This window comes from Lampetra planeri, chromosome 24 (genome assembly GCF_965212315.1).
Source record: "Lampetra planeri chromosome 24, kcLamPlan1.2.h2, whole genome shotgun sequence".
Classification (NCBI taxonomy): Eukaryota; Metazoa; Chordata; class Hyperoartia; order Petromyzontiformes; family Petromyzontidae; genus Lampetra; species Lampetra planeri.
In genome coordinates, this window is record NC_136130.1 from 2944060 (window position 1) to 3005007 (window position 60948).

Here is a 60948-nt window from a genome sequence, read left to right on the forward strand (position 1 = left end):
GGAGGCCCAGGACCGGTTCAGATAATCGTCACCGGCATTGACCGTGAGCGGGAATCTAACCCGGATAGCCGGGTTCGTAGCGCAGCGCGTCAACTGCTACACTACCGCTCCCCGCACACACACAGACACGCACACACACAAAAACACACACACACAGACACAGACACGCACACACACAAGCACACACACACACGTGTACGTACCTGTATCCATACCTATGGCTCGGAGCGGTAGGGCAGGGAGCACCGAGTGCTTCAATCATCCGCCCCGGCCCGCGTCTCCCACTCCCCGTGAGTCGTTTTGACGCTCAACGTTCGGTTTGTTGCGTCCACGAATGGGGCGACGGGTGTCCGCGCAAAGACAAAGATCCCCCGTATAGCCTTCACATACTTTCGAGGGCAAAGTGCTGTTAGCCAGCACCTACACGAGGGGGGTGGGGGGGGTGGCCAGCACCACGCCCGGTCGCTTTCGTCTTCCCAGTGGCAATGTTGACACACCGCACCAGGTACTCATTTGAGGCTGAGTCGACCTTAGCGGAGGCCCCGGACCGGTTCAGATATGCGACACTGTTATTGGTCGTGAGCGGGCATTGATCTCGGGTCGTCGTGTTTGTAGCGCCGTGCGCTAACCACTCCGCTCATTATACCGGTGTACACATTGATCATCAGCCATGGTCAATCCACTGCTGGATGAAAACCTCCGCCAAGCCGCAGCCACCTCTCACGATCTTGCGACGCCGCAAGTTCCACTCAGGATCTGCACACGAACTGAGTTCATCACTCCATCTCCTCGGTGGAAGTTCTCTCTCTGGAAGAGTGCCATTCCTTGACAGGGCTCTCCGTTTTTCATCATGAGCATTGTCAATCATCCCTTCTTCTATACGTGACGTGTTCTGCCCATGCTCACTTAATGTGCTTAATAGGTGAGCGTATTTACGTATATGTATACACGTAAGATAATTACTGCTGAGTGATATAGAAACCTAATTAACAACGCTACATTTTACGTAAATAGTGTCTATGTGCGCCGTGGAAGTTATACACTTTCATAGGCGTAAGTGATATTACATGTCTAAGAGAGCCGTATCAAGTCTAAATACGAACACAGTGTGGGATACATATTTATATAATGGAGCTCTAGATCAAGAATAGCTCGATGAGTCTCAAAACTCGCGCTCAGGAGGGCCCTGCTACACTGGGATGTCTGGCTGTGAAATCCCATGCGTGAGAATTTGACGTCGAATTGGGAAGAGACCGGAAAAAATAACGCTTAAAAAAAAACTCCGCACAGATGGAATCAATAAACAAAAAATTCTGCACTGCCACCTTCTGACCACCTCGCTGCCCAAGTCTATAACACCGGGGAAGTACTGTACTGTGTGCCCATGTTGGTTGTGAGCCAGGCCCAACACTGCTTAGCTTCAGAGACCGGGCGCGTACAGACAGAGAGATTGATCGGCGCGCCTCGGCTTCCGTCACGGAACGATTTCAAGCACGCACGCGAACATTACATCCACGCTCATTTGAAATTATCGCTGTGCCAATCCACTGCTGGATTAAGGGCTCCCCACGCCGCGTCGGTCACGGTGTGGGGGCGGGAGGGAAGCTGTCTGACCATACCTCACCACTTTGTGGTCAGTTGCGGTTCCGTGCGGTCCGGTTCCGAATAACAAACGCCACGCCGATGATAGCGGTGACCGAGAATCGAGCCGAGGTTTACCGGGGATATGACGCAGCTCTGCACAGAGCAAGATAACCTCGCGGACGAGACACGTCCACTTCACGTATCCCGTCTCTCTACACCAAAGATAATTAAAATGCCTCTGTCATATGCAACCCATCAGCCGCGCGGCCTTCTGAGAGCGCTCAATTTCAACAGCATTGACTGAAGACAAGCAACACTCTGGACCGGATTCGACATCCAGTGGTCTCTTCAGCAGTCAGGCTCGCTTGAATAAAACGCTGAAGTGCCGATCGTACTGGCAAGGAGCCTCCCTTCACGATACAGGATGACAATCGCTCTGCCGATAGTACTCCTGATTATAGTATCAATTTACGCAGTACTGTGTAAAATAGAAAAATAGAAAAAAATTAGCTTCAATTTAATAGAATCACATTCCTCGTTAGGTGTCCGCTTGACGTGTATGTTCGCTGATTTGCTAACAGTCGCGTAACAGACGCCTGGTGATGACAGTAAATAATCCGGCATTGTATTCATCACAGCTGGTATATTCACGTGACGTTGTACAACACGTGCAAGGGATACTGCCGGTAACGCCAACTACTCAAATTCGCTGGTAGTCAGTTTACAATGTGTGCGTACACATGCCAGTGATGTCTACCCATCCAACAGTGGGTCTAGCAACGGAGCCGTCAGTGATTGTCACTATGATTTAATTATGCAACGTCCTGTTGACTAAACTAAGACGTCATCAGACGAGGCATCTGTATGGGATGAGATGAGACGAGGGGTCTATATCGGATTGGATACGGGTTCTGGATTGGATCAGATGAGGCGAGGATTCCATATCGGATTGGATGCGGGCTTCTGGATTGGATCGAATGATGCTATATATTCTGCGGTCGGACGACTGGATATAGACGTGCGCTCATTGTTGATATCATGATTTGATCACCCTTCTCAGTGACCTATTCTCACTCTATCAATAATGCAGCTGAATGCTTTGTTGGTTGTAGCTGATCCAGGCGGGTAATCTACACATCTGCGCCGCGGTTAAAGGCGCGCTTATGCACGAGCAAGTTCATTGTCCCATGCTCGCGGGGTCTGCATTGTACATCGTCGGTGCCATACTGGGCGCAATCGACGTGCAATTAACATTGACGCTCTGCAATTAACCCTAATTGATACCGATCACGTTCACGCAATTGCGAGTCGCAGTGTGCGCGCGTTGTTTACACACTCGCGCATGCACACATAAACACAGGCAGATATATACAACAAGACAACAATCCCCCAGATGGCTTTAAAAGACTGTTGGGCCAAGTGTTGTCAGCGAGCACCTATTGAAGGCCGACACGGCACACGAGCGGGTGGGTGGCCAACACCACGCCCGGCCGCCTTTGTCTCCCCAGTGGCGATGTTTACACGCTGCACCAGGTACTCATTTGAGGCTGAGTCGACTTAGAGGAGGCCGGTTCAGATAATCGTCACTGGTGTTGGTGGCCGTGAACGGGGATCGAACTCTGGTGGCCGGGTTCGTAGCGCCACGTGGTACCCACCGCTCCACATGTATGAACACGCTGATACTTGGACACGGAAACAACATGCACACCGATACAAATGCACGCAGATTGAACGTTGTGTAAACACGGAAAATTGCGCATGTAGGCACTATACATGCAGCTTACGTGAGCATGTACACACGTGCGAATGTGCGTTTTATGGGATATTGTATGTGCATCGATATTTAATTTATACGCAATGTAGAAATGTGTGTGTAGCTTTTGTTCGCAGCGCTATTGTCATTGCCGCTTGAATTGTCAATGTACTTATGTACTTTGTGAATGTACTTTGTGGATGTACTTTGTGGATGTAGTTTCTGAATGTACTTTGTGAATGTACTTTGTGAATGTACATATGCATGCCTAGCAGGGATGGCATTCGAATTGATTTAGGATTTATAGGGGAAATTCGGGAAATATTTTGACGAAGTTACTCTTTCGGATTACGCAGATGCACGTGTTTGTGCTCACAAAGCGACGTCACTCGACGCCACGTGACATTTTTTGGCGGGAACAGAGCGGAAGAAAAGCTGCGTTTGTGACATCACTTCAGTTTCCGAATCGCAAATTTCGGACGATCCGATCATTGCGATAAGGCAAGTGACATCACGACTCAGACGTCCGTTGTATTGTCGCCTCGCTAAAACCGTGGTCTCGAGTTGTGTGAATGTGTGAATATTTGGACACACATGTAGGGTGGACAACAACAGTAACTTTGAAAGTGTTGTTGTTTGGAAAAAATGGAAGGAACCGGGAAGAGCAGAAGACCTCGCAGAGAATGGCTTAAAGACGATGACATAAGAAGATATTGTCGTTAGGAAGATGTGGCCGCTGCTTTAGTACATTGGCACTTCAAGACGGAGAGGAAAGTCTAAATAAATGACGAAATGTTGCAGTGGACACCTACGGGGCTATCTGCCCCATGGATCGTGGTGATGATGATGACGGATGGCAGAGGTCATAAATCCGACTGTGTTCAATCCGACACTCATCGCTAACGTGTGTGCGTGTGTGTGTGCCGCTCCGTCACCTGGGTGATCTCCACCGACCCGTGCGATGTCCCCTCTCTCTCCGTGTCGCCGTGGATGCCGAGTGATGATCACCCCGCTCGGGTCTCAGACCCCCTCTCCCCGCGCGCCGCCCCGGTCCACGTTGACTCACGACTGCGTCTGCCTCGTTTGTCTGTCCGTCCTTTCTCACCCCCCCCCCCCCCACCTCGGCTGCTCGGTAAAACGTTGCGTCGACGTTGAGCCAACGCTGCCTTGTGGTTAGGACCATTGATCCAACGCTGGCAAAAGTTTAGCCCGCAGGCATTGATCATAGTCGGAGAGTTTAAACAATAGCAACGTGCACCCAGCCCCCCCCCCCCCTCCTCAAGTGTCTGTAAACCCCAGAATAATGATGATGATGACTGCGGCTTGACAAGCCACTGAAGGCCTCTCCCTCTCTCCGGCGCTATCGGTCGCGGCGGTTGTGTTGACCATACTTCATCACGCTGCTCAGTGGCTAAGGCTGTCACCGGCGTGCCTGCAGACTATTTTAGGCGTCACTCGCCAGCGGAATAGACTTCACATCGCCCGAGTTCACAGCGCGAATCGCGCTAACCACTGCGCCACCGCTCCACCGCGGCCAACGAAGGCCGCCAAATAGGACCCCGGGTCTCCGCGCGTCCGCTCTCTGTATCCCGCAGCAAATGCCGCAGCCTCCCCAGTTTTCCCTGCCGAATAAATAAAAGAACCCCGGGTCTCCAAGTGCGCGTTGTGTCCTGCGGCTGCCTGCTGCGCTTCGCTCTGACGGACGGAGGCAGCGAAGTCCGTATCGAGTCTCGTCTCTCTCCCGATGAGAACTCCCTCTTCTTCAAAGCTAATGTTTGCGAGAGGCATCGATTTGGTAGGCGCGCGCACGCGTGCGTGTGTGTGTGTACAATACACACACACACACGCGCGCGCGCGTGCACGCATACACACACAAGGAGCGGTGGGGGCCCGGTTAGCGCCATTGCGCTACCAACCCTGCTACCATCTCAGTTAGAATCCCGGCCCATGGCTGACAAGAACGGCGGTGATACGTCTGAACCGGTTCATGGGTAGAGTTAGCCGCCTTTGAGTACCCCGTGGTGAGGAGTGTAAAACTTCAGCACTGGGGGAGACAAAGGCGGCCCGGAGTGGTGCTCGTCACACGATCCCTTCTTGTTCCAGCCTCGGTAGTTGTTTGCTAACAGCCCTTGCCCCAACAGTCTGCTACAGGTTATACGGGGAATCTTTGCCTTTGCATAACATTGAGAGTCGGATAGTGTCCATGACTTACGCAACAGCATTTGCTATAGCCATGTTTTAGTCATAGGCACAACATGCACGTGTGTTTGTATGTTCTATAGGATATCCGGTACTATATAATGCACAATTATGGTCTTTGTTTATACCCTGAGTCTCAAGACTCTTTTTCAGGAATGTCCTGCATTGCGGGGCATTTGTGGCCAATTCATCCCAACGTTGATTTGAGAATACTGCAGATTAATGTCGTAATTGTTATACTGTATATGTATTCACACTGCATTACTCGGCCACGAGTCGCTGTCGGCTGTCCCATGGCGGTGTATAGTGGCCGAGCCTGGCTTGCTGATGAGACCTAAAGAAGGTGAAACGCATTCCGTTGCTTCCATAGGAATTACCCCTCGGGCAATGGCAAATCTCACCGCGATATTTGTCAAGTAACTTAGCTTAACACATTTTTACGAGGGATGATCCGCACTTTTGCTTACAGTGGCGAGATGTTAACTACTTCGCCTGCTACGCAGGAGGTCGTTGGTTCGATCCCGACCCTGACGCCTGCTGTATATTTTTGGAGTTTGCGTGTCTCTTTCGCTGTAGTCGCGTAGGTTTTTTCTCCTGGTCCTCCGTGCTTTTCCCTCCGCATTTAGAATCAACGTCACGCGTTTAGAGTATTTGGCTGCGAAACATGTCCACACGATAAGCCACTTCATTGAGTTATAATTTGTGATAGTCAATGTCGCTTCTGATAAAAAAAAAATCTATATAGCTCAGTGAGCATTACCTGGTCAAATAAAAATGTGTTTAGTTTGACTACGTACGGTGCGAAATAAGTTCAACATACATAGATAATAATACCACTTTAATAACAGCACGGAAATAATGTGCATGGCGAGTTGGGTTCAGACATACTGAGTCGGTGACGCTGCTGATGCTGCTACTGCGTTGGCAGTCGCAGAGTTAACAACACAAACTCAACACGTTGCGTAAACAACAATGCGTGGTCTCAAAATTAGTTTATAGTATAGGCGACGTTTCCGCCAATGATCCTTCTTCGCGATATCTTAATACAAAGGCATTCCTGTATAAGCGAGGGCATTATTTTTATTGTAGAGTATAGCCTATGGCCCCTCTTCACGGCATGATAAAGGACCATTGTCCAAAAACTTCGCCTAGTATATGTTTTAGGGCGGTGATTTTTTTTTATTCGATGAAAGTAAATGACTGTTAATAAACGCATACTCTAAAATGTTGTGCCGTGATAGACTCAGTGTGCCTCATCCTGCTGATGTTCCAAACCATCCTATTTGCTGGCCAACGGAAAACATTACAAAAAAATGGAAGTTTAAACAAATACATTTCACGTCGAAAACCCCCGAGAAATTCTCAACATAGATCCAGAGGAATCTGACACCCCCCTCACCCCATTCATACTCACAGAACCCTGGATCCCCGTGTCTCTTCCATACCTCCAGAAGCACCTCGCTGACCTCGTCAAGGAGCACAAACTCCGGTCATCCTCGCAGCAGCAGGGGATTGCTCGACCATACTTCACCACTGTGGTCACTACGGGTTAGAGGCCCATCGAACAAAGACGGTCACTGCATCGCGTGCTCTTAGATGCGCTTCCGCGGCCGTCTGGAACGCTCTTCCTTCCGATATTAGGAAGCCACTGGAGCTATGCAATTTTAAATAATCTGGATTGAAAAACGAATTTATTTAGAACTTATTTTTGGGGGGTTTTAGTTTGTTGTCCTTCCCCCGCACCTCCGATTAGCAGGGTTGGCTACATACGGTGCGAAAGAAGTTCAACATACATACATACACATACACCTGTGTTCGAATCGGGGGCCACGGCTAACACCAGTGGCGAGTGATAGATATCGATCTGAATCGGTCCTCTACTGTTCACCTTCCCCCTCCACCTTAACCAACCCGCAATGACCAGCGAGGTGAAGTATGGTCAAACATCCGCCCCCCCCCCCAATGGACGAAGGGGGGTATGAGAAATCAATTCATGTTATTATTGGCATTATATAAACACATAAGTTCAACATACATACGTGCAGAGCAAAAGCGATGTTCTCAGTGAAGATGAAGCGACGTGAGCCGTGAGCTCCGAGTGGTTTGAGGAGCGAGACGGAGTTGTTAAACAAAGCCCCTTGGGACGCCGACGCTGCTGATGATTACGACGACGACGGTGACGAGCGGTGCGAGTGCAGAACTGAAACTTCTTCTTTCTCGGCCCACCGTGCAAGGGGAAATCATTCGGCTGCACGGACGAGGCTCCCGGGTGTGAACAACACACGGGGTGCTCTCACTCGACTCTCTTCCCGCTGCCGCTCGTCTTGTTACCCGTGAGTCGTGCGCCAGTGCCCGCAGCTGCGGTGGACGACGTGAGCGCGTGAGTCTTCGTGGCCACCGTCGCCCCCCTTGACGTTGGGCGCGCACCGCGTGCGTTCGCGTGAGCGCAGAGGCATGGGAAGATGCATTTGTTCACGGTCTCCGAAATGCGATGTTGTTGCCGCTATGATTTGCCTCTCTTAATAATAATAAAATGTTCAACACATTTGCCCGTAATGTTGTCCTAAAAAGGAGATTTACATAATAGACAACGTTTTGGGCAATCGCCCTTTTTCAGAAGATGTATGTGTTCTGGACAAGGGCAGTATGTGCATGATATGAAGCACAGACATGCTGTGAGGATGGGCCGTTACCCGAAACGTCGCCTATTTTTTTTTCTTTCATGGCCATATAGTTATTGGCGAATGTGTTATGTGTGCTTTGGCACCACTACCAACGCAGCAATAGCAGCAAATAGCCTATTAATATAATTGTTTTAGTGGGGTATTTGTAAATTGTTGGCCGGGTAAACTTTACATGTACCGTATCATCCGGATTATTAGACGCTTTGGAAAGTAAGACGCAGCCAAAACTTGTGTTATGCAAACCTGGTCTCCCTTAATCACAACAACAACAACAGCCCCGCCATTCGACGTCACCACGGCGCCTTGTGCCAGGCCAGATGGCTCGCTGGTAGCAGGTCACGGGACGGGCCCAGGTGGCACGGGTTCACTCCACTCCTCACTCACGTGTACACTTACACAACCTACAGGAGTTTCAGACGCACCCGATAATTCAGGATGAAAAAAAGGTGCGTCTTATTGTAACGATCCAGAGAATACGGTAATGTGTGTACGTGCTAAACTGACGCTGGGTTTGACAGCCGGGCTGTTACTCGAGCGCGCACTCACACTCATTAATTTTCCATTACATTCCGAGCCCGTGTAACACCACCGCCCTCCTATTGTATATGATGAGGGCGTAATAGCGATGTTGAAATATATTTAATTGCCTTTTATATCCTTTGTCTCCCTTAAAAGCGTTTCCTTCACGTGCCCGAGCTGCTCGCACACGGCGCCGTCGTTTAAATGAACCGCGCAACGGCGCACGGAAATACGGGGCTCTGCCATGGGAATGTGGAATTTCCAACCCACGGACGGATGTGTGGATGGATGAAAGAATCTGGGGGAGACAACGTTGGGATAACTAACGCCCCCATCTGCGAGGGTGGAGCGGTGGCGCTTTGGTTAGCGCACCGAGCTACAGGATACGCGGCGTCCCCGAGTTCGATTCCCGACCACGGCCAGCATCAGTGGCGAGTGATATCCCACCCCTCCCCACTGGTGAAGTATGGAACAAACGATCCCCCACGTGGCGAGACCATCCAGCAGTGGATCGACAAAGGACCGTGAATGAGTTTTATGGGTAGTCGTAATACAGTTAATACAACATTAATTTGCATATAAATGCATTTTGGATTACATTGTTAATTGTCATTGCTGCCAATTATCCGCTAATGAACCGTTAATGTCTGCTTGGCGTGCGTGTAATTATTAGGCGACGATTGTTCATGCGAGCGCCATTAGCGAGCACCTATTAAGGGCTTGCTGCGCGTACATTGTACAATCGTACCATGGGATACGCGTGCGCACACACGAGCACTCGTCCGCACGCGTATAAGACAAAGATCCCCCGTGTAGCCTTAACAGACTGTTGGGACAAGTGCTGTCAGTAGCGAGCAGCACCAATGAAGGCCGGCACGGCACACGAGGGGATGGATTGGGCATCACCACGCCCGGCCGCATTTGTCTCCTTTGTTGCGATGTTTTCACCAGGTACTCATTTGAGGCTGAGTGGATCTAGGGGAGGCCCAGAACCGATTCAGATAATCGTCACCGTTGTTGGCCGTGAGCGGACATCGAATTCGGTTCGCCGGGGTTAGTCGCGCAATGCGCTAACCACTGCGCCACCGCTCACCCCCTCCAGCACACACACGTGAGCCATATGAAGGGGCAGTACCTGCAGACCGCTGTGTTTAGTATTTTTGATTACGCGACGATGTACGCGCGCGTATTTATGTAGGTATCTCGTATTTAAGTGTGCGTGCATGTGTGTATATATACGAGTATGCGGGTGTGTATGTGCTACAGGGGATCTAATGTGTGTGTGCGTGCGTATGGGTGTGATACTGACCACCCACCCCCACGTGTGACCTGCCGGCCTTAATCTGTGCTCGCTAACTGCACTTGCACCAAAAGTATGGTACGAATATACGGGGGGGGGGGGCGGTGTCTGTGTGTGTGCTTGTGTCTACGTGCGTGTCTTTGTACAAACAAATATACAAATTCATATATGTAGTGTGTATGGTACGTGTCAACGTATGTTTATGTTACGTATATGTGCATGCCTTAGCAATGTATGTACCCATCACGTGTGTGTGGTACGTGAGTATAATGGCGCACATGTATTAAAAACATAAACGTGCGTATGTGTGAGCTTACGCATGTACGTATCAGTGTACACATGTGTCGGTGGATGATACATATTTGTGTATATATAGTGTACGCGTACATGCGCGTACGTTCGTGTGTATCAACACACGTGATGTGTGTTTCTACGAATGTATGAATATGTGCTGTGTATGTGCATCCGTACGTATGTGTCAGTGTACAATATGTTATCCATGTTTAGTACAAATGTATGCATGTGGTATACGTGTGTGTGTGTGTGTACAGCATAAAATGAGTACCTGGTGCGGTGTGTAAAACATTGGCACTAGGGAGACAAAGGCGGCCGGGCGTGGTGCTGGTCACCCACCCCCACGTGTGCCGTGCCTGCCTTAATAGGTGCTCGCTAACGACACTTGCCCCAACAGTCCGCTAAAGGCTATACGGGGGATCTGTATCTGTCGTTCTGTATGCACACGTGTGTACTTTACATTGCCACGTAATTTTGCAATTTAGTTAAATTGCAATCTAGCAACACATTCATATAAATAAATAAACGCGCGCCGCTCGCGTTAGCGACACGTGCATTAGCATTCACTCATTCGGTCACTTGTATTCAGATATGTATTATTATTCTAATTGCAAATTATTATTATTACTACTTGAAACTTCGTCGGTTCACGGGGCCGACCAATCTGGTGGGCCCTCTAACGAGGACCCGGGGCCTCGCCAATCGCCGTCCACCCCCTCCCCGCGAGCTCCCGGGGCAGCCCGAAGCTTTTGCAGGGAGGGGTGGTGGTGGTGGTTGGTGGTGGTGGGGGTGGTGGCCGGGATTCGTAACACAACAGAATGAATTGAAAGTAAAAGAGCTGCGCAAACTCGTGGGCTCCGGCGAGAGGTGTGCGAGAGGGAGCGAGCGATAGAGAGAGAGACAGAGAGACACACACACACGGGGAGAGAACGAGGACGAGAGATACACACACACAGACAGACACGCACACAGACACGCACACACACGCGCGCGCGCGCACGTTCACCACTGCGCAGGGCGCATCCAAGGGAAGAAAAAAAAACTTTGCGCGGTTCAAGAGTGCTCAGCAGAATGTAGCGATCGCAGTCATCATCGGCCGATACTGTCGACTGCGTGCGCATTGTTTTCGTCGTCTACTCGACCATCATCAACAGCATCGTCTACGACATCGTTAGAAGTAGCAGCAGTAGCAGCATCCACATCGTCTTCAACGTAAGTAGTCGTCATCAGCAGCAACACCCATCTGTTACTGTTAACTGCGTAATCATAGATTTGTCTTTTGGCTGTTACCTTCATCATTCTTATCATCAGCTGCAGCTACTGCTGCTTCCTCCTCTTCATCGTCAGCACATCATCAGCAGTACCCATCTGCTCCTGTTAACTGCGTAATCATAGTTTTGTCTTGAACCTTCATTACCATCAGCAACAGCAGCTGCTCCCTACTCTTCATCATGAGTACCACCACCATCATCATCATCATCTCGTGATACTACTTTATCGTAATCCACACGTTCGTAATCATCATCATCATCATCATCACCACCATGCGTCGCGTGGCATGTGCATCGTCGTGACGACGCCGTCTATCGCGATGATGAGAGCGGGCGACGTCTCCTGCTCCACGTGCACGCGCCTGGCGAACGGAGCGCGCGCGTGGCGATGCGCGGAGATAGGCGAGCGCAGAGTGCGGGATTTTCTATCGATTAATCTCGCTCGTAAACAGTTGCCTGGAGATTACAGCATTCGTGTGTATATATAGTACTCGTTCACGTTTCGTTTTAATTCGTTGTGTGTGGTCGTTTTGTCTGTATGTTGAACTTCTTTCGCTAATCGGAGTTGGGGGACAACAAACCAAACACAATCAGTTCTCAAGAAATGTGTGTTCAATCGAGATGATTTAAAAGTGCATTGCTCCGGTGGCTTCCTCATATCGGAAGGAAGATCGTTCCAGACGGCCGCAGAACGAACTCTTTAAAGTGAAACAAATGATGTGGTGCTGATGTTGCGTTGGGCACTGCCTGTGCACAAGTAGAGTCAACAAAAATAACCCAACACATCTGACAGTCACATACATTGGGCGACGGTTCGGGCAATAACCCTTATTCATAGAACGAACTTCTTTAAAAGGCTTAGAACAGAAGAGAACTCCGGTAAGTTGCATTTGTAACAACGGATCAAGCTGGGATTTTTAATTAATAATCATGTTCATAATCATCACGTGCTAATAATGCGCGTGTACGTGTGTATTTGTGTTTAACTATAGATTTAGAATTACGGTCTAGACCAGACCTTTGGAAGTCTATCGCGAGTCCGTGGTACGCGCACGGTGAACATCACCACCCCACTGCACGTCGCGAGTTCGCTCAGCATCAGGGTCCCCGATACACACGGGGCCACGTGTTCGTTTGCGGCAGTCAACAAAGATATATATATAAATACACATTTTGGGGAAATGTAAAACAGAAACGAATTATCACTCGCATACCAGAGGCGAACTTAGACGGTTAGAACTACGTAGGGGTGGCGGTGTGAGAGAAGTGTCAAGCTCGCAATCCCACATTTGTCGCGTGGAGTTAATTCACTCGGTTGGTTTACCGCGTGAATGTATGAAACGTGCGGGCAGTACAACTTATATCTGAGTTGATTGTAGTAGGGAGCGCTAGGAAGTGAAACTTACGCGTTCAACTTGCAGCGTTAATGTGTTCATCAAAGGAAAAGCATGGAGTAGTATGTAGGATAACTATCACACGGCAGATCATTGAACACGCGAACACAACGCTATTCTTCTTAGCCAAGTGTTGTTAGCGAGCACCCATTCATACACACACACATACACAGGGACATAAATCAATTCCATACACGTACAGGCATATTAAAGCTTACATGAACATAGTTTTTTGTTTTACATAGATACACACATACAGACAGTACTCTAGACACAAACACACGCAAAGACAAAAATCCCCCGTACAGCCTGAACAGACTGTTGGGGCAAGTCCTCTTAGCAAGCACCTACACACACACACAAAACAAAGACAAAGATCCCCCGTATAGCCTCAACAGACTGTAGGGGCAAGTGCTGTTAGCGAGCACCTACACACACTCACAGAGCCATCGACCCCACAACTCACCTCTCGAGACAAACGCCGCTCAGCCGGTGCCTCGGGATGGCAACGGGGACATCTCCGCCAGTCAAACCCACACGGCGCATCTCTCGCCTCCTAGGTGCTGCACTATGGACGGCCGGCCTGACCTGCAAACTCCGGTGTCGGCCGCCGCAGCAGCCGCGGCCGCCGCTGCCGGGCTGCCTTTGTCTCTCCTGAGCCGAGGCCCGCCGCACAGCCTCCTGCTGAGAGCCGCCGACAAGTACCAGCGCACGCCCAAGTGCGCCAGGTGCCGCAACCACGGCGTCGTGTCGGCGCTGAAGGGCCACAAACGCTACTGCCGCTGGAGGGACTGCCTCTGCGCCAAGTGCACCCTCATCGCCGAGCGCCAGCGGGTGATGGCCGCGCAGGTGGCGCTCCGGCGTCAGCAGGCACAGGAGGAGAGCGAGGTGCGAGAGTTGCAGCTCTTCTATGGGCCCGCCGAGGGTCTGGCCATCGCGGCCGCGAACGGCATCCTGGCGCCGAGACCCGCGTACGAGCTGTTCGGGCAGCAGCAGCAGCAACAGCAGCAGCAGCAGCAGGATGGAGGGGTGTTGGAGCCAGGTGAGTGTGCGGAGTTTGCAGGGAGCTGTGTTGCAGTTCCACTTTGGGAGTAGAGGCATTGCCGGCATAAGGCACTACAACGAGAGTACACGTCGCGCCTGTCTGTGATAGCGCTGTACGTTTTGTATTTAGATGTATAACATTGTACACGATATTCCTAGACGCATATGTATGTTGAACTTCTTTCGCACCCTACGTAGCCAACTGCGCTAGTTAGAGGTACGGGGGTGGGGAAAGATAACAAACTAAACACGCAAAATCACGCTGGGTGTGACGCGTTGCGATGCCATCGCTCTTGTGAAGTTCATCCGCGTCTCTAAAGTGAACAGCGGCAGTGCGCGCGAGACTCGCTCTGTCACTGGGAGTTGGGGGTGGTGGTGGTACAACGACTGTCAAGAAGACGACACAACGTGAATGAAACTTCACCACAGAGTGCACCTTGCTATTAGCTGCAGGGAAAAATCTTGATTTGAAGCTTTTGTGACTGCAGGAATCCATACTCCTTGGTTCTTTCAGTAAAGTCAAGTAGGTAGAAAAATTTAACAAAATAAAAATAATAAATCACGACGTTTCGATGACAACACAAGCGGTCGTTCTAGGGAAGATAAATTAATCGAGCAGTGAAATGTTTCTACCTACGTGGCTTTACCGAAAGAACCAAAGAGTTTAGCTGCAGGGATTCGCCCTACAGCGACAATATCCCAAACACCTGCAGAGACACGAACTCGGAAGCGCAATGCAATGAAAAAACAAAGATTCCTTTGCAAATACGCCTAAAGAGCAATCAACGGCCGGCTTACGTGCTGCCGATGAAATGCTTCCTCCGCTCGGCATCAGGCGACGAAAGCCTTCCCGGTGTGAGCGCGAGTTGGACGGGGAACGCCGCGGGTCTCGCGTCACCCCACGCGTCTTCGTGGTGCTTCCCGAACGCGTCGGTTACGGGTTGTGACGGCGCGTTCGGGTTCGTCTGAGATCGATTGGTAGCTCGGTGGTTCGGCTACCTCCTTGGAGGATGAGTTCGATTCCAGGCCACGGCTAACATCAGTGGCGAGTGATATCTGAACTGGAGCTGCATTCACCTCCCCCCCCACCACCACCACTGCCCCCACCAAAACAACCTTGTGATGAACGTGGCGGAGAATAGTCAAACAACCCCTCCTGCCTATGACCGACACGGCGTAGAGGAATTAATCCAGCAGTGGATTGAGATTTAAAAAAAAATACATAAACAGGGAAGTGATGATGTACAAACAAAATGTGACTAAACGCATTCGTCAATAACACTGCGGCCTTAAACCAAATGTTTAAATAGGCAACGTTATGGGCAATGGCCCTTCTACGAAGCACAAACTGCAGCGATGCGCCCGTGACGCCGTGACACGTGCCGCCTCCTGTGGCTGCCACTCCGTGGGTTGTCTCCACGACCGAGCGTGACATCTTTGTGGCCACGCTGTCCCAGCCCAAGCCCGCACTCGCTTGACCAGTTTGAATAACACACCTAACCTGCTGGGTGTGTTCTCGAATCCACGCGCTCTTCATTCTGTCCCTCAATGTAGTTCCAAGTGCGCATACACATCATGCGATTTGATCACCCCCCCCCCCCCCGCTGGCCCCCACCCTCTCTTTGCATTTAATTTCCGTAAAATTCTAAGGTTTTCAAAACATCCTGGGGAAAGTGTGAGTGGAGTGCTGGGATACAGAGTGGAAGTCGACGTGATGAGATAATATATATTTATACAGTGGTAGAATGTCTTACATGGAGGGCGTTATGGTGGGAAATCCAGGTCAGATCGCTTCACGTTTTAACCCGTGAAAAACACGACGCACAGATTGAAAACTTTCCGCAATTTGCTGCACGATTGCGAGGTTGCTTCTCGTGATCAAGTTGCTCCGCCAAATCACTCGTGCCCTGCTGTTGCTCTGCGTCTATCTCGCCACGAGTGGGATGAGACGGTGGGGCTAGTTTATTGTCATCCCAATAAATGTGATTAAATGTAATTGAGGTGACATGCGATAGACAGTATTAATCTTTCGTTCGGGAAGAGCCACTGATTGACAAAAATATGGGACTCTTAATCGAGGGTTTATATATGACAACCGTATCAAAAGGTGTAATGGCATGACGATGTTCTTTTTATAAATATATGATAATCAAAATATAAGATTGATATGGGATGAGATGGGATAGATAATATTGGATGGAAGCGAGATGGATTTAGGCCAGATGGGATGTGACAGATGACATGATGCTGATGGGATAAGAACAGATGGAGTGACGTGAGATTATGCTGATGGAGACAATGATGACGATGGAATAATTGAGATGAAGTTGGAATACGTTGTGATGATGTACGGTGCAATCAAATGAGATGCAATGGAAAGAGGTGAGATAACTGAGAGTGATGATGGTGATGATGGGTAGAATTAGATGCTCCAGCGTGAGATGATGATGACGATGGTGATTACTGATTGAGATGATATCGATGGAGTGACGGTGAGATGGAGCGAAATTAGATGTGATTGGGTGGGTAATGATGGACGTGAGATTATGATGATGGTGGTGATGATGGCATGAGACGGGGATGGGAGGTGATGGAGATGCGATGGTGATGATGGGATGAGACGGGGATGGGAGGTGATGGAGATGCGATGGTGATGATGAGATGAGACGGGGATGGGAGGTGATGGAGATGCGATGGTGATGATGGGATGAGACGGGGATGGGGACGCATGTAATCCCACCTGGTTCTCGCGCTCCCGTGATCTCGGGACGGCGCGAACCGTCACGTGTCACGCGCGACCCACGGAGAGTTGCGGCATCGCCAGATATCACATCACAAAAACTGCGTCGCACCGACGCGCACAGACGTGACTCGACATGCAACAACAACGTGGCATTGTTACGCGCTCACATGGACTGCCATGGGAGCGGCGGCGCAGTGGTTAGTGCCCTGCGCTACGATCCTAGGAACACCCCTTCCCCCCCCCGCGGCGAACGCGGGGTTCGACTCCCGCTCGCGGTCAACGTCGGTGACGAATATTTGAATCATTCCTGGGTTTCCCCTAGGTAGACTCAGCCTTACAAATTAACACCTGGTGCGGTGTGTATATATAAATATGTCTCCCCAGTGTGTGTATATATATATACACACTGGGGAGACAAAGGCGGCCGGGCGTGGTGGTGCTGGCCACCCACCCCCTCGTGTGCCGTGCCGGCATTCATAGGTGCTATTCGCAAACAGCACTTGCCCCAACAGTCCGGTAAGGCTACACGGGGGATCTTTGTCGTTGTGGTCTCCGATGAACCAACAATGAAAAAGCACACAAATGTGATTAATTTAAAGTCCTCTGTCAATCTACTGCTGGATGGAGACTTTCCCTGGACGAAATCTGATGTGCTGCGTCGATGCAGTCCAATGCTCGATGAAGCGTGTATCTATTTGTATCTATTTGTATGTATTTGTTTATGTTTTTGCCTGTTTAGTATTTGTGTATCTGCGTACGTATTTTTGATTTGTATGATAAATTTGTGTAATCATATTTCTGTATGTATATACATCAAATGCGTATACTAAACGACACGCAGTATTATTATAAAGCATTGATGTACTGTCTGTGACTTTGTGTTTTGTTACATTATCCGTGGATTTATGTATGGTCGATGTGTTTCTACACCCAATTTACAGTACATGCAGGTAAGACATTTATTATAATTATCATAATCATGTGAAATGTTATGTATTTACGCGTGCATGTATGTATGGTGTGTGGTTTGTTGTGAGCGGTAGGGCAGTGGTTCGCCGTTTGGTAGTGGTTAGGGGTAAGGTTAGCGATAGGCTAGTGGTGTGAGTAATGTTATTACTCGTGTAAATGGGTCCTTTCAAAACATATACATTTTATTATTCTAGTAATAATTACTTAAGTCATTATACACGTTTAAGCACTTACAGTCACCCCACTAAAATAACAATGAAGCGATAAAAAAATATTTTGGTTAAACCCCATTTTTATTTCTAGATTTTAAGCTTTCGTGACTGCAAGGATTCATACTCTTTGTTTTTTTCGATAAAGTCACGTAGGTAACAAATTTAATAAATAAATAAAAACAACTACATTAATTCACGACGTTTCGGGCGCAACACAAGCGTCCTTCTTCAGCGGTTGTGCTTTCGTCTCTCCACCGACCTCAGTAGACTTTGTTCAATCTCCAATCCCTCTCCTCTGAAAGATACGAAGCCATTGCGAACACACCGTTCAATCAGCCGTTGAACAGAAAGTCAGACTGATCAGACATCAGCGGGCTTTCTGTAAAGGGATAACCATGTACACATGTGTGTACTGGCGCGTGCATGCAGGTTACTGGGGGTTCGCTCCACTGCGTTTAGACCGATAACGACGATTTTTTTTTACCGTTCCTGGACCTCGCCTAGATCGATTCAGCCTTAAATGAATATAGTATTGTACCCTGGTGTGGATAATGCATTGGCACTGGGAAGACAAAGGTGGCCTTGAGTGGCGCTGGTATCACCACCCCCTCGTACGCCGTTCCGGCCTTCATATATATGTGCTTGCTAACAGCACTTGCCACAACAGTCTGTTAAAGGCTATAAAGGGGATCTTTATATTTCACTCTGTATTTAATTATTATGCTATAATAACTCGTTGACATAGTATAGTGTAGCACGTTCAAGCTAGACATTTTAGAATTATTAAAGGCCATATGTATGACGGTATATTTTTCTACGTATGTACTGTATATTTACATGTGTGTGATGCATTAACTCGTACTAAATATAAGCAAATGCAGTTGAGATATATATTAAAACCACATAACGCATTATGTATATATCCAGCAGTGGATCGACAATGTACAAGATAATGATCATGTATAAATAGAATGTTTAAATACATTTAACTCTGACATGCATGTTATGTGAGACTAATCTCTGTATATGCTGTGTATGTATGTTTTCTCACGCGTGTCAGTCGAATAAGTCAAAGTGATGTTCTTCTGCTCAAATGAGCATTGAGGCTTTGGTGCTCATGTCCCGTTTACAGCCCTGAGCCATTGGTGGAAATTCCTCATTCCTATGGCGGGGGCAAGTCTATCCATAGGACAGCCACTGTTGACTTCCCTACAAAGTGGTACATATTTTATCGACCCCCACCCCCCCTGAGCGAAAAATAACATGCGTGTTTATAATGATATCACGTCAGTTTGCACTGTTCATGCATGTATTTCTGTGAGCTTATATATATATGAATTCGTATGTTCCCATTCGTTTAATTGACTTAAATAGTTTCATGTATTTCTATGAGCTTATATATATATGAATTCGTATGTTCCCATTCGTTTAATTGACTTAAATAGTTTCATGTATTTACTCCGATAGAGCATAATCTAGTGTATTACGTGATATAGTTTGTATTTATTTATAGGGATTTTGAATGTAAGTATGAACGTACGGTGGTTTAATCAATACAGAAGGATTATAATGAAGGTCCGTGTGTATGCGTGAATATTCTACAATAAGCAGACTTAATATGAATACTCTGGTAATAATATTATGAGTAAGATGATTATCATATATTATAATATCGTGATATAAACTATAGTTGATTGTATTATAACATATTTTAGACTATTGATAATCGTGGTACTATGCACTATATATGTTCCACTTGCTTGCATACATTAATTCATACACGTGCTTTATATGTATCATGTCAATCGATATATTGGGCATTAATACGTGAGTAGCATTCAAATGTTTGCTATAGAATTATTTGTGTGTTACGCACTACTGCAAATAAGTAACATCGAATTAATATAATTATCATCATCATTATCATCATTATCATCAGCCATGGTCAATCCACTGCTCGTGGATGAAGACCTCCTCTGCCTCAGTAGATTAACGTACCTATCACACGCGATGCACGTGTTACATGCGAATTAAATCGCCAGTTAATTCACCCGTTCATACGTGCATCAATACGTGTATCCATTAATACAACTAACTCTCGTATGGCACGCGTTCTACCGTATCTATTTTATAGCAAACGTTGGGTGTGCGTCTTATAATCCGGTGGGAGTCCGTGAGTTTGATCAGATTTGTATACCTTTATTGAGTGCGTCTTACAATCCGGTAGGTATCCGTGAGTTTGATCAGATTTGTATAACTTTATTGAGTGCGTCCTATAATCCGGTGGGTGCCCGTGAGTTTCATCAGATTTGTATAACTTTATTGGGTGCGTCTTATAATCCGGTATGTGTCTGTGTGTGTGCGCGACCAGCTCTATGTCACTGTATTGGCACTAGGAACACAGTTGAGGATGATGCGTTATGCTTTCAGGAGCGTCTTACGATCCAGACGATATGGTATGAAGTGCGTTATATATATAGATATGTAACGTACACGGTTGCTTAATTTAGGACATTGAATGAATACGCGGGTTACACGATGCAGTATATATGTGTATGTGTGTGCGCGCGTGTCCGTACCGATAGGCAAATATAACATCAACACACACACTTGGCATGCAGTGAACTCTACAGTGTACATCACAATTACGTCAACTTGTTTATGTATGATCACTCGTTAATTGGCTGAAGACACCTTCTTAATATATAGAGGAACGCAGAGCTTGGACAATTGTCGGTGACACCGGCTCATCGCCGCGAGCCACGCCACCACTGCCTGCAACGTTGCCAGTTATATACAGGGTGCTTCAAAAACATGTTAACACTTTCGCGAATTTGCAACAATACCACGAGAAATTTGCCTCCGAGCTCTGGTGACCACCTAGAGAATATTCCAAGTATGTGTTGACAATGATGGCGAACAAATAGAGACTTTTTTACTTTTTTAAGCTATTAACATACATTTGTTATCACGTTACAGTGTATTATCCGTTCCTTTTCCATAAAAAAACGATAGTCGAATATAAGTGTAAATATTTTGAAGCACCCTGTACGTTATGTTTTAATTCAAAGATAAGAGTGTTATTGACGCAATGTGTTCAGTGATTTTTTAATTATTATTGCGTGCCCGTGATTGGATGGATGCTGTCACGTGGGGCCTATTTCGATTTAAACCTCACTGATTCTAATTAATTCGTTAATGCCCCCATCGCACCTCCTGCCTTTGACATCTCCTCCCCTTCCTCGAAGACACTGAGTGCAGTGGCCATCGACCGCATGAGAACATCACCAACAGGCTACATCCCCTTCGTAAATGGAAAATTAAGGACACGAGTCGCACTACTGAGGAGAAGGAACAGCATAACTACACGAGCTCTGTCTCTCTCCTGAAGCCCTCTAGCCGTGGCCACCAGCGTGCCTCGACATTGCCATCTGGCTCCTGAACACATTTCCATCGCAAGCACAGTTAGAATAGAATCCTCCCGTAGTATTAACCGGGGCGGCCTACGGCGTTCGAACGGCGGGAGAAAAAAAAACTCTGCAACAAGCGGCGAACGCGTGGGTGGATGTCATGTGGGGTGGGCAGCGGTGTTGAAGTGCTTCACAGCTCTACTGCTGTGAAGCCGGCGACTCCGAGTTCGATCACGGGCCACGGCGGCTGATATCAGTGGTGAGTGATGTCCTTTCATCCCGACCGGCACCGAGACCCCTGCGACTCCCGTGACTGACGCGGCGTGGGGAGGCGTTCATCCAGCAGTCAAATATGATTAGAAGTGTTAATGTTGTGAATACGGTGCATACATTGTGTTGTATTATATAGTGGCGTGATTCACATTGTTTGGAGTTGGGGGAGACAAAGGCGACCAGTCACGCGTGCGGCGTGCCAGCATTAATAGGTGCTCGCAGAAATCACTTACTCACGGAGTCTATACGATGAAGCAGACGATACGTGTGTGTGTGTATATATATACACACACACACACGATTGTACGTGTGCGCCTCTGTATCTGCGTGTGTGTCTGTGTGTGTCCTGGCCTCTGTATCTGCGAGTATCTATACATTTATGTATCTTCCGCACAAGGATATCCTGTACTTCTGTTCGTGTGTGTGTGTGTCTGAATGTGTGCTTTTGTGTGTGTCTGGACGTATGTGCATTGGTGTAATTTTGTGTGTCACTGCATATAAAAACATCCGTGTGTGTGTGTGTTTGTGGGTATATATCTATGCGTCTATGTATATGTTAATGTGTGTCTGTACGCATGTGAGTATATTGTGTACTTGTTTTTGCGTGTCTGTATGTACTCGTATCTGTATCTATATGTGTCTGTATTATATGTATCACTGATGTTGGTCGTGAGCCGGAATCGAACTCGGGCCGCCGAGGTTATCGCGCAGTGCGTTAACCACTGCGCTACCTCTCCCTGTTGTACCTGTCTTGGGTTGACTGAGCCTTAAACGAGTCCCTGGGGCTGTGTGTAAACATCAGCAGCGGGGAGACAAAGGCGTCCTGGCGCGACGCTATCCACGCCAGCACTTGCCCCAACAGTCTGAAGGCTATACGGGGGATCTTTGTCTTTGTGTGAGTCTGTGTGTGTGTGACGCATTAGTTTCGCTTGTTTATAGTGGCACGCGTCACGCTTGGCTGAGTGGAAGGAACGTGTCTGTGTGTGTGTCTGTGTGTGTGTGTGTCTGTGTGTGTGTGTGTCTGTGTGTGTGTCTGTGTGTGTGTCTGTGTGTGTCTGTGTGGGTAGCGGTAGTACAGCGGTTCGTGCGCTGCGCTACAAAACTTGCGACCCGATTTCGATTCCCGCTCACGGATAAAAACAGTGGCGGGTATTTGAACCGGTCCTGGGGCTCCACTAGGTCTACTCAGTCTCAAATTAGTATCTGGTGTGATGTGGAAACATCGCAACTAGGGAGACAAAGGCGGCCGGGCGTGGTCCTGGCCACCCACTCCCTCGTGTGCCGTGCCGGCCTTCATAGGTGCTTGCTAACACTTGCTCCTACAGCATGTTAAGGCTATACGCGGGATCTTTGTCTTGTGTGTCTATATCTGTGCGTGTCTCTAATTGTCGATGTGTGTGTGTATCTTCGTCACTTTCGGTCTCTGTGTCTATCTCTGAGTGTCTGTGTGTCTCTGCGTGTGTGTGTCTCTGTGTGTACACAGAGGCGTTTATCGTCTTATTCTTTGCGCGTACGTGTTTGTAACAAAGACAAAGATCCCTCGTATAGGCTTCAACAGACTGTCGGGGCAAGTGCATTCAGTGAACACCTAATGAAGTGTGTACACAGTGTGTACATATCAAACAAAGACAAAGACCCCCGTACCGCCTTAACAGACTGTTCGGGCAAGTGCTGTTAGCGAGCGCCTCTGAAGGCCGGGACGGTACACGAGGGGGTGGGTGGCCAGCACCACGCCGGGCCACCTTTGTCTCTCCAGTGGTGATGTTTACACACCGCACCAGGTACTCAATTAAGGCTGAGTCGACTTAGGGGATCGGTGCAAAAAAAACCCGTCTCCGTTGTTAGTGGCCGTGAGCGGGAATCTAACTTGTGTGGCTGCGCTGGGCTTGTGGCGCAGTGCGCCAACCACAGCGCCACCGCTCCCCACACTCACCCACATACATTGCGTGTTCGCAACGTACACTACGTACAATGTATACTCATCACTCGGTGAACAAACTATTCGGGTGTGAAATACAATTACGACATTTTTTTAAAAACGAAATCATGGTTATTTGTTGTATTATGACGTTGATTTAAACGGAGCCTAGTTGAACTATTTAATTATATTTTACCGGGTAAGGCCCACTTAGCTACGTAACTCTTTTTCAGAAGCGACCTGGCCACCACAAATGATAGTTCAACCAAGTGGCTCATCCTCGTGTGGAAATTCATGATCGCCAAATGCTCTAAACGCAAATTTCTAAATGTGAAGGGTATCACCGGAGGACCCGGAGAAGAATCCACGCGACCACGGGGAAAACACGCAAACTCCAAATATACAGCAACAGGCGTCAGGTTCTAGAACGAACACACGACGTCCTGTATACCAGGCGAGGTAATTAACATCTCGTCATCCCCCGGCGTCTTGGTTATAATTTTCTAAAGTTGATAAATCCGCCCCCCCCCCGCCTCGACTGTGAGACGTTGGCAGAACCCTCCTGAAAAATAGTCTTGAGACTCAGCTAGGCTCTCCTTGTGCGCCACGGTGGCGAGATGTTAACTACCTCGCCTGGTGTGCAGGAGGTCGTGGGTTCGATCCCGATCCTGACGCCTGCTGCTGTATATTTGGAGTTTGCGTGTTTTCCCCGTGGTCCCGTGGATTCTTCTCCGGGTCCTCCGGTGATACCCTCCACATTTAGAAACTTGCGTTTAGAGCATTTGGCGATCATGAATTTCCACACGAGGATGAGCCACTTGGTTGAACTATCATTTGTGGTGGCCAGGTCGCTTCTGAAAAAGAGTTACGTAGCTAAGTGGGCCTCACCCGGTAAAAAAAAAAGTTTCGTTCATAGTTTACACAATGGCCTGCATCTTGCGAATGGCGCCACGGGGCTCTTTAACGCGGTGCACTGCGGTTACATCAGACAGCGCGTTTTATGTTGTACTGGTTTCATAGTTTTCACTCGCAATCTTAATCACGCACGGCCCTTGTGCAGGATTCGAACAGCGAACCTCTGCAAAACAAAAGGGCGAACGCGTCTACCATGGAAATGTAAATATAGATGTACAGTGCTGTGTCGTCCCTCCTTTACTTAATCAGGGGAAGGTCCGTTGTACTGGACATCTGTTAAAAAGATAGCTCATCGGATTCCTCCAGGATAGATGCATATTTTGAGTCTGATTCTGAATTCCTTATTATCACGGGGACGCGAGTGTGCGTAATCACGCAGCTTGTCACTATTGAAGCATTGCCCACTCTATGCACCGTTGCACACTCGAGGAATGAGAATGTTGCTAAGATTATAATAACGTCGTTAATTTACAGAGGAAATACATTGCACGTCCAACACTCTTCCAAACACATCTGACCCACGTGGAAGAGTAGACCAAACACCTTCTGAAATTCGCTATAGAGGTTGCCCGTTCCACCACCAGTGGTGTGAGCGAGCTATTTCAGGGCTGCGCCTTTATTATTATTTTTATGGAATTTGCCTACCTGAGCGGCTGCAGTAGGAATGGAACGTATGCTTAAGTGGTTGAGTTGAATGCGTTGTCCAACCACCTAACTACTACATTTATTATAAGCCGCTTATGTAAAGAACCGCGAGCGGGGTCTGCGCGCTTCCTATCGGCTTTAGCGTCACACTCCACGGGAGGCGAATCACTGGGTTCACTGATGATGCTGATGCAGCTCGTGTGTGACGAGCGTTCGGCGTCAGCTGCGGGGTGGAACTTTGGTCTCAGCCTGCCGCGTGTGAGTGAGACGGGACATCTGTGAAAGAAAGAGCTTCACGGCTCATCGGATTCCTCCAGTGTAAATAAATGCATTTTGTGCTCATTAAAACAATCAACTGTCCGAACCGTAACTTTTGGCACGCAAATTCGAAAGTGTAGGTTTAAAATTGTTATCGTTATAGCCTCGGCTACGTGTGCACTAAATGCGCCAGATGTCTCGTCCCGATACACCACCACCAGCATCTCCTTTGATCCCTCCTAGGAAATGTCATTATCATTCATTTTCTAAAACATCTTACGATACGGAGAAGCGTAGAACTTGGGCAATTGTTGGTTCGGGAGCGCCGGATCACCTCCTGCCTTTCCCCGCTCGCCTGCAGTGCCTCCTCGCGTCTCAGAGTCGTCCTTTCTCTCTCTCTCTCTACGAGAATGAACGCTCCAAATTGATATCACTATTGATGATGATGATATTACACGTGTGTATTACCTAGAGTGCTCTATGTGTGTGTACATTAGGGCAACGACCCGTGTTCGATTCACGCTCACGGCCAACACCAGTGACGATTATCTGAACCGATCCTAGGCCTCCCCTAGGTCGACTCAGCCTCAAATCAGTACCTGGTGCGATGTGTAAACATCACCACTATCAAGGAGACAAAGGCGGCCAGGCGTAGTGCTGGCCTTCCACCCCATCGTGTGCCGTGCCGGCATTCATAGCCGCTAATCGCTAACAGCACTTGCCCCAAAAGCCTGTGAAGGCTATACGGGGGATATTTGCCTTTGTACATTATATATAATCAGTCGCCCAGTCTCAACGGTTGTGCTATCACATGCTATATATATACGACGATGTAATTGCTCCGATTGATTCTGCTAATGCCCCTCTTGTCATTATCCCTGATGCGAGCTCATATTTTCCACTCTCGTCACACGTGTGGACGCCGCACCGGGTGCACATTCATGGCTGAGTCAACCTAGGGGAGGACAGTGGCTGGGTTCGAATATTCGCCACCGTCGTGAGCGGGAATTTGAACTCGAGATTTCGGGTTCGTAGCAAGCGCAGGGCTCGTAGCGCCACCGCTCCCCACTGTTCCACATCTACCGTATGCGCGCTTACATCCACGCATGCATAGACTACGTTAAAGGTCCCCCGTACAGCATTGCACAGACCGTTGGGGCAAGTGCAGTTAGCGAGGCCGGCACGGCACACGAAAAGGTGGGTGACCAGCACAACACCCGGCCGCCTTTGTCTCCCTAAGTGGCGATGTTTTCACACACCTCACCAGGTTCTCATTTGAGGTTGAATCGACCTAGGGGAGGCGCCGGTCCGGTTGAGATAATCGTCACCGGTGTTGGTGACCGTGAGCAAGTATTGAGCTCGGGTCGCTTGGTTCGTAGCGTAGCTGGTGCTGTGTGTAAAGATCGCCACTGGGGAGACAAAGGCGGTCGGGCGTGGTGCTGGCCACCCACCCCCTCGTGTACCGTTCCGGCCTTCAGAGGCGCTCGCTAACATCACTTGCCCGAACAGTCTGTTAAGGCTATACGGGGGTCTTTGTCTTTGTTTGATATGTACACACTGTGTACACACACACGTGTGAGCTGATCCTATCGCTCCATCTCCTCATGGGTCGTCCTCTGAGACGCGTTCCCTCCTTCAGCTGCCATTACGTGACCAGTCTCAAATGTAGGATAATGTGAATAAAATTCTCTACGTTAAAATGTTTTATTTTAATGCATTTATTGTGTGGACATGCAATCGTGTTTATGTATTAATTATTCCCAACTATATCTATAGTAATATTACGTTATCTACAACACGATAACAACAAATGTAACAGTGATATCCTTGAAACGTATCACCGTATACGGATTTTTATGAATGCGTAAAAAATATAAAAGATAATAAATAATCAATAGACAGAGGGGAGTGGTGATGGCGTTGACACCGATTCACCCAGCAGGGGCCAGATCACTCCTGGTAATGCATAACACAACATCAGGGCGTTGATCAGCTAAAGTGAACTTATTTAGATTCTCAGCCGTCAAATTCAACGACCTAAATTAGTCCGAAGACTAATCGCGTCTCGTTAATTTCACCGTTGCAATCCCTGCTCTGAATTTGGGGACAAATGAGCGAATACGCTGTGATTAGTGACACTACAAAGTCTCGGTGGTCACGAATGAGCAATGACCGAGTCGGCACAAATCATCGTTTAAATAAAAACAACAGCTGTGCACACTCGTCAACAACACCGCCTTACGTGGAAATAAATATATTCGGGAACGTTTCGGGCAATGGACCTACCTCATAGTCCATGGAATAAAATGATGGGACTTGTTCACTGAGCGCTTACATGGACGTGAAATACCGCGATCGTGGAATGATGCCTCAATCAGTCCCGGACCCCACAAGGGCGATGGATCCGACTTGAAGGACTCGAGTCCCGCAAGCCCAATGACGCGACTCACGGATGCCTCCACCCACGTTGACGACTCCGCCTCCCATGTCTGGCTGTCTCGTCTCATCCACACTGTCATCAACCACCACCACACTGTGTTCAACCACCACCACCACAGAGTGTTCAACCACCATCACCACCACAGTGTTCAACCACCACCACAGTGTTCAACCACCACCACCACCACCACAGAGTGTTCAACCACCACCACTGTGATCAACCACCACCATCACCACCACAGTGATCAACCACCACTGTGTTCAACCACCACCACAGAGTGTTCAACCACCATCACCACCACAGAGTGTTCAACCACCACCATCACACTGTCTTCAACCAACACCACCACCACCACAGTGTTCAACCACCACCATCACCACCACAGTGTTCAACCACCACCATCACACTGTCTTCAACCAACACCACCACCACGACCACAGTGTTCAACCACCACCACCACAGTGTTCAACCACCACCATCACACTGTCTTCAACCAACACCACCACAGTGTTCAACCACCACCAACCACATTGTGTTCAACCACCACCACAACCACCAACCACACTGTGTTCAACCACCACCACCACTGTGTTCAACCACCACCACTGTGATCAACCACCACCATCACCATCACAGTGTACAACCACCACCACCACCACACTGTCTTCAACCAACACCACCACACTGTCTTCAACCACCACCACCACACTGTCTTCAACCAACACCACTACCACCACCACAGTGTTCAACCACCACCACACTGCAGGTCACAACACTTCTCTTACTGCTCGACTTTTAGAATTCCCTCTCGTCGACTCTGTTCCCAACATCCATGTAGTAACCCGCGCTCGAAGGTCGAGAAAACTCAGCGCAATCGTCAATAACATCGCGTGGGGTCTGAAACGGAAACTAAATGTATATTAATAGACGTTTCGGGCAATGGCCCTTCTACGTCACTGCCGACGTATCTATCAGCAGCAGCAGCAGCAGCAGTTTCACTCGAACAACGTTGGCCAATTGCAGAAACGTGCTTCACGACAGTCTCTCACAACTTAAGTCGTGCTGTTTGTTGCTGGCTGCATGCTCATTACGATCTTTAATTACGATGTTGCTAGTTCCGATCTTTAATTACGATGATTGCTCACTACGATATTTAATTGCGATGTTGCTAATTCCGATCTTTTATTTGGAACTGAGAACTATACCAACTCTACTTAGACTCTATAACACTGTTAACTCTTGCTACGCGATGTTGTTCATATTTACCTACCAGGGTTTTTTTTTTACTTGTTGCACTTTAAAATGTGTTCTGTTCTTAAATACAGTTATTTGATGAGGCTGCGTTGGCTTTGGTGCACAAGCAATAACTCTTCTTTTCTCTGGACCTCTGTTTGTGTGCTTTGAATTCGGGCCATTACCTGAAACGTCGCCTTCTTGTGTACACGGTTTTTAAAAATATTTTTTTAAAGCCACAGTGTAATTGCAGAATGTGAGTTCCCCCCTTCGTTTTAATGGTGATCACTGTATAGAATAATTGGTTAAATATGTGTAATTATTAATTATAGTGAATACCTTGTTATTAATTACGTATCGTATCTTACGTTATATCACTAATATGTTTTACTGTTATTACGTTCGATGTTAAGATGTTTAACTCTGTAATATGTTATATATGTGTGCATACATATCAACACATGTATGTGCCTATGTAATGTGGGTATGTGCGTATCACATGTGTGTACATGTTTAAATGTAATGTATGCAACATGTGTATATATGTATGGATGTGCTGCACGTAACGTGTATGTATACGTACATACGCATCTGTACACCACGTATATGCGTGTGTATATGTATACCTTGTGGGCACTTGTGTTGTGTATGAATGTTATAAACATACACACATACACGTGTATGTTTATAACATGTATGTGTGTATGTATGAGGACACGTGCGAACCGAGTTCGATTCCCGCTCACGGCCAACACCAGTGACGATTATCTGAACCGGTCTTGAGCCTCCCCTAGGTCGACTCAGCCTCAAATCAGTACCTGGTGCGGTGTGTAAACATCGCCACTGGGGAGACAAAGGCGGCCGGGGGTGGTGCCGGCCACCCACCACCTCGTGTGCCGTGTCGGCCTTCATAGGTGCTCGCTAACAGCGATTGCCCCAACAGTCTGTTAAGGCTACACGGGGGGGGGGGGGGTCTTTGTATTTGTCTTTCTATGCGTGTACGTAACGTGTCCGTGTGTTTCAAAATTGATTTTCGGGTGAGATCGCATGAGCCAAATGTGTGTCGTACACCCTCCTCCACCCGACAGCCTCATTGATACTGTCACGTGATCAACGCACGTGCCAATTCATGACCGCTTCAGCAGCACCGCTGGTGGTGTTTTTGCTGTTGTTTTTGGAGTCCGACGTTTCGCTCATAGTTCCAAACAGCATTATCAGACGGTTACCAAAATTGTTCTCGCAACTGCCTGGCGATGCTTTATTAATGTGGCTGTGTCGGGTGGGGAAGGGTGTAAAACACATTTAATGCACGCAGTTAACCCACACGAAATGTATTATGACTCATAATATTGGACGCGAAGGCCTAGGTGTTGGATGTGCGTGCGTGCGCACAACACGTAGAAATCATTTGTGTATGCATACATGGTAGAGCATATGAATCGTGTATGGGCATCTATAATTGTACATCGAAGAATAATGTTAAAATATAAGCATAGTTGGATACCATATGACCGTGATGACATTTAAGTGTGTATCGTAAAGTCTTGGGACCAGCGGGCAAAATAACGAGAAGAGCTGCTATTTTAGAATTCGGTAATAAAAACGCATCATTTCAAGAGCCTCAATGCACTTGAATGATAGCCGGTGGCCCTTAATGAATCACGGTCACGAAGCAGTTCCCTTGAAGAGCCGCAGGTGGCCGACCCCTTGACTCGAGTTGGTATCAATTAGCGGTGCAGGTTCGTGACTGTGGCGGGGCTAGACCGGTTCAGTTGTCACTCTGTGCCCGGCGTGAGCCGTGGCCAAGTCTGGAACTCGCCTCGGTGCGCTAACCGCTGCGCCACCGCTCCACGATAAAATAGCAACGAAACATTTGGCATCGCGACTCGCACGCTTGTACGTTGATGTCGACATTCATGCGTCTGTCACTCACAAAGACGATGTTCCCCCGTATAGCCTCAGCAGACTGTTGGCCTATGTCACACGAGGGGTGTGTGGCCAATACATTACCCGGCCGCCTTTTTCTTCCCCAGTGCTGATGTTTATACTCCACACCAGATACTCATGTGAGGTTCAGTCGACCTGGAGGAGGCTAAGGACCCGTTAAATATTCGCCGCTGTTATTGGCTGAGCGGTAATAGAACTCGGGTATCGCTGTTCCTAGCGCAGTGAGCTAAACCACTGCACCACCACTCACACACTTGCGTACACAGTACACACACGGTGTATATGTACGACTTGCTAATACACTCCTGCAATATTGATGCATGGCTATACATTGATAGACGTTGCGTGAACGTGTGTGTGCGCGTTTGGTCGATCCGGCAATAATGCACGTTGCTGAGACTTTAAACAATCCTTGTGTACATACTATTTGAGAAAAAAAAGTTTGACTGGCTGGCTGGAGAGACAGACGGACGACTGCGTCCCAAGGACGAACTGGGTGCTAGTGTCTGAAAAAAAAAACAACAACACGGATCGTGAATTGACCAAACGCAGCCGATATTAGAAACGGTGCCAGCCTCCATAACAGATGTGACATCTACAACCGGAATCAAGTGACATAAAGCGGCAATGTAGCAGTGGCGAAGCTCGTAGCAAGTTCTTATTCTCAATGTAGCTCTTGTTTAACCCGGTCACTCACACGGCTGTACGACCCCAGTGGCAATGATCTGTGTTTGACAGAGCAGCAGTGGAGTAGCAACTGCATTGTTAGCTCAGGGGGTGCGGCGATCGGTTATGTGGGGCCCCCCAATATTTGATTAGTCTCTCATGGTGGTTGTCAAAGGGGGCCTCAACTCGTAGCTTTGGGGACCAGGGGGAGGGGGGTGGCAAGGCCCCCCCTGCCCCCACGCTAATGACGCTACCACAGAGCAGACTCGCCTCGTTACTCTGGTGTGGCGCTTTACACGCGATGAGTGGCTCGCATCGTCGAATGCCACCTCAACGCGTGGGAGCGGGGCGCCCCGTTAAGTGGCAGCTGTCCCCGCGTGACACACGCAAAGGGATTCGGCACGTGGCCTGCGAGGGAGCACTGGTCCTGTCAGTCTGGGGGCCACGATCACTCTGCTAAGTGGTTTCAATGTTGTTATTTGGCCGGCACACAATTTCGAATGCAGCGGTGGTGGTTGTGGGGGGGGGTTACTTGACAACTCACTGTGACGCAGCCGGCACGTGGTAGTAGCAGTCGCATCATCGTTATGGTTAATACACGCCACAGTATTAACGAGGGCTGGCCGCCGCATTTGAACCGCGATCCTCCAAAACAAGCGGGCAACACGCTACGGCTGGGCCCTGCATGTGTAAGAGGCTTAACCCTTCACTTACTCGGAGTTGTTTTTATACAATTCTGATGCTGGTTTCTTGGTATGAATTATTGTTTTACTTAAAACAACATATTGTATAAAGAAATGACGAAACACTCAACACGTTTGTCTATAACACTATGTGGCCTGAAAATATCATTGTATATAACAGGCGACGTTTCGGGCAATAAACCTTCTTCATAGCACATAGAGAGGCCACGAGAGACGTAGGTTATTTTTTATGACATAAAAATTACTCTGATGATCAGCTTTGTAAATTGGATTATGAATTGTTACACAAATAGTTGCTATTAAGCAATAGGAAACCCCTTAGATCGTAAAAAAATACTCCGAAAGAATAAACTCATGTAAAAAATGTAATTGACAAAATGTTGCTGACACATTTCGTTGTGGGAAGCATAATAATAATAGTAGTCGTAGTCAGAATTTCCCTCGACTTCCGAGTAACCAGGAGCAGGCGAAGGTGGCTTTTGAGCGACTTTAGCGTCACACTCATGTTATAAACACCCCACCCCCCAAAAGAAATGCCTACGTTAGAAAAGTTTGATCTCACCCGTGACAACCTCTGATTATGCTGCCATCCAGTGGTGGCAGGATAGCATAGGGCAGTGTGATGCTTTAAGAAAGTGAAATTTTTTTTATGTGGAATGCTACACGCGAAGTTGCACTCTATGGTTGCGATTAATCTTGCTGAAAATCATCTCGCTTTTTAAAAAAATATCATGACCGCCCATCCTCCTCTCTCTGCATCCAGCCAGCCAGCAAAACTTGTTTAATCGCATAGTACGATTTTAACTTGAAGCACGCCACTTGCACGAGATTCACTCGCGGGGAGGAACCACAGGCGGACGGGAAGGCACCCAGGCAGTGAGCCGGCGCTACCAACCATGCCCCAAGCTCTGCGGTTCTCTATGTATCCGGGTGTTCTCGGCCACTTAATGAGTGTTTATAGGTGTAGGAGGGAAGCGGAGCACCTGGAGGAAGCCCACGTGTGCGCGGAGGGCAACACTCTATCCAATGTAGATGGAAACAGATAGCGATTAGTTGACTTTGCTGTCCTGCCTTCTATTTGTTGTTTCACCTGGTGAAGCCCACTGAGCTGTACAGCTCTTTTGCAGAAGCCACCTGGCCACAAATGATAGCTCAACGAAGTGGCTTGTCATCATGTGGAAATTTCTAGCAGCCGATTACTCTAAACGAGTGTTGATTTTAAACGTGGAAGGAAAACAGCGGAGGACCCGAACAAAAACCCGCGCCACCATAGAGCAGGCGTGAAGGTCGGGATCGAACCCACGACCTCCTGTATACCAGGCGAGGTAGTTAACATCTTCTAGCCACCGTGATGATGATGAGCGAGAGAGACACGCATACTCCAAATATACAGCAGGCGTCAGGGTCGAGATCGAACCCACGACCTCCTGTAGACCAGGCGAGGTAGTTAATATCTTCTAGCCACCGTGATGATGATGAGTGAGAGAGACACGCAAACTCCAAATATACAGCAGGCATCGTCAGGGTCGGGATCGAACCCACGACCTCCTGTAGACCAGGCGAGGTAGTGAACATCTCCTAGCCACCGTGGCGATCGAGGGGCAAGGCACGTCTCCGACGCTCACGGAAGGGGAAACATTTTGCAACATCTGTGTGTGCGGTGTTCCACCAACTCTCACTGCTGCCTCCAACTGTGCTGGACTAGGGACCACGTGCGGCACTGCCGCCGTCTTATTTCCCAATAATAATCGATAGTATGTGATGTGAAAATGTCTAAGAGATGGGATCAGGGACATTTCGACTACCGGGTGGCCACGCAGTGTTTATCACAGCTGTTGTAATGCTCAAGATTTGGCCCGAGGTTCACGTGTATGGATGGTCACGCTGACGAGTCCAAATGCTTCTGCATTCACTGCCGTGACTCGAGTTGACATAAATATACTAGACAAGGATCGCCTGGGAGAGCCCTGCAGCCTGGCCGCTGTTAGCGAGCACTATTGAAGCCGACACGGCGCACGAGGGAGTGGTTGGCCAGCGCCACGCCCGGCCGCCTTTGTATTCCTTGTGTTTATACACGACATCTGTTACTCATTTAAGGCTGATTCTACGTGGAATAGGCCCACGGCCGGTTCAGATATTCGTCTATGATGTTGGCCCGGCCACCTTTGTCATCCTAGTAGTGGTCATGTTTACACACCGCACCAGGTACTGATTTGAGACTGAGTCGACCTAGGGGTGGCCCAGGACCGGTTCAGATAATCGTCACCGGTGTTGGTTGGTGGCCGTGAGCGGGAATCGAACGCAGGTTGATCTTCGGGTTCGTGTGGCACTCCACTGCACGTCCAGGATGTCATTCTCCCATCTCTTCCAAGACACTTGGCCAGCGTGGAAGAGTAGGCCAAATACCCATTTATACCCCCCTCTCTCTATATTGGTTGATTCTGCTGAAATCTCTAAATAATTGACTTCATTTGATTGATTATTCACTGTTTTTGCTTTTGGCGTTTTGCTGACAGTCCGGGGCATGTCACTCTTGCGAAAGAGGCTCCTGCCGAGGCCTCGCCACTCGCCACTTGGTTCCACAGAGGGGTGGGGACGCTCCACCAGAGCCCATTGCCACCCCTTATGCAGACAAGAGTACGTGGAGCACGTGGAGTCACGCACTTGTCACTGTCCATGCATTGTCCCCTGTGTGTGTGTGTGTGCGTCCCATCGTGGGGAGCGGTGGTGTAGCGGTTAGCGCGCTGCGCTATAAACCTGGCGATCCGGGATCGATTCCCGCTCACGGCCAACACCGGTGACGATAATCTGAACCGGTCCTGGGCCTCCCCTATGTCGACTCAGCCTCAAATGAGTACCTGGTGCGGTGAGTAAACATCGCCACTGGGGAGACAAAGGCGGTCGGGCGGGGTACTGGCCACCTACCCCTTCGTGTGCCGTTCCGGCCTTCATAGGTGCTCGCTAACAGCACTTGCCCTTATACAGTCTGTTAAGGCTATACGGGGGATCTTTGTTATTTTTTTCTTTGTACCATCGCGAACGCAGAGGAGAATATTGACAAAACGATAATGCCGTTTCGTTTACGGAAGAAATACATTGTGTCATCAACACTCTTCCTAAAACGTCTGGCCAACGTGGAAGAGTAGACCAAATACCATCTGGAGTTCGGTACAGAGGAGGCCCCTTCCAACAGCAGCGGCGTGAGGAAGGAATTGCAGCCCTGCGCCTTCATCTCTTTTTAAAATGGAAATTCCCTACCCTGAGCGGCTGCAGCAGGAATGGAACTTGCGACCTCAAGGTGCTCAGTGGTTGAGTTTGACGTACTGCTCAGCCACCTGACTACCTTTTTTTTAATCATAAATAAATATATATAAGCTGCTTATTTAAAGGACCGCTCGCGGAGTTTGCTCGCACCCTACCGGCTTCAGCGTCACACTCCGCGGGAGGCGAATTACTCGGTTCGCTGACGAATTTGCAAGGTCTGCGCCTTTGCCCTGTGAGTAGATGCACAGGCGCGCACAGTCCTCTACCCCCCACCCCATCCCAACCGCGCAGGAGGTATAAACACAAATTATAAATAAATACAAATAGCGTCGGGGGTTGATCCGTCGAGATTAGCCTGCCCGTGGCAACGCAGACGCGAGAGGCCGTCGTCAATTTTGCCATCGCTAAATGCGCCGTGGCCTTGGGACCGCGCGCTGTGGCGAAGGGCGACAATGGCCTGACGCTTGCCAGTCGAGTGGTGATATCGGGATCGCTAATGATGGTGGGTGGGGAGCGGTGGCGCAGCGGTTAGCGCGATGCAATGGCTTTCAGCAGCTTCATATCCACCAGCAACCACCCGCACCGCAGATTCCATTGCGATTGACGGTGCTTTGATAATCCACTGCTGGATGAACGCAACCCACCACCAACCACCAACAACCACCACCACTTCCCCCCCCCCATACTTCACCACGCCGGTCAATGCGGGTTGGTGAAGGGGAGGCCCAAGTCGGGTCTAGATGCCACGCTGTGAACCCGCGGATCTGCGCTCAACCCCTGGGCACGGGTGGCATCCACGGCGTTTGAACTGCACCATAAGAACCCCTCTCTGTCACCAACCCGCACTGACCAGCGTGGTGAAGTATGGGGGGGAAGTGGTGGTGGTGGTGGGGGATGGTGGCGTTCATCCAACAGTGGATTATCAAAGGGGCCGTCCATAAATGACGTCACGCGATTTTTGACGATTTTTGACCCCCCCCCCCATCGTCACACGGCGTCACAAAGTCAGAACCCCCCTCAAATATGACGTCACAAAGCTCTGCCCCCCCCCCCCCCAAAATAATATATAAAACATGCTTCAAATCGCTTTAAACTATTGTCATTGTAGTGCGTATTTAATGTGGCGCTGCACTCTGATGTTGTAGGAGAAAACATTTATTAAAAGTCTATTTAATTAAGTAGAACGTGTTGTCTATATTTATTTAAAGTTGCGTGACGTCATTTATGGACGGCCCCAAAGCACTGCAAATCGTAATTAAGTTCCGGTGCGGGTTGCTGAATATGAAACTGCTGAAGTGACTCGTGGGGGGGGGGGGAGGGAGGGGGGTTACTTGACCATACTTCACCAACACTGCTGGTGAGAGCCGACGGGTGAAGGCGGCAGGGATCACAGCAGACGCGTTGGGGGTGGGTGGGTGGGTGGGGTGGGGGGTGTCAGATAGAAGCGCAGTCCGGTCCAGTCCAGCAGTGGATCTTTATCTGCAGCGCCCTCTACAGGCCCAGGACGTAGCGCAGCCGAGCGTGAAAACAAAGGCGCTTCAGTGGCGGTCGCCCATCCGATCGCCTGTCCAGGCTCCAAACGAAATCCGCCGCTTCGCTGCCAAGACACCGGAGGAGACGTGGGGAGGGACGCGTTCCGGCCGAGTTGACCCATAGGCCTGGAGAGGATCAGCTGCTCTGTAGACGCGTGGTGCCACCACCACCACCCCCTGCCCGACACCAGAGGCGCGGTGGGTTGCGTTGGGGGCTGTGATTTCGTCGCCGACTTCTCTTGCTGCGGTTGATTCGCTGACGACGGAAAAAGAGCGGCCAGCCACTTGGAATTGTTACGCGAAATCACTGCGAGCGATAACAGATCAGAGGAGGGGATTGACATTGTTGTTGTTATTGTCGTTGTTGTTACCTGCCGCATCCCTAGTAGACGTCTGTCGAAAAGAGCTTCAGAGCTCTTCGGATTAACTCCTGCAGTCTAAAATAAAAATTCTGATAAAAAAGATTCTGAGATCCAGAGGTCCGGGGCACGGGCTGTGAAGGAGGATGGTGATGGGTTCCAGAGTTTGGCGGCACGGGGTAGCTGCGATATGGCAGTTTAGAAAGTGGGTTTCGTGAATCCATCTGTGTGGATCTCTAGAATGGTATTCCCTCTTGCTAAGGGGCTGGCTTTTATCTGGGAGCCCTGGGCCCCTTCCCCACGTGCGAGTCGGTGAATAGGAATAAGCCACGCATCCCAACGCAGGATCCCTACAAAACAACAACACAAGTTTTCTAATACCCAACAACACAGAAAGCTAACTCCAGAGAGAACAGCGCGGAGTCTCGAGACTCCTTTGCGGGAAAATCCTGCCTAGGGATATTTTGGCCTTTCATGTGTGTCGCCATGCTTTGTGTGTGTGGTGTGTGTGTGTCACCATGCTTTGTGTGTGTGTCGCCATGCTTTGTGTGTGTGGTGTGTGTGTGTCACCATCCTTTGTGTGTGTGTCGCCATGCTTTGTGTGTGTGGTGTGTGTGTGTCACCATGCTTTGTGTGTGTGTCGCCATGCTTTGTGTGTGTGGTGTGTGTGTGTCGCCATGCTTTGTGTGTGGGGGAGGAGGGGGGAAATGGAGTGCCTGGAGAAAACCCACGACGCATTTAAAGGGGACAGTCACCGCACTCACACATATAGCCTGCACACAAACCTAGTTGCTGTACTGCCTGCTGCGGCACGTCTCCCACTGCCGGTGTGTGTGTCTGTACGCGTGTAGAGCATCTGCCAGTAATCGCACTCATGTCTGTTCCGTGACCTCCTGCCAACGAGCCTTCGATACGTCGCGTGACGGCCTCAAAGTGCACCGAGCCTGGCACAAGCGCCGTGGTGACGTCAGCGCCGCTTAGTGCCGAATGGCGGCTGCTGTTGTTGTTGGTGCCGAATTCGCCGCACACAGCAGTGGGGAGCAGGGGTGGTGCATCTGTCAATCATCTGTCAATCATCAGTCGTCTGTCAATCATCTCAGTCAGTCCACACGTAGCACCTGGATTTGTTCCGTCACCTCCCGCCAGCAGCGAACCTTCCGCACTCCACGTGACGGCCTCAAGGTACACCTAGCCTGGCACAAGGGAGCTGCGGCGACGTCAACGCCGCTCAGTTGCGCACTCCGTGACTCCATCTTTGAGTGATCCACCAATCCCAACAAATGCGCATCGTCGCTCGACCTGCGAAATGAAACACGGTTCTTAGGAATTCAAACTTTGCTGCGTGGGGGGACTGGGGATCAATAGACACGCCACAGGGGGCGGTCGGTGAGCCGCACTGCGCCCTGAAGCCGGAGTTTGACTCTCCACCCTGGCCAACATCAGCGGCAGTGTTCGGTCTGAACCGGGGCTCTGCCCTCCTTGCTTTGCCAAACTATTAAACTAAACATTTTCATTTTGATTTTAAGCTTTCGTGACTGCAGGGATTCATATTCTTGGTTCTTTCGGTAAAGTCACGTAGAAGGGAACTATAAAAATAAAAAAATTGTATTGTTATTTATTGTTTTATATTAATATTATTTTATTATTTTCCTTCTAAGTGACTTCGCCGAAAGAACCAAGAATATAAACATTTTCATGTTTTAATTTTACCAGGAAAGGCCCACTAAGCTATATAGTTATTTTTTTCCAGAAAGGACCTGACCACAAATTATAGCTCAACCACGTGGCTTATCACGTGGAAATGCATAGCAGCCGAATACTCTGAAGGCGTGTTTCTAATTGTGGAGGGAAAAACCGGAGGACCCGGAGAAAAATCCACGCGACCATGGGGAGAGAGACACGCAAACTCCAAATGTACAGCAGCAGGCGTCAGGGTCGGGATTGAATCCACGACCTCCTGTATACCAGGCGAAGTAGTTAACATCTCCTAGCCACCGCAGTGAAGTATGGTCAAACAACCCTCACGACTGACACGGTTGTGTGGGGAGGTCCACATACGGCAGTGGATTGACGATTGGCTGTAAATTATTACTACAGAAATATAGTTGCTGTTGAGTAATAGGTCTTGCCTAATTTTATGATTCGTAATGTCGTATGGATGGATCTGCATCGGCGCGGAATGGCGTTGTTGTTATTCGTGTTACACAATGCAGCCGTGTGCGTTGTAATTATAATTATTGAGCTCGTTTGTCCAGGAGAGCCTCAGGAGGATCCTGCCAAGCGTTCGCAGTCGAATGGGGGTTGTGGAGGGCGATGGTTGCTGTGTAACATCCCAAATGAGTAAATGTTTCCGGTTAAACTGTTCAAACGTTGACTGCGTGCTTCTGGCACGCAACGACCGCAAACTCTTGCGGATGGCGTCACGGGCTCTTTAACGACCACTGCGAGTGAGGCGGGCGGCGCGTAGTATGGCGTCAATATGGTTAATACACTCCGCAGTGTTAATCAGGGCGGCCGTTATGATCGAACCGCGAAACCTCTGCAACAACGAGCGGCGAATGCGCCACTTTCTAGGCCCGCGCCCGAGTGATTTTATGCTCGAATGAGGCATCGGTGCTCGGCTCGTGTTTACTACAGCCCTGAGCTGGTAGCTACAATTCCACATTCCTATGGCGGGAGGCGAGTCTGTCCACAGGACAATCGCTGTTGACTTCCCCGGCAAAGTGACTAATAATTTTATCGCCCCCGCCGAAGGGATGATGGGTTGAGTCAACCCCCACCCGGGATGTGAACTCGCAACCTTCCCGACATGCGAGCCGCTCGCTGGGCCACGTACGTGGGTACGTTTTGGTGAACTTCTTTCGCACCGTACGTAGCCAACCGTGCTGATTGGGGGTGCTGGGGAAGGACAACAAACTAAACACAAAAAGCAGTTCTAAAGAAATACGTTTTCAATCTAGATTATGTCAAAGTGGATAGCTCCAGGAGCTTCCTTATATCGGAAGGAAGAGCGTTCCAGACGGCCTTAGTTAGGCATCTGAAAGGGCGGCTGTGTGTACTAGTGTGAATACGTGCCGGCCTACATAGGGGCTAATCGCTAAACAGCATTTGCCCCCGCACAGTACGTAGCCAACCGTGTTAATCGGAGGCGCGGGAGCGACAGCAAACTGAGCACGTGACCGGCGGGACAGGCGGCATCACCTGGCATTGCTCAGATTGTGGAGGGCAACCGAACAACAACAAACAACAACAACAACAAACAGATGTTAGTGTGTAGCTGTAACACACAACCCCCGGGGGCTGCTTGCCTCCGAGGTGTGTGAGTGCACTCGCGACCCGAGCTCGACTACCGCTCACGGTCACCAACACCAGTGGCGATTATCTGAACCGGTCCTGGGCCTCACGTAGTGAGTCGACTCAGCCTTAAATGAGTGCCTGGTGCGGTGTGTAAAACATCGCCACTGGGAAGACAAAGGCGGTCGGGCGTGGTGATGGCCACCGCGCTCCCTCGAGTGCCATGCCGACTTTCATAGGTGCTACTCGCTAACAGCACTTGTCCCAACATTCTGTTAAGGCTATACCGGGGAACTTTGTCTTTGTGGGTGGGTGGGGAGTGATGGCACAGTGGTTCGTGCACTGCACTGCGAACCAGGCAACCTCAGTCAAATTTGATTCCCGGCCACGGCTAACAGCAGTGGCGAGTGATATCCGAGCTTGTTTCGTATATGAAGATATGTCAGCGATCCATCCGTGCGAGGAGACGTGTGTTTTTTGTTCTATTAGCCATTTGAAAATGTGCCTTTTATGAAGTCACAATTATTATCTCAGTTTGTGTTGCTCGATCTTTCTGCCGCGCTTGACACTGCGGGCCGATGGGGTCGCGTTCGAGAGACGAGAGAAAATTACTTTGGCATCACCGACATTGGCCCAGCGGTAGGGCAGCGTGTTGCAGAGATCCGCAGGTTCGAACCCTGTGGCACTCCCTGATTAATACTGCGGTCCATGTGTATCGGCCAGACAATATATACTACACGCCGTCTGATTCACTCACAGCGGACACTACTAGATCCCGTGACGCCATTCCTAAGGGTAGACCATTGTGTGCCGGCGTGATTGGCCCGACGTTGCCACATTTGAAAAGATTACAAATACTGAATTGGGATTTTGCACAGAGATCATCGCCACCCCCCCACCTCCCACCCTCCCCTAGCCGCGAAAACGTGGCAGGACGCTGCAAAAAAGAGGCATGATGTGTAAACGAGCGGAATAAATAAATCACCATTTATTTACAGGTGATTTTTTTTGTATTGAATCAGATCGCGTAACTAGAATGTCGCGTCATAAACCCTCCATCCACACGACGCAATAAAGTCGTCACGTGATGAACACACGTGACAGCTAATTAGTGCTTCAGCAGCACCACCCGGCAGCGTTGGTGGAACGCGATCGAACGACGCCGAGATGGTCATTGCGGCAGCTGCCTGGTGATGCTGGTTGCAACGAGCAGCAGTGCGTTGGACTGTTGTGACATCGCTCTCCAAACACAAGCGGTGTCCTGCGATGATTGTTTTTTACATTTCTCGAGCCAGCTGGGCCAGGATTGGGCGAAGACTTAGCCCACTTTTAATTCAGACAACTGGAGATCAGCAGAGACTAATCGTTACTAACTTAACATTAAAAATATACGAAATAACATATTCAATTATCACAGTCAAGAGACAAAAAAAAAACCCATGTCTACTATTAAAAAGGAGTATGAAATATAATTTCTAACTTAAAAATCTCATCAACGGTATTCAAACTATCCGGGACACTGTTCCAGTGACATACCAGGCTGCTATTATTATTATTATTGCATTTAAAACACCGTGATCATTAACTCAACGCCGCGAGGAAAATTTTACGTTTGCAATTTAAAAGCAGAGTATTTGTTTTTGCCAGACTTCCCCATTGTCAATTATATGGGCTCCAGCCGATTCACAATGCTGCAAAGAGAAAAAGACCCCCCCACCCCCAGTATTGCCCCTAACAGACTGTTGGGGCAAGGGCTGTTAGCGAGGGCACTTCTGATAGCCAGAACGCCACGCAAGGTGGTGGTGTGTCAACCATCCGTGCCCGGGCACCTTTGTCTCTCCAACGCTGATTCTTCACTCACCGCACCAAGTCATCAGCTGCAGCCACACAGATGCCACTCAAGTCACAGCTTAAACCTCCACGCCAGTATCCTGCTACAATCAATATACTTTTTTTTTTTAAATACAACATTATGCTTACTGTAAAGCACTTTTTCAGAAGCGACCTGGCCACAAATGAATGCTCAACGAAGGGGCTTATCACGTGACCATTTATAGTAGTAGCAAAATACACGACACACTGTTGACAACCTTCTGCTCCTAGTGCCACCGTGAGTGCAGTGAACGCTGAATGTTTTGGTGATTCCTTGAAGTCGACGGGTGTATGTGTGTGTGTATGTTGAACTTCTTTCGCACCATAGGTAGCCAACCGTAATAATCGGAGAGGTGCGGGGTCTGATCAGGAGATGGCAAAGGATTGGAGTTGGAATGTTTCCTGCAGCTGGAAATCTCGTCATGAGTCACAATAGCGATTGCTGCTGGCACAATCAATCTGCTTGTTGGCACAACGAATCAATCAATCTGCTGGTGGCACAATCAATCTGCTTGCTGGCACAACGAATCAATCAAGCTGCTGGTGGCACAATCAATCTGCTTGCTGGCACAACGAATCAATCAATTTGCTGATGGCACAATCAATCTGCTTGCTGGCACAATTAATCAATCAAGCTGCTGCTGGCACAATCAATCTGCTGTAGGCACAGTGAATCAATCAATCTGCTGCTGGCACAATCAATCTGCCGTAGGCACAGTGAATCAATAAATCTGCTGCTGGCACAGTGAATCAATCAATCTGCTGCTGGCACAATCAATCTGCTGTAGGCACAGTGAATCAATCAATCTGCTGCTGGCACAATCAATCTGCCGTAGGCACAGTGAATCAATAAATCTGCTGCTGGCACAATCAATTTGCTGTAGGCACAGCGAATCAATCAATCTGCTGCTGGCACAATCAATCTGCTGTTGGCACAGTGAATCAATCAATCTGCTGCTGGCACAATCATTCTGCTTGCTGGCACAACGAATCAATCAATCTGCTGCTGGCACAATCAATCTGCTTGCTGGCACAACGAATCAATCAATCTGCTGCTGGCACAATCAAGCTGCTTGCTGGCATAACGAATCAATCAATCTGCTGCTGGCACAATCAACTTGCTGTAGGCACAGCGAATCAGTAAATCTGCTGGTGGCACAAGCAATCTGCTGGTGGCACAATCAATCTGCTGGTGGCATAATAAATGTTCCGGCTGGCACAATCTGCTTGCTGGCTCAATCAATATTCCTACTGTCATAATCAGTCCTCTTCAGGCACAGTCAATGCACTGCTGGCACAATCAATATGCTGCTGGCACGATTAAAATAATCTCAGCAAAAATGTATTTCAAAACAGTATTGAGTAGGCTTACAATTGACAAACAAGGAAGGTCCCAACACGTGGAAGCGAAACGTCGGACATCGTGCCGGGCAAACACTGTGGCGCGACACCGGAAGTGGCAGCGGGGAGCATCGACAGTTTGGGGAGTTTAGCTTCTCCTTTTTTTTATCGTAAAGCCCCCCCCCAACCCCGGGATAAAGGCGCTCATCGTTAACACTGACCCCCCCCCCCCCCCCTCTAACGGCGAGGGGTAAGGGGAGGCACGCGGGTGCCCAGATGGAAACGCTGGTTGCAGCGGTCAGCGCACGGCACCGAAACCGTGAACCCGGTGACCGCTGACTTCGATTCCCAAGCCGCGGCTAATCGTGTCACATCCAGCGGCGCGGCGCGCGACATCTACATCGCTCGAACCAGGGGGTCGGCAACCCGCGGCTCCGGAGCCGCATGCGGTGGCTCTTTAAGGACCGCTTCGTGACCGTTGTTCACATTGCGTTGCGGCTCTTGAAATATTGATGGGGGTTTTTTTACCGAATTAAAAAAAAGACTGTTCTTGTCACATTGGTGGCCCACCCCTGGCCCAACCGCTTCTTCCCCACTTCACCAATCCCACACTTCTGACCAGCGCAGGGAAGTATTGTCAAACAAACCCCCATGACCAGCACGGCCTATGGAGGCCTCCATCTACAGTAGCAGTGGATTGACAAAGGGCTGTAAAATGTTATAGTTAATAATAATAAAATGTATAACAGATCTACTTGTATAGGAGAATAATGGCACGTACGGGTTTGCCCCATCATCTCCAACGCGCTTTAAAATCTCATCTTGACCATTCGAAAGCTGTAGAATGAGGACCTCCTGATGTCCGGTCTGAACGTGAAGCGGAGAGGGAAGTGTTGTGCCCTGCAGTGTGGTGAGGGGCTGAGTGTGTTAGTGAGTGGCTGAGTGAGTAGCTGAGTGTGTTAGTCAGTGGCTGACTGTGTTCGTGAGTGGCTGAGTGAGTGTGTTAGTGAGTGGCTGAGTGAGTGTGTTAGTGAGTGGCTGAGTGAGTGTGTTAGTGAGTGGCTGAGTGAGTGTGTTAGTGAGTGGCTGAATGAGTGTGTTAGTGAGTGGCTGAGTGAGTGTTAGTGAGTGGCTGAGTGAGTGTGTGAGTGAGTGGCTGAGTGAGTGTGTTAGTGAGTGAATGAGTGAGTGTGTTAGTGAGTGGCTGAGTGAGTGTGTTAGTGAGTGGCTGAGTGAGTGTGTTAGTCAGTGGCTGAGTGAGTGTGTTAGTGATTGGCTGAGTGAGTGTGTTAGTGAGTGGCTGAGTGAGTGTGTGAGTGAGTGGCTGAGTGAGTGTGTTAGTCAGTGGCTGAGTGAGTGGCTGAGTGAGAGGCTGAGTGAGTGTGTTAGTGAGTGGCTGAGTGAGTGTGTTAGTGAGTGGCTGAGTGAGTGTGTGAGTGAGTGGCTGAGTGAGTGTGTTAGTGAGTGGCTGAGTGAGTGTGTGAGTGAGTGGCTGTGTGAGTGTGTTAGTGAGTGGCTGAGTGAGTGGCTGAGTGAGTGTGTTAGTGATTGGCTGAGTGAGTGTGTTAGTGAGTGGCTGAGTGAGTGTGTTAGTGAGTGGCTGAGTGAGTGTGTTAGTGAGTGGCTGAGTGAGTGTGTTAGTGAGTGGCTGAGTGAGTGTGTTAGTGAGTGGCTGAGTGAGTGTGTAAGTGAGTGGCTGAGTGAGTGTGTTAGTGAGTGGCTGAGTGAGTGTGTTAGTGAGTGGCTGAATGAGTGTGTTAGTGAGTGGCTGAGTGAGTGTTAGTGAGTGGCTGAGTGAGTGTGTGAGTGAGTGGCTGAGTGAGTGTGTTAGTGAGTGACTGAGTGAGTGTGTTAGTGAGTGGCTGAGTGAGTGTGTTAGTGAGTGGCTGAGTGAGTGTGTTAGTCAGTGGCTGAGTGAGTGTGTTAGTGATTGGCTGAGTGAGTGTGTTATTGAGTGGCTGAGTGAGTGTGTGAGTGAGTGGCTGAGTGAGTGAGTGGCTGAGTGAGTGTGTTAGTGAGTGGCTGAGTGAGTGTGTGAGTGAGTGTGTTAGTGATTGGCTGAGTGAGTGGCTGAGTGAGTGTGTTAGTGATTGGCTGAGTGAGTGTGTTAGTGAGTGGCTGAGTGAGTGTGTTAGTGAGTGGCTGAGTGAGTGTGTTAGTGAGTGGCTGAGTGAGTGTGTTAGTGAGTGGCTGAGTGAGTGTGTTAGTGAGTGGCTGAGTGAGTGTGTTAGTGAGTGACTGAGTGAGTGTGTTAGTGAGTGGCTGAGTGAGTGTGTTAGTGAGTGGCTGAGTGAGTGTGTTAGTGAGTGGCTGAGTGAGTGTGTTAGTGAGTGGCTGAGTGAGTGTGTTAGTGAGTGACTGAGTGATTGTGTTAGTGAGTGGCTGAGTGAGTGTGTTAGTGAGTGGCTGAGTGAGTGTGTTAGTGAGTGGTTGAGTGAGTGTGTGAGTGAGTGGCTGAGTGAGTGAGTGGCTGAGTGAGTGTGTTAGTGAGTGGCTGAGTGAGTGTGTGAGTGAGTGGCTGTGTGAGTGTGTTAGTGAGTGGCTGAGTGAGTGTGTGAGTGAGTGGCTGTGTGAGTGTGTTAGTGAGTGGCTGAGTGAGTGGCTGAGTGAGTGTGTTAGTGATTGGCTGAGTGAGTGTGTTAGTGAGTGGCTGAGTGAGTGTGTTAGTGAGTGGCTGAGTGAGTGTGTTAGTGAGTGGCTGAGTGAGTGTGTTAGTGAGTGGCTGAGTGAGTGTGTGAGTGAGTGGCTGTGTGAGTGTGTTAGTGAGTGGCTGAGTGAGTGGCTGAGTGAGTGTGTTAGTGATTGGCTGAGTGAGTGTGTTAGTGAGTGGCTGAGTGAGTGTGTTAGTGAGTGGCTGAGTGAGCGTGTTAGTGAGTGGCTGAGTGAGTGTGTTAGTGAGTGGCTGAGTGAGTGTGTTAGTGAGTGGCTGAGTGAGTGTGTTAGTGAGTGACTGAGTGATTGTGTTAGTGAGTGGCTGAGTGAGTGTGTTAGTGATTGGCTGAGTGAGTGTGTTAGTGAGTGGCTGAGTGAGTGTGTGAGTGAGTGGCTGAGTGAGTGTGTTAGTGAGTGGCTGAGTGAGTGTGTTAGTGAGTGGCTGAGTGAGTGTGTGAGTGAGTGGCTGAGTGAGTGTGTTAGTGAGTGGCTGAGTGAGTGTGTTAGTCAGTGGCTGAGTAAGTGTGTTAGTGAGTGGCTGAGTGAGTGTGTTAGTGAGTGACTGAGTGAGTGCGTTAGTGATTGGCTGAGTGAGTGTGTTAGTGATTGGCTGAGTGAGTGTGTTAGTGAGTTGCTGAGTGAGTGTGTTAGTGAGTGACTGAGTGAGTGTGTTAGTGAGTGGCTGAGTGAGTGTGTTAGTGATTGGCTGAGTGAGTGTTAGTGAGTGGCTGAGTGAGTGTGTTAGTGAGTGACTGAGTGAGTGTGTTAGTGAGTGACTGAGTGAGTGTGTTAGTGATTGGCTGAGTGAGTGTGTTAGTGAGTGACTGAGTGAGTGTGTTAGTGAGAGACTGAGTGAGTGTGTTAGTGAGTGACTGAGTGAGTGTGTTAGTGAGTGGCTGAGTGAGTGTGTGAGTGAGTGGCTGAGTGAGTGTGTTAGTGAGTGGCTGAGTGAGTGTGTTAGTTAGTGGCTGAGTGAGTGTGTGAGTGGCTGAGTGAGTGTGTTAGTGAGTGACTGAGTGAGAGTGTGAGTGACTGAGTGAGTGTGTTAGTGAGTGACTGAGTGAGTGTGTTAGTGAGTGGCTGAGTGAGTGTGTGAGTGAGTGGCTGAGTGAGTGTGTTAGTGAGTGGCTGAGTGAGTGTGTTAGTGAGTGGCTGAGTGAGTGTGTTAGTCAGTGGCTGAGTGAGTGTGTTAGTGATTGGCTGAGTGAGTGTGTTAGTGAGTGGCTGAGTGAGTGTGTGAGTGAGTGGCTGAGTGAGTGAGTGGCTGAGTGAGTGTGTTAGTGAGTGGCTGAGTGAGTGTGTGAGTGAGTGGCTGAGTGAGTGTGTTAGTGAGTGGCTGTGTTAGTGAGTGGCTGAGTGAGTGTGTTAGTGAGTGGCTGAGTGAGTGTGTGAGTGAGTGGCTGAGTGAGTGAGTGGCTGAGTGAGTGTGTTAGTGAGTGGCTGAGTGAGTGTGTTAGTGAGTGGCTGAGTGAGTGTGTTAGTGAGTGGCTGTGTTAGTGAGTGGCTGAGTGAGTGTGTTAGTGAGTGGCTGAGTGAGTTTGTTCGTGATTGGCTGAGTGAGTGGCTGAGTGAGTGGCTGAGTGAGTGTGTTAGTGAGTGGCTGAGTGAGTGGCTGAGTGAGTGTGTTAGTCAGTGGCTGAGTGAGTGTGTTAGTGAGTGGCTGAGTGAGTGTGTTAGTCAGTGGCTGAGTGTGTTAGTGAGTGGCTGAGTGGCGATAGCGACGACAACATTGTGGCTGGGAGCTTTCTCTTTGCATTTTGTTACACCCCGGTGAAACGTGGAACATTCGGCCAACGTTGACCCAACGCTTGATGAACGTTTGATGAACGTTTCGAACCACGTGCCAACGTCGGCCTATAGTTGCATGTTGACTTGGACTGTGGTGCTGTGAAAACATCGGCTCATTTGATAAGTGTGACCTCTTCAGGTTTTCGGAACTGATTTGTGATGTTAGTATCTTCCGGGCTTGTCCCCCTCCCGCCCCGCCGCCGTCATGGGAATGTGGAATTTCCAGCACTGGTGTCAGGTCGCCAGCTGAGACACTTGTTATTATTCTGACTCCCTAGCAATGGGTTGTCGTGTATGGATTGCCTGGCACTGTCATTGGAATGTGGAATTGTGACCATTCGACATTTCAATGAACTGTTCTTACAGCAATCACAGCGTTTAATGTTTGAGGTCTGGTTAAACCGTAACTGGAACTCTAACCATATCCCTATTGCCTAAAATGAGCCCTAACTTTAACCACAACCTTTACCCTAACCCATCAACCCTAACACCTAACTATAACCATGATTTTACAACTATTAATCTCGTTCATGGCACTAACCAATCACCCCTTACTTTCACCCAAGTCCAATTGTGATGACCCCTTTTAACCACTAAATTTGACTCGAACTCTAGCCAGCGTCAACCACACCGTCAACATTGATAACATTAACGTCGTATGTATCTACCAGTGGTTCTTAACATTTACTGTAGCCTTGCACCCCTTTGGTTCTCAAACGCTAAACAATGTACAATGATAATAAGTTCGTAGGTTCGATGAAACAAAGTCGTTGGACTTACATGCCCGTGCCTTAGTTGTGTTTCGATGATTTACCGTCTAAGCAAATCTGGCCATACCTCGCACCCCCCATGAAGAGCATCTCGCACCCCCAGGGGGTGCGTGCACCCCAGGTTAAGAACCACTGGCATCTAAAAAGGCTTGATTGAGTCTCGAGACTCATTTTCAGGAGGATCATGTCTTGAGTTGTTTGGCCAATTTCAGAAAAACCCCCACGAGCCTCTCACGGCGTGGGGAGGCCCTCATCCAGCAGCGGATTTACAAAACGGGATGTAAATCGTAATTATTATTTTTGCTAATGAATGGAAAATAACAAAAATCCGAGCCACAGTGGTGCGTTTGCGGTCATGCAGCCCACATTTCGGACCACACAGCAAACGTGACCGTGGTCTGCACTCCTTCGACGGAGGAGGAACAACAGAGCTGACAAAAACTCTCTCTCTCTCCTGTTGCCCTCTCGTCGTGCCCAGCAGTAGCAGCGGTAGACCTCGACGTTGGCGTCGAGCTCCTGAACATCGAGACCACCCTCATTAGGAAGCCACCGGAGCTATGCACTTTTAAATCGCCTGAATTGAAAACTCATTTCTTTGTAGAACTGCTTTTTGTGTATAGTTTGTTGTCCTTCCCCACCGCATCGCCGATTAGCACGGTTGTCTTCGCACGGTGCGAAAGAAGTCCAACATGCACACACGCGTACATCACGCGTACATCACGCGCACATCACGTGCACATCACGCGTACATCACGCGCGGGAACAACAGAGGAGAGTCGCCAGGCGGCCGCGGGACTAACTGTTTGCGCGCTGTGTCTCTCCGACCCCACAGACCCCAAACGTCAGAAGTCTGACCCCAGCTCCGCCGCGCTCCATGGCTCGTCCCCGCGACTGGACACCCCGGCCTGCACCGACACGGACTCGGCCACGGCGTCGTCCCCTGACCTCCTCCACCCGCCCACGTCCACCCTCTCGTCCCCGGAACTGCGGCCGCCGGCGCCGGCCTCGTCCACCTCTCCACCCCCTCACCCTCCCCAACCACCTCACCACGGCCAGCCGGACGGACTCGTCGTCTCCTCGTTAGAGGCCAGACTCATACAGGCGGCGGCGGCAGCGGCCGCGTCGTCGTCATCGTCGTCGTCGTCCTCCTCATCCTCCTCGCTCCTTCACCTCGTTCAGCGGCCGGCGTCCGCGTCGTCCGGGGCCGAGCGAGCGACTCCCGGGGACTCCACCCCGGCCGCCGCCTCGTCGTACCTCCCCGCTTCCTCTTCGCCGGTAATCATCGGCAAGGATCTCTCCTCTGACCCCAACCGTTCACCGCTCTGCTCTGACAGCAGCGGAGGCGGAATGGTCGTGGTCAGGGACGAGCAGGCCATCATGAGCCGGGCCTACCCGTGCCGTGCGTCCGCCGGCTCCTCTTCGTCCTCCTCCTCGTCGTCGTCGTCGTCGTCCAACTCCGCGCCATGCGCCGGCGGCCGCGCCCAGCTGGAGCTGCTGAGTCGCGTGTTCCCCACGCACCAGCGCGACGCGCTCGACCTGGTGCTGCAGGGCTGCGCCGGGGACGTCCTGCGCGCCATCGAGCAGATCCTCAACCACCGGGACCTCGACTTCTTCAAGGGCGCCGGGGCCGGGGGGCCCTCCAACGCCGCCAACGGCGGGATGGGCGGCGGCGGCGCCGGAAATTTCTCGCCGTTGGCCGCCGCCGCGGCCGCGGCCGCGGCCGCGTCGGGCCACCTGCCCGGCGGCGTGGGCACGGCCATTCCCGTGTCCCTGCACGGCTCCCACGCGGCCATGCTGAGCGCGCACCACCAGGGGATCGTGGCCGCGGCCGGCGGCGCTGCAAGCGGCGGGGTCGGCGGCGGCTGCGGCGGGGGCGGAGGAACGATCGGCGGCGGCGGCGGCATGAGCTTGGGTGCCACGGCCACCTTCCCGGGGCTCAAGTCGGCCTTCTCGCCCCTGCCGTCGCGGCTGGGTCCGGACGCGTCCGCCTACTCCCTGGGGGGACCCCCGCTGGGCTTCAGCCCCCTGCGGCTGGCGTACGCGCAGGCACAGGGCCGCGGGCTGGCCGCCGCCTTCATGAACCCGTACTCGGCGGCGGCCGCGGCGAGCGCCCTGCTGCCCCACGTGGGACTCAGGCCGCAGCTCGAGTACCACCAGTTCCTGCCGCACGTGCAGGGCTCGGCGGCGGCGGCCGCGGCGGCCGCGGCGGCCGCGGCGGCCGCAGCGGCGGCGGTCGCCCCGCACAAGGAGGGGGGCGGCTACGTGAACGGACTGCACGCCGCGCTAGCCACGAGCCATCAGCCGCCCAAGCAGTAGCGGTGGCGGCGGCGGCGGTGTGCAGCGGCCGTGCTGCAACCTTCACCCCCTACCCCGTCGCCCCATAGTTCGTCGTGAAACTCGGCAACGTAAATGAAAGTGAACATGTAGACGCAAACGTTCGTGTGTACAAATGTGTAGCCCGATGCTCCCTCCGCGAACCGTGCCCCCTCCACCCCGCCGTTCCCCCGCGCGCTGTGATTGTGTTGGTTGCTTAACCATACTTCACCGCGCTGGTCAGTACAGGAAGGTGATCGGAGGGAGGGATTGAAGGGTCAGCCGAGGACCGCTTGAAGCGTCAGCCCGGGTGGGGAATCGAACCCGGGCGGCCGGGTTCTCATGTCGAAGCTTCTTGCTAAGCTGCTGCCCTGCCGCTCCCGTCCCCAACGCGGCACGTGAACACGGTGCGCTCGTGTTTGGTCCGGTGTCCACTTGGGTGAGTCTCATCGGCAGCCCCAGGCCAGCTAAACAAATGCTGTTGTGTAAACCCAGACGCGATTGGTGTTGTCTCAACCCAGACGCGATTGGCAAGGGCACCCCCTTAAAGGTGTGGATTCCGTTCAGCGACAAACATCTAAATTGAGATGTATTTTTTCAACACAACGCAATTTTAGGATCATAATTCTTACGAACCATTAGCGTTCATTCATCACGCATTGCTTCCTTCTTCCTGCTCGACCTCATAACTTTTAGACTAAACTTAAACTAAGCTCTTCTATTTTACCAGGTACGGCCCACTGAGCTGTTTGCTGATTTTCAGAAGCCACCTGGCCACAGACGAACGAAAAGTGGCTTGCCGTGTGGAAATTTATAGCAGCCCAAAATAATCTAAACGCATGTTCAATCTAAATGTGGAGGTAAAAACCCCCAGAGGATTCTGGAGAATATCCACGCGACCATGTAGAGAGAGAGAAAGAGACATGCAAACTCAAAATATACCACAGGCGATCAGGGTCGCGATCGAACCCACGAACTAACAGCATACTCGGCGAGGGAGATAACATCTCACGGCCACGGCGTATTACTCAATGCATACATCGTCACCACCATCACCACCATCATCAACTGCCTCTCGGTCTCGCATTGGTCTCCGACCTCTGGGTGCCACTGTCATCTCTGGGTCGCTGTGACTCGTCTCCCACCTCTTTCGTCACCGCCTCCATCTGTGACGTCGTCGCTGTCGTCTGCCTGCATCACAAGGGGGGTGTACATTGAGAGATCTGAGTGGCTCTGTGTTGGTGTTGTCGTTGTTGTTGTTGTCGTGGTAGGTGTTTTTGTCGTGGTGGTGTTGGTTGTGATTGTGGTTGTTGTTGGTGGTGGTGGTGATGCGAGGCTGATTGCGATGTCTGATTGTAATGTCTGGGCCAGTTATTTAGAAACGCACTCGAGGGCGCATTAATGAATGAATGAACGAATAAATGTGGAAAGGAATGAATTAATGAAAGCGACGGCCCAATTAGCACGTGGACGCATGGAACGGGATACGTGGACGAACGGACGATTGAATGAACGTTTGCACGAAAAACGCACGAACGAATGGAGCAACGGGCATTGAACGTGCGGGACAAATGGGGGAATGAATGCTGCTGATGCACGAACGAATGTGCGGACGTGCACACGCGAAAGGGAAGGATTCGCGCACACACGAGTTGGTGCACGAGCGAACGAAATAACCGACGGAGGAATGAATCGAACGCATGGGTGAACGAATCATCGCGGGAACGCAGTCGCCTTCTAACATGGACACATACCACACACACACACACACCGCAAACGCACGTGCCTCAATATGCTGCGCGTAACGTTGCGAGCACGCGTGCATCTACACGTACACACAAAGGTCCTCCGCATAGCCTCAACAGACTGTGGGCGTAAGTGCTGTTAGCGGGCACCCTATGAAGGCTGGCACGGCACAAGTGGAGGGTGGGTTGCCAGCACCACGCCCGGCCGCCTTTGTCTCTCTAGTGGCGATGTCTACACACCGCACCAGGAACTATACACTATATATTCACAAATAAATATGCAGTACATACGCGCGCACACACAAAGATATACTATATATACACACATACACGTGCACACACACATGTACTATACATATACATACGCATGCACACACACAAACATATACTATATATACACACATACACGTGCACACACATACATATACTATATATACACACATACGCGTACACACACACAAGCATACCAATTCATATCCTATATCGCAATACACATGTATTCATACTGGAGGAATCCGATGAGCTATGAAGCTCATTTTCACAAATGTCCAGTCGGAGCAGCGGGTCAGAACGTTACAGGAACAGCGACAAAACGATGCACATACAAACTCATCTTTACACAATTACACACATGTGTGTATATAGTATGTGTATATAATTACACGCGCATGCCTACACATACATACAAACATGCACTTACTTTATACACAAAGACAAAGACCCCCCCCCCCCTCCGTATAGCCTGGACAGACTGTAGGGGCAAATGCTGTTAGCGAGCACCTATGAAGGCCGGCACGGCACACGAGGCTGGGTGGCCAGCACCACGCCCGGCCGCCTTTGTCTCCCCAGTGGCGATGTTTACACATCGCACTTGGTACTCATTTGTGGCTGAGTCGACCGAGGGGAGGCCCAGGACCGGTTCAGATAATTGTCACTGATGTTGGCCGTGAGCGCGAATCGAACTTGGGTCGCCAGGTTCGGAGTGTAGTGCGAGAACCACTGCACCACTGCTCCCCATACACACATGTACACACAAACACACCAACACAGACGCACGCATTCCGGATGATTTGGGCATATGCGTGCGTAAATGTAAGCATCAGCACTGGGGAGACAAAGGCGGTCGGATGTGGTGCTGTCCTCCCATCTTCAAAGCACTTGCCCCATCGGCCTGTGTAGGCTACACGGGGATATCGGTCTTTGTACTGTGTATACTTGACCGCACAGTGTACAATACAAATTGTATCTGTACATAACAACAACAACAACAACGTATACACTCCGATGTGTGTTACGGGATGTACCCGCGTGTTCGTTCGGCCATGGTGCCCGACGTTTCGGTGCCATCGGGAACAATTCGACACGCGGTACAAACCCCACACTCGGCAAACCCCGAGACTCACGTCGCCATAGCCGCATGCGGCTCTTCGGCGACTGATCCGTCACCTTTTTCTTGCCGAGGACAACACCGTCTCGGATTCACCGCCAGTGCGTTTGCGGCTCCTAAAATGTCGATGGTTTTTGTTGTTTGTTACCGAGTTCGAAAAATAGTTTTTTGGCTCGTCTCGTTAAATCTTGACTTAAAGCTTTCGTGACTGCAGGAATTTATATTATCTGGGTCTTTCGGTAAAGTTACGTAGATAGGTTATTTGATAGATAGATAGATTATTTGAATCTATCTATCTTTGAACCTATCTACGTGAATTTACCGAAAGTCCCAAAGAATATCTTCTCGTTAATTTTTGGCTTTTTATCCGATCCCTGACACGAAAGACGCGGACGCATGCCCGAGACGAACTGCGTAGCCAAATGAACACTCCGCACAACACGGAGACACGCGCGCTCGACGGACCGCACGCACGAGACGACGCTTTGGGACAAGAGGAGCCGCACAGCGTCACGGACGATAGGGGGACGGCTGCGTGGGGGAGAACTCGACACTTGGTGGGTGCATTTGTATCGGAAAACGCAATGGATAATCCATGATTCAACCGTGATTCGGCGTTGTCAGTGGTGCACAATTAACACAATTAGCACCAACTCACCATATCCAACTCAACAATTTCGTCAATTACACTTATGTGGTTAAAACAAAAAGGACACGTGGATAATTATCGGGGTAGAGTGACTCTCGCACATCGGCCAGGGAGATCGAGTGTCTCTACCTCTAGAGTGACTCCACCTCTCTGGTCTATGTGCTGTGAATAAGGGTCATTGCCCGAAACGTCGCCTCCTATATAATTTGTTTTATTTTATGTTTAACTCGACAATGTTGGCGACGAAAGTTTCCTATAAATTGATGTGCGTCAATAACAACACTGTGTGTGGCCTTATAAGGAATATATAAATAATAGACGACGTTTCGGGCAATTGCTATTTTCCATAGGTGCTATGAAGAGGGGCTATTGTCTGATGGAAATATACAATAGGCGACGTTTCGGGTAACGGCCCTTTTTCATAGGTGCTATGGAGAAGGGAAATATACTTTTTTTCTTTTCGAGGTCACAAGTATCAATGCCACCGAGTTGTCGTACATATTGCCATGATGTGTGTAGATGAAGAGAGACACCACATCCGAACGGTGCCCGGTTGCTTCAACAGCACAGAGCAGCGCGCGCCGCGCGAACAGAAAGCCGCGGAGATCCTGTCGCATTGCGCGACACCGCCACCAGTCCCCGTTGCCCGTCCCTTGGGCACGGGCGCTCAGTTGTATTTGGTGGCGATTTAAGAAGAGGTGACCAACAACGCAGTTCTTCAGGAACTGGTGGTTTTGCTTCGCGCGCACGGTTGAAAGCTCTCGTGCACGTCGTTGCATGTTGCTGACATCACGTGTGTGTGTGTGGGCTGGTGGATGTGATGCGTGTACGCGTACGGGGTGTATGTTTGGGGAGCGTGCATGTGGGGTGCGTGTGAATGTGTATGGTTCGTGTGCGGTGTGCGAGTGTGTGCGTGAGATTGTGTTGGGGAGCGGTAGTGCGGCGGTTAGCGCTGCGCTGCGAACACGGCGACCCCGAGTTCGATTCCCGCTCGAGGCCAGCAACAGTGACGATTACCTGAACCGGTCCTGGACCTCCCCTAGGTCGACTCAGTCTCAAAATGAGTACCTGGTATAGTGTGTAAACATCGTCATTCTGGACACAAACCGGCCGGGCGTGGTGCTGGCCACCCACCCCCTCGAGTGCCGTGCCGGCCTGCATCGGTGATGCTCGCTCACAGCACTTGCCCCAGCAGTCTGTTCAAGCTATACGGGGGATCTTTGTTTATGTATTGCTTTATGCCCGAGCCAGTCACACGAAGAGCACCACATGGATATCTTACAACCCTGTTATAATAAAACAACATCTGAATCATGAATACACTACATTATAATCTTATTTCACGTAGCGTACAAACATACAGCTCCAGCCCACTTGTCTGCTGCAGGCTCGTGAACGGAGCTCCGCCATCACTTGCCATTATTTGTCCCGACTTTACGGCCAATTCCCTACGTCTCAGCCGGGCATCGCAAGTCATACACATCGGTTTAGATTCCCCAGTGAACGTTGAATGTTGGTTCAACGTTCAGGTCAACGTTCGTCCAACCACATGCCAACGTTGGCCCGACGTCACCCGAACCTTACTGGGTTCTTCGATTCGGTTTTTTTTACTGAACGTAGCTCTGTTATGACCGCATCTCATTTCCATACCTGTTAATTCCTTATCAGTGCCCTGCCTTATTGCAGACCAACTCAGACCTGATTGGTCACCCCGTGCCCTTATAGATCTCAACGTTCATCCTACAAATTCCCATCGCAAGCGAGAAACACAAACAAATAGTCCAACACATTTTTGTTAGCCCGTAATTGAAACGGCTGTACGCCGTATGGACCTAGAAACTCAACTTCCCTGTGCGGGAATACGGAGTAACGGGTACGGGTTAGAGACACGGCGTGCGTTAACTTCACGTGCGGCGTCTTGAATTGTTAAACTGAGCTCACACAAAGACTCGGACCCCCCCCCCCGTCCTCCCCCTACGATAGCCGCACACGCTCTGGGGGGGGGGGGGGGAGTTCCGTTCGCAAGGACCTCAAGGCGCGGCCGTCTTTGTCTCCCCATTGTTGATTTTGATTACACGCACCACGACCGGATGCGCGTGCACGGCTGAACCGACTTGGGAACTGAGTGTCAGGGACCGGTCCTCGCAATCGACAATGACGTGAGCCGTGGTGGGGAATCGACACTCGGGCGGCCGGGTCTGGAGGTACGCTGCGCCAAGCCCTGCGCCACCGCTGCAGGACCTACAAACACAAAGCCGTAAAGACAAAGGTCCCCCGTGACGGATCTACAGACTTTTGGGGGCAAGTGCTGTTAGCGAGCATCTGTGAAGGCCGGCAGGGCACACGAGGGAGGGGGGGGGGGTGGTGGTCGGCACCACGACCCGGACGCCTTTGTCTCCCTAGTGGCGATGCTTACACACCACACCAGGTATTCACTTGAGCCTGAGTTGACCTAGAGGAGGCCCAGTACCGGTCCCCACACACACACACACACACGTGCGAGGATCTTGTGCACACCGTACCGTACGGCTAACGTCAGCTTACTAATCTCAACGTGAAGAGCAGTGAGTGTGGCTTGTTAAAAGGTGGGGGGGGGAGGACATTCCCACCAACTCGCGATGACCTCTCCGCAGCCCGGGTTCACGATCGAGCGACCAGCCGCACTTACGGCGATCAAATCGCTCTCGCGCAATCCTCGCAACCTCATCGATCGCCTGCAACTGCTTTGTCCGCCCACGCCCCAGCGAGTAGTTGCGCACCGCGGAAACCGAGCGGCGCGCTGAGCATTGTAACGCACTCTACTGTATGTATGTTTGTTGAACTTCTTTCGCACCGTACGTAGACAACAGTGTCGCAGCCCAGTCATAGCCTGCTTGCTGCCTTGCTGCTGCTTCCGTTGCTGCCTTCCAGCGTGTTCCCCTGTGGGTTCCCTCTGCGATTGTGAGATGCAATTTGCATGAACGACGACGACGATGCTTTGTGCATACAGACCTGAGCGTTGTTAATCATCATCATTATTATGGAATACGTCGCTACGGGTCGCTGAGCGGAGATCGATGCTTTGAAATGCGAGTCTCGACTGTGAGAAGTAGCCGGTTTTTAGTATCGATTACAGAGGCGTGCAGGTGTGAGCCCGGCTATAGAAGACCCGGCAGGGCGCATTGAAAGGGGTTCGAGAATGAAGCGAGAGACTGGGTGCCTGGAGCATGACGAACCCAGTAAACATGCGAACGTTGAGCCAACGTTGGCTCAACGTTGGCATGTTCACTGGGTGGTTTGGAGGTTGTACGCACCAGAGGGCGAACGCATTTGTCAAGGAAGTTTGCGAGTCGGTTGCATAAATTCGTGGAATTTTGCATGCATTCTCAGGCAGTGGCAGATGAATCTTCAGGCGATGTGAGTTGAATTTTTTGTCAGCGTCAGATGAATATTCAGACAGTGTCAGTGAGATTTTCAGGCAATGTCAATTGAAATTTGCAGGCGATGTCAGTTGAATCTTCTGGCAATGTCAATGGCATTTTTGTTTCTTATTTCAGTTGAATTTCCATGCAGTTGTCAGATACATTTTAAGACATTGAACCCGCATTTTGAGTCGTCCTTGAAACTCCTGAATAATTTCAGGTGCTTTCCCTGAAATGTATTTTTAGAGTGTGTATATATACAGTATATATATCATGAATAAACAAATAAAACACGTGACGTACAATTACTGACACGCAAAGGTCGGAATGTTTATTTTTCATTATAAGCCGGGTCTGTAAATCAAGGGACAACCTCCTCCAACAATATATCTCATCCGTGTACTCCTCTGCGTTGTGTTCATTATGTACATAGTGCCTGTGTACACATTGTGTCGACGGTGATGATGACATTCCACGGTCGGTGATTAAAATAAATGACTATATAATTCGGAACTTACGCTCTAAATACCGCATATGAACGTCGTTTTTAGGTATATTTATACTCAAGTCGTGTTGCAAAAGAAATTACCGAGATGTGTGTGTGTGTGTTTTAGCGATGGAGAAGTTACGATTTTTCAACGTCCCCGCGTGTGTGTGTGTTTTACATCTCTCTATAGACCAGGATGGATCGCGCACACACACGCGCACGTACATTCACGAAAAAGCCATTCTGTATATAAACAAAAGCAAACGCATTATGATCTCATCTTTGGGTGTACAGACGGTCAGGTTATACCTAAAGACGTTTCGCAAAAAGTTGCCCAATATGAACGGATGTGTGTGTGTGTACCTATGTGGATTTGGAATATTGCTGGAATAACTGTTGAAACAAACTGTCACTGTTTATTATCGTTACGATTACAAATGTTGAGAATTTAACTCCTCTTTCCACGTGTAATATACGAAAACGCAGTACGGTATATACGTGCATTATATATACTGTAATTAGCGCTGCGTTATATTATTTATTGAATAAATGTCACTGAAAAAATATGTCCATGGCGTTTTGCGATTTGTATTACAATATTGTCCAGTCCGCCGACACTCATATAAAGAAAATATATCTCTGGTTACCCAAAAGTCAGAACGCATAGGGTTATATTTATTTTAACAAATCACAACTTACTTGATTTTAACAAATGCCCATACTGACTCTTCGTGTTTAGTCCATTCTCTCTCAACATTTTGAATGGAATCTGAAAAGCAGGAATGCAAATACATATTAATAATAGATAGAATATTAACTTTAAGAATAAACAATATTTTTTTAAGCCAATGTTAATACATTAAATAACACTACGTGTCCTGACTTTTGGGCAACCCTGTATAATATATTAAAAGACAACGATCCCCCCTATAGCCTAAACAAACTGTTGGGGCAAGTGCTGTTAGTGAGCACCTATCAAGGCCAGCACGGCACGCTAGGGAGTGGATAGCCACCACCACGCCCGGCCGCCTTTGTCTCCCCAGTGCCGATAAATTGACAACACTACACCAAGTACTCATTTGAGGCTGGGTCGACGTAGGTGAGGCACAGAAACGGTTTAAATATTCTCCAGTTATTGGTCGTGAACGGGAATCGAAGGGTTCGATGCGCAATGAAATACGCAATACACGTATACACACACACACATCTAATATGATTGTATACACATAATACACGTAACTTTACGTGTGTGCATTTACTGTATATGTATGTATACATATGTGTTTCTACAGGTTGTGTGTGTATGCATGTTCATGTGTATGCAAACTTAGACACATATGCATTCGTGTATATGTGTCCATGCATGCGTGCGTGTCTATGCCCGTACATATATTTCTAAGTGTTACACTTGTATGTGAATGTGTGCGTGTAAACGCTCCCTATATATTGAATACAAATAAAACAAAAACTAATATACAGCCCACGTCAAATCCACTGCTGGATGAAGGCTTCTTCCTTCCCAGACCTTGGTCCGTCATTGGGGTTGTTTGACCATACTTCACCACGCTGGTCAGCAGTGTGGGTCGATGAAGGTGGGTCTGTCCATGACCAGTTCAGATGTCACTTGCCATTGATGTTAGCCGTGGCCGAGGATCGAACTCAAACAGCCCCGCCCGCTCAGACGCTCCCCAAAACCACCGCTCCCCAAAACAGTCTCTC

At 49.7% G+C, this 60948-nt stretch overlaps 1 protein-coding gene across 1 annotated transcript; it reads left to right on the top strand.

Moving 5' to 3' along the window:
- The first annotated feature begins 11149 nt into the window (after positions 1–11149).
- DMRTA2 (DMRT like family A2) lies at positions 11150–59054 on the top strand. Its single transcript, XM_078605411.1, has 3 exons — positions 11150–11545; positions 13559–14040; positions 50080–59054. The coding sequence occupies exons 2-3, from the start codon at positions 13569–13571 to the stop codon at positions 51561–51563; spliced, it is 1956 nt and encodes a 651-aa protein (XP_078461537.1). The 5' UTR covers positions 11150–11545; positions 13559–13568; the 3' UTR covers positions 51564–59054.
- Positions 59055–60948: the final 1894 nt, after the last annotated feature.

Excerpts from the sequence above, each read along its gene's own strand:
- DMRTA2 (XM_078605411.1), top strand. The coding sequence starts at position 13,569 with ATGGACGGCCGGCCTGACCTGCAAACTCCGGTGTCGGCCGCCGCAGCA. Across the intron at positions 14,041-50,079 it reads TGGAGGGGTGTTGGAGCCAG|ACCCCAAACGTCAGAAGTCT; the intron begins GTGAGTGTGCGG and ends CCGACCCCACAG.